This window comes from Amblyomma maculatum, chromosome 11 (genome assembly GCF_055883805.1).
Source record: "Amblyomma maculatum isolate TAMU_Amacu chromosome 11, ASM5588380v1, whole genome shotgun sequence".
NCBI lineage: Eukaryota > Metazoa > Arthropoda > Arachnida > Ixodida > Ixodidae > Amblyomma > Amblyomma maculatum.
Genome location: NC_139354.1, coordinates 15,406,092 through 15,478,180, shown reverse-complemented (window position 1 = coordinate 15,478,180; position 72,089 = coordinate 15,406,092). Strand labels below are relative to the sequence as shown.

General features: G+C 43.2%; 2 protein-coding genes across 2 annotated transcripts; one reads left to right on the top strand and one right to left on the bottom strand.

Moving 5' to 3' along the window:
* The first annotated feature begins 38,716 nt into the window (after positions 1-38,716).
* On the top strand, positions 38,717-58,721 carry LOC146172920 (thyrotropin-releasing hormone receptor-like). Its single transcript, XM_084583539.1, has 4 exons — positions 38,717-39,093; positions 43,405-43,676; positions 49,598-49,767; positions 57,860-58,721. The coding sequence occupies exons 1-4, from the start codon at positions 38,776-38,778 to the stop codon at positions 58,300-58,302; spliced, it is 1,203 nt and encodes a 400-aa protein (XP_084439665.1). The 5' UTR covers positions 38,717-38,775; the 3' UTR covers positions 58,303-58,721.
* On the bottom strand, positions 54,774-56,307 carry LOC146172921 (uncharacterized). The gene has a single exon (XM_084583540.1). It carries the CDS (start codon positions 56,025-56,027, stop codon positions 55,161-55,163), a length of 867 nt encoding a protein of 288 aa, XP_084439666.1. The 5' UTR covers positions 56,028-56,307; the 3' UTR covers positions 54,774-55,160.
* Positions 58,722-72,089: the final 13,368 nt, after the last annotated feature.

Below are 72,089 nucleotides of genomic sequence, written 5' to 3'. Positions count from 1 at the left end.
TACAAGCTCGGGCCATGGATGCTGGCCGACTTCTGCCCTACCTAATACATGGCCGGCCATGGGCCACCCATTGACCGAGCTACCGTGGCCGAATTGGTCGGCGTTCAGTCGGGTGCCTGAGCTTGGGCCTTGGTTGATGACCGACTTCCGTCCTACCTGGTACATGGCCAACCATGGGCCGTCATTCGACCGAGCACCGAATGCCGGCAGGTCGGCTGCCGACCAGCTGCCGATGACCGGCCATAGGTCGGCAGTCGGCCAATGCTGTCTGGGACCTGCTATCTTATTTGCCGACGTCAAAGACGTCGAGATAGCCTTAATCTATCTTTGTTAGGTTTTCCAGAAATTTCTAGATATCTGGAAATCATCACCTTTGTTGAGAGTGGGAGAGAATAGAAGACAGCATTTTGATAGAATTTCTATTACTTGGCTTCCTCTACGACGGCCGCTGTGGCTGCACTGTGTCATATAAACGGTGTCAAAGAACCCGTCACTGTGAAGTGCCAACGCATGCTCACGTCGAAGCATGGCTAAAAAGCAGGTGTTCCATTTTGAGCCACGCTACATTTTATTAACATATTCATAAAAATGTAATTATATTTTGTAAGGAAACGAGATGGGGTTATCCGCTTCAAATCAAAAATACAATCGCTTAAGAATTTCACTTGTTTAAGTACACTTCCGAGTAGCTATGTGCACTTTCGTACGAATTATATTAATTAATTCGTAGAGCTACTCTCCTCGAAAAGCCTCGGGAAGCCGACGGCAAGCGTTTAGCAAAGCTTCTGAAGCGTAATCAACCAGTGTAAGATTATTTGACATAAAATCCCAAAAACATCCCCTGGAATTAGCCTCGAGGGTTAACCGTGGCAACCAATGATGTAAAATATTAAAATAAAACCTTAGCTCTAATAATTCGAATCTAAACCCCGCTCATTACTTTTTTTTTTCCACAAAGCGAAAAAGAACGCTAGGAAAGAGGGTGGCAGTGTTAAGCCCGATGAGAGGGAGCGTCTGGGGCGTTCGTTGCTTTCAGCTTCAGTGTGACCCGCACTCTGCTCGTCGGGCTATTTTCGGATGCCCAATGAGAGAGCTGAGCAGATATCCCGTCTCTTCTTTTTCTTCTTAAAAGTTCGCTTTGGGTCGTGACAATATTTGCCTCGCTTACGCCGGCTAAGGCACCGACGGCGACGCGGCCCCTCTGCCGAGCGAGCGCATAAGAGCTCCGCTCCAAAAGGAAACAGCTCTTGATATAACACGGCTCGCTTCACCAGCCAGAACAAAGTGTCAGCTCTCACGTTGAACCGACGTTCATGCTAAGTGCCAGCTCTCACGTTGGACTGACTTTCGTGCCGACAGAAAGAGAAATATGATAGAGAAAGGGCCCAAGGGGAGTTGGAGGACAGATAAAAGCAGGCTTGATGTAACAAAAGTGAGTAATAAAGGCTCTCACAAAGGTGAGGCATTTTTCTTGAAATATTCTCATCCGGGGGGTCCAGCAAAGCAACGAAGCATTGCTCACACATTTATCTTCGAAGTGCTTTTAGTGCGAATACATTCACAGCCTTTCAGGCCATCTCGCTTCATGTTTACTGAGAACAGGAGTATCACGAAGCAATGGTGAACATTTGTCATCTTTGACATGATTCGCTAGGTGCGTCCCTGAGCATCTCGACCTTGCAGCTGCCCGGGCGCTTAGTCATTGCCCGGCGTATTCATCTCAATTCAGCCTGCACAATAAAAAACTGACCCCCCTCCCTCTTCACCCCAAACCGCAGTCCAAGTCGCCAGGTGAGCAGATTTAGAGGGCGTAACGTCCCATACTAACACTCGGAGTAAAATCTTTAGATACCAGAACACACTTTCACTGTCTTGTTTTTAGTTGAGGAAGGCAAGCGAGCGTCACAGCGGCAAGCAACCCACTGAAATCGGTGCTATACGTCATAAGTATAAAGGACAGAAATGAATATCATCCTTTGTTTATTTGTTCCTTTTATCGGCCTGTGCATAGAATGTTTTAGATCTAAACTCTCTTTCGGTTATGAAGCGGATGGCAACGTGGGGTATCGAAGCTATACATTTTTCAAGCACGGTCCTGCGAAAGTGCTTCTGTATGATAAAAAATGACCCTAGTAGAAGCCGAATTCAATCTGCCCAATATAAAGTAAATGAAATATTCAATTTGTGCAGAATATATATTGCACTGGAGGGACAGGGCGATGCATCACATCCGTGTCCGGGGCGACGAAAAATCTCTTGAAGGTGTTCTGAAAACGTGCCCCTCTAGATACCAGTGACGTATAAGCATGGCCACATATATCGTCACTACTGCACACCATTGTTCCATGATAAAAGCATAGGATTTAAACATAAAATCAGAACAGACCAGGAAGGTATGCGAGTATTCAGAATAAAAAGACCTCGTATAAACGTAAGCAAGTTCTGTTGTTGCCTCTGGGAACCGAATGAGAAAATCTAAAAAAACAAAAATGCGCCATAGCTCTGTGCTTGTTGTCGAGGTAATAGTTGCTGTATTCAATATGCTTTTGTTTTGTACGCTCTTGTGCTTTAGCTCGAATTGCTTATAAAAAACGGTGGAATATAATGCATTCAGAGGCGTCACTAGGGGATGCGGGGAGTAAGGACTGCACCGTGTGAAGCGCTCGATGTGTTGCAGTTGCGAAGAAGGGGGTTCCGGGACGAAATGGCAATCAATAAAGGGTTAAAATGCGAGGCATGTCAATTGCAAGTCTCTCATCACTACGAGCCGACTTGGTTTCTAACTCGTCGCCTCTCGGCAAGAGAAGATCGTTGTTTATATGAAAAATACAACAAAAGTGACGACGCCTGCCGGCACCCAGCTCCAAATGGCCCTTTCGCCGCAAAATATATATTTTTGTGTGTGACATCAGTACGCAGTGGCAAAGTTTCTGTACGGTTGCAGGGTACATATTACAACATGTTGACAGAATGGATACGGCGGAATTCAAGTGCATAGAAGGTAGAGTAAAATGATTTCGCCTGTGGATACCTGCAACTGTTTGTGAGCTGCGAAAGGCCAGACATTGGTTGACTAAAAGCACTTGAACTGGTTGGGCCCAAGGAGGTTAAAAAAATGGCAATGGCTTAGCTCGGCTATGACAGGATATCACCGTCGTTCTCCGTGTGTTTCAAGCGTTTAAAAGACTAAGTTCTGATCCAATACTGTGGGCTATCAGGCGAGTCATACTGAGTGTCCCCGAAGTATTATTAACCCTCTTGATTTTTAAGAACAAGCTTGATCGTATCTGAGTACTTACGCGTTTTTAGCTCAACCCGATGCAAAAGGCACAGCTCAACCTTGATGCCCAATCTTGAGTCAAACCATAGCAACGTAAGCGTTGCATAGTTGTGTAGCTTATGTTGAGCCTAATAATACAGGACTAATCGTAGCTCTCAATTAACCGTAATTCATTGTCATTCAACTTTTTACTTTATGCGACGTCATCGAGTCATACATCGTTAGAGAGTGTATGTCGATTAAAATTGCACTGAGCTAACTCTAGACCCTTAACTACTGCTCGTTACTTTATTCTGAACAAATTTTAATTAGGTACAGTTCCAAAATGTATATCCTTAGATAGCTTATGCCGAGCTAATTCTAATGGACTGACAGGAAGTCACAATACTTACTGCTGATTAATTACTTGAATCTAAAATTTACACATATGCTTTAAGTTCAGTGTCGTATATCATGTTGCTTAGCTCATATCGACTAGGGTTGCACTAAACGAATGTCATTGCATTACATTAAGGTTCAAACTTTTGATGAACAGTAATTATTGATTGGTTTCTGATTGAGAAAGGAGTAAGGCAAGGCTGCATACTGTCGCCCCGCCTAATTAACCTATATGCATAGTACATCATGAGGAAGGCCGGTCTGGACGAGTCTTCAGCTGGAGTGAAGATTGCTGGGAAACGTATCAACAACCTTAGATATGCGGATGATACCTCTTTAATAGCAGAAAGTGAAGTGGAACTCAAAAGACTTCTGATGCGCGTGCAAGAAGAGAGTGAGAAGTTTGGGCTTAAACTGAACATTAAAAAGACAAAGATCATGGCGTCTTGCCCTATCAAGTCGTGGAGCATCAAGGGACAAGAAGTGGAAGCTGTGACAGATTTTCTCTCCTTGGGCTCCAAGATTATCCCGGAAGGAGACTGCAGCCATGAAATTAGGAGACGCCTGCTTCTCGGAAAGAGAGCCATGGTTAGCCTTGACCGGCTAGTAAAGAGCAGAGACATTAGCCTGCCAACGAAGATCCGCATAACTCGTGCTATGGTTTTTCCAGTTGTGATGTATGGATACGAGGGTTGGACTGTGAAGACGGCTAACCGCCGTAGAATTGACGCGTTTGAATTGTGGTGCTGGTGGAGACTCTTGAGAGTTTCTTGGACGGCCAGAAGATCAAATCAGTCGATATTGTCGACCATAAACCCTGACTGCTCATTGGAGGGTCAAATTCTAAAGTTAAAGCTCAGCTACTTTGGTCATCTGATGAGAAGAGAGGAGTCGCTGGAGAAAGATTTGATGTTGGGAAAGGTTGAGGGTCGCCGGAGAAGAGGTAGGCAGCGAACACGATGGTTAGATGGCATCCTCGAGGCGCTGCAGGAGAAGTTATGTGTTGTTTGGAAGATAGTGAGAGACCGGAAAGCGTGGCGTGACATGGTCCATAGGGTCACGAAGAGTCGGACACGACTGAACGACTGAATTGAACTGAATTATGAAAAAAGAAATAAACAGCTTTATGCTACGACTTCAAGTCATACATCATTGAAATGGTCTCGATGAGTAGAATCCAAATTATTACTCAAAACAACGCAAAAATTCATGTAACACAGAACTAATTCTCGCTTAACTGGATTCGAAATATATGGTCATTCTTTTTCCATTTCAGCGGAACCATTATGGAAGCCAAAGCTAGCCGCTTGAAATATGCTTAGCCCCAACTAACAGGAAAACAATATTAATTATAGCAAATTGCGTTTCTTAATATTCTTTGATATACACTCTTAAGTTGTAGAAATGAACAGTCATTTAAGTTTTCAACAACAAAAAAGTAATTCACAGCATGAGGAATAACAATACATGCAAAAACCCTGATTAACAATTGAATCCAGTATAATGAAAAAGAAGAGGAAAAAATTGCTCACGATTACGTTACTTCCTAATGCGAAATTTGAGCACATGCCTCATGAGCTGTTACACCTTTTCGATAAATTGAGGCAATGAGTACGAGCAAGTTACGTATGTACAATTACTGACAACTTTTTTTTATTTTTCACACGTGTTCCTTCAAGAAACACTCCACTAAGAGTTCTTGGCAGTCATGAAAGAACCTTTGTGTTCGGAGAAAGAGAGCAATTGAGTTATTGGGAGGTTGTGGGAGGCAGCGCGTGGGTCCATAGGAACGTTGCGCGGCGAACAGAGAGCAGCGACTGACTGATGCCGCTGACGCCGCTAGAGAGTGAAGCGAGCGAGAACGGGATGCACGCACCGTGATCCGCTTAGCGAGCCGGCATTTCGGCAGCCGGAGAGCACCCTCGCCGCCACTCAGGAAAAAGGGGGGGGGGGGGACTCCTCCTCTTTCTGCATGGCGGCGACGGTGTTCTACGCAGCCCGTTGTCTTGACTCGCTAGCGGCGTCAGCGGCATCAGTCAGTCGCTGCTAGCGCTTCCTCCGGCGACCTCCCCCTTCTTTCCTCGTGTTCTCCGGTTGCTGCGCGTGCTCCTGCCCCCATCGTTCGCCGCTGAGTGTACCCCCTCTCCTTTTCCTGCGAGGCTACGGTTGCCGAATCGCCGGCTCGAACAGGGGGGCTGAACGGGGGGGGCTGAACGGGGGGCGGAACTGGTTGCGAGGCCGATGACACCGACACCGACGCGAATCCCGGGAAAGGGGCGAAAGAGCTGCGCTTTAAAACATAGCTTCCGATGTTTCAAAACGGAACACATGCTGCTGTACATAATAAATTTGACCACCCCACTGATACAAGTAGATTTATAAACCTTAAGAGTTTGCATAGAGCGCATAATGCAGCTGTAAACTGGGCCTGTTAAGGAGTTAACACAGAGATTAATATGCGCTATCTTACGATGCATATATATGTTCATATTGTGTTCTTAGATTCGCTGACAGTGTGCAATGTTAAACTCAAAAGTTTAGAAGAACTTCCTGTTGGGCTAGTTGGTGCATGGCTTGTTGTTAATGACGAGTGACGCACACAAAACATCTCCTTTGTTCTCTTCCTGTGTTTGTCTTGTGCGCAACTCGTCACTAACAAAAAACTGGAAAGGAGCGACGTTTTTTGTCCGCATTGCTATCATTTATAGGCATGCTGTTGGATTTTGCACCATGACGAAGAACTGTGGTTGCGACGTTTCAAAGACAGTTTCAGTTTTTGTGCACGCCGTAGAAACATCCAGCAGCTTTCAACAATCAATTGACGGATGCAGTGGTGCCGCTCTTGCTAGGACTCGTATCTTAACGCGCGCTTATTGTCTCGTGGGGATCACTAGCTATGTATGATAACGAACAGCACGAGAATGGCTTACTTTCGTACACAGGCGGCAAAATGCACATCTGGCAGCACACCTGAAGATTCTAAGCAGCGGCTGGAAACATGAGATGCGCGCTGAAATGGTCTAGTCCTACCTAGTTAACTATAGTAATTATGCTTTTCTACATGCTTCTTACAAGCACTGCTGGGCACAGCCCTTCTGCGTTCGATAGTGTCGCTTCTTCATTTTCTAAAAAAAAAAAGATGACTGACATAAATTATACATGTTCAACTATTAATTTAGAGGACATACCTGGTGCTCCGGCTTACTACTATTTTTCAGACCATAGTTACGTTTGACGAGCGGTTATCCAAGAATAAAAATATTTTTCGAGGGAGCATTCCTGCTTGTTTGAAATATTATTCACTAAACGAAGTTCGGTTCTACAATTAGATATATGTTTCCAATGTGCAAATTAGTGAAACTGACCGCGTAACCCGCAGGCAATCACATATTCGACAGTGAATGGGTGAGCCTATTACCGTGGCCCTTCAGATGAAAATATGCGAGTTAATCCTAGAGAAGTGTGAACAAGATTTTGGAAGTTAAATGACAAAACGTATGCTCTCATGGCATGGTGAAGACGACTATCTCATGCGAAGTTTTATTGAAAAAACAAAACACCTACCTAATGAACTTGCTGGTTTAGAAGCTCGTCACTGCAGTCCCTGACCGCGGGAAAAAAATCTCTTTTGAAGAAGCAAATATTGTATTGTTCTGTCCATATTATATTGTGTTTCTTTTCACTTCCTATTAGAGTTTGTTGAGTGTGCTCATTATGATCTTTAAATAGCTTAAGTTATGGCCATACGCTTGCACAAGATTCTATCAAACTATCGCTTTGCAATACAATGAAACCGTAAAAGCGCGTATAAGTCCAGCGTGGAATATAATTACTCTAAGCTTATGCAGCTCATGCAGCCGAAATTCCGTCACCATCGCCGTTAGTGTCACCGCGGCCGTCGCTGCAACAAAGTTGATAAAACTTTGTCGGACATGATACGCAAGTGATTTCGTATCAAAGCTACGACGCAAGCGCACTTTTTGCTTCGTTCACGACGACGTCATATCATTTCATTCGCTATTCAATATATATTTGCACCACTGACAACTGTGTGTGCACCCACTGAGAAGGGAGGCACGTGCTGCGCCTTCCTTTCCCTTAATTTCTCTCTTTTTCTCATCGCTATATTTGTGCTTCCGTCACCCAGTTCAGGTGCTCCAGGAATTGAGGGAGCAGATACCGGGCCGGCCAAATTTTTTTTACATTCTTATTTCAATAAAAAAAAAACACTTACTCCTAGAAAAAATATAAATGTATGCACGAAAAGGCTCTGTTGTAGGCCCTATCGCGACTAGTAATAAGGCAAAGCTGAAGTGTACCGATCATTTTCGAAACCTTATCACCGCTACTTTACTGCATCGTTGTCGGCGGCGACCAGAGCGTTAGCTACGAATGCATTCACAACAAAATAATAGTGTTTCAATACTACTCTGTTTCATACAGAGCAGTAAAAGCACCCAACGGTGCGGCATCTGTTCGAGCAGCTCGTCCGCATCGTAATATAGTGCGTTAATAATACAAAATTGTAATGAATGGAAAATCAAAGTGATTGTTGGTCGATATTGGCACTAGAATGGTGAAAGTTTTTTATTTTGCTAATAAACTGTTATTGAAACGAAAGATTTAGTACGATGGGTAGTTCGAGCCGTTGCGTATATAGGGCTTTGTATGTAAGATACCGAGAGAATGATGCTTTCCCTTTACCTCTAGCATATTGCTAGGTGGTTTGTGCCATGTCGAAACCTTTGGGTGGGCCGGCTTGGCCGTGACGTGACAGTGGCCCTCCCTCCCTGTAACGCGTCTTTGACACTCGTGGCAGCCCATGATGCGACACGAAATAATTGCCGCACATTTGCATTTGCTGGTGATGATCTACGGTTCTTACGGGAGCTTTACTCTGTCCGCAATGCTGCCTAAATATATGTTATCTTCGAAGAGACAGGCTGGCCAATCAAGATACTGCTTTTCACTTGTTTTCGACGCTGGTCTAGTGCCCGTGCCTCCAATTAAAACGAGTGATTATTCATCGTCACCTCGCCTGTCCGTGGAAGCGGTTGACGCAGCTTATATCCGGACCGCCGGGCCGGTGCAGCTTTTACTGGTGGATCCTGGACGCTGAGAGGTGGCTAGTGGCGACTTAGATTACCGTCGTGTCATGAGGTCGCTTGACGGGAGCACTAATATTAGCTGGGCGGCCGTCAGCGACACCCGTCGACGCTGCTCTACTTCCAGGCTCAACCAGTTCAATTCTTGCTTTTTGTTTTTTACGCGCCCGTATCCTCCAACCTCTACCTTTGCGACTAAGGTAGTTCCTCGCTCATCATGTTCGCTGCTGGTATTCTCCATAAGTGACCATGAAGAGCCTGTATTCATTGCCGCGTTCTCCTCTCCTAAGGCATCATTGCTTTTTTTTTTCTCTCTCTCTTTATAGCATGGAAAAATTTCCAAATAACCGAAACTAGAACAGCTCTGTCCCCGTTCTTATTCTCTTGTGCGTGTGCGTGTGGTTTTGCACCTACCATTTTTCATTGCATAGTCCTCTGCGTAGTGCTGGACTTAGGTATAACCCTTTTCGTAAACCTCCATTTTTCAGATCCACTGGTGATCACCGGTAAGAAGCAAAGGTAAGAAGCATTTTCCTTTTGAGCGATACCAGTAAGCTGCTAGTCATAATGTGCTAGTACCTTTCAAATGCACTCCCTCCCAATCCTATTCTCCGAGTTATTTCCATTTCGTGGTCCGAATTACCTGTTAGTACCGTCCTAAGTAGATATATTCGCCTACCACGTCCAGCGCATAGCTACCAATTTTACACTGATGTTGTTTTCCCATGGTGCTCAACACTACCTTAGTCGTGTTCGTATTTACCGTGAGGCTTACCCTTCTGCCTCTCCTGTCTAGATCATTATTAATTCCTTGCAATTTGTCCCCTGAATTACTTAACAATCAATCCAGTGAATTTAAGATCAGAGACATGTTTTGCATTGACCTTGATGTCTAACTGCTCCCATTCCATGCCTTTGAATACGCCCTATTAGCAAGCTGTGAATAGCACTGGGAACTTCATGCCTCCTTGCCTAACACCTTTCTTAATTGGAATTTGATCAATTTCTTTTTGTAGATGTATGGTTTCTGTGCAGCAACTGGAGATACCTTCCAGTAATTTGACTTATGGCTCAGCACACCCTGATCTCGCAACGCGTGTATGATTGCTCAGGTTTCGATCAAGTCAAATGCTTTCTCGTAGTAAATGAATGCTATGTGTCGGGGCTGATTATATTCCGAGCACTTTTGTATGCTAGAGTTGAGGTATGATTAGGATTATGATACGTATTTTGATTAGTATGGATATGATATGTTGTTGTTACAGCTGTTTTTGTCTGTTGATAACTTCAAGGAGCTTTCTGTGATTATGCGTTCAAGAAGAATGGAAGGTGGCCATATAGGCCTTGAAATAGGTGACATATTCCCATATGTCACCATAGGTCAGGGATGCGGGTTGCTCTTGTTTGCTATCGCGAATAATAAATGTTTGCATTTTAGCTTTGTTTGCATTTGTGATATCTTAATCAATGAGAAAGCTTAAGTCACGATGGCTGCATTGGAGTAATCTATTACATAGCGCTTACCACGAGCTCCAAGCCACGCTAAGGTTTACAGATCGGACGGACCGATCCACGCATGTTTAACAATTTGGATACGGACGCTGAATTCTCCCCGGCAATTCGCCCGACACCCAAGCGTCGGATAATTTGCCTTTTAATAGCAAATTTATTGATATGCTTTCATAGAAATGTAATAATCTTTCTCATTACGAATGGAATAGCTCAATCCTATCAAAATCATATCCGAGGAACTCCTCCATTACATGAAAATGTACAGCGCAATGTCATTTGACGTTCTAATCGAAAGCGTTTCCTTTCGCTTCAAGTTAATTACTCGTTGAACTCACTACATGCGGACAGTTTCCAACAACCATGAAGTCACGAACATTGCCAGCCGTATTTTGCGGCATGTCCTAAAATTAAACAGCTCGATGACAGCAATCTACGCAAAAGCAGGTGTTGCAGAGAGCCCTATGGAAACCTCTCCTCACTGATTTCGCCACAGATTAGAAACCATTTTAACGCTGCGTTTACAAGGCAAGCTCTTGTACAAGCAGGAGATGCCATCATATTATGGGTGAGGTGTCTACTTATCCCCGCACCCATAATATGAACGCAACCACTCAGTGCCAGTGTCGAGCGCACTTAGCTCCATTCAAGGAATGCACGAGAGACTTATAATGTTCACTCCATTTATGACATAACTATCCGTCTTGTAGTACAGAGTGCTTGAAAGCAAAGGAATTTTTAAAATCGCTTTCTTGTCACGTAGCAGCATTTGTAAGTGTGTCTAGAAGTTGTGACTGGCCATAGGTTTTTCTTGGCAGGAAATACTGGAGTGGGTTGCCATTGCCTTCTCCAGTGAATCACATTTTGTCAGAACTCTCTGCCGTGACCTGTCAATCTTGGGTGGCCCTACACAGCAGAGCTCACGACTTCATCGAGTTTCGCAAGCCCCTCCGCCACGACAAGGCAGTTGCGCATTTTCTGTTCGAACGAAGCATATACACCATCACCAGGAACAGCCATTCAGCCCACGGTATAATGACGACCTCGTTTAAATTCCAAATTTATTAGAAAGGAAAACTAGGGACGCCACGATGACAGCAATATGCACACAAGCAGGTTTTATGCAGGGCCCTACGGATACCTCTTGTCACCGATTTACCCAAAAGTTAGAAACCGTGATGAAGGTTCGTTTACAAGGCAAGGTCTTGTATAAGCAGGAGGTGTTCATAATATGGGCGAGATCTTCCGCTAATCACCTCATCCACAATATGAACGCGACCACTCAGGGTCAGTGCAGAGTGCACTTAGCTCCTTTCAAGGGATGGAAGCCGGACTTACCATGTCTACACCACGAACGGCATAACTGTCCGTAATGGAGTGCAGATTGCATGGCAGCAAGAGAATTCTTAAGATCGATTTTGTGTCACATAGGAGCATTTGTAAGCGCGTCTATGCGCTGCGCTAACTCTGTTCGAACCAAGCATATATACGACCATTAGACACAGCCTTCGAGCCCTTAATATGGTGGCGTCATCATTAAAATTCGAAATTTATTAGAAAAAAATTGGGACGTCGCGATTGTAGCAATCTATGCACAAGAAGGTCTTGCGCAGTGTCCATGGAAACCTCTCCACACCGATTTAGTCACCAGCTAGAAACTGTATGGCGCTGCGTTTACAAGGGGAGCTCTTGTATAAACACGAGATGTCACTACGCGCCTAGTTATCTCACGCATGGTATGAACGCGACCACTCACGGCTCGTGCCAAGAGCTCTTAGCTACTTTCAAGGAATGCAAGAGAGACTTACAACGCCCACCGCACGTACGACATGACTGTCTGTCTTGGAGCACAGATAGCATTAGAGCTAAGAAAGCTTTAAGATCGCTTTTCTGTCACATAACAGCATTTTAAAGCGTCTAGACTTGGTTCTTTCTCTGTTCGAACGAAATATACATACTACAACCAAGCACAGCCTTTCAGCACTCGGTATGATGGCGTCCTCATTAAAATTTCAAATTTAGTAGGAAAAAAACAGAGACACCGCGATGACAGTAGTTGCGCACAAGAATGTCTTGCACAGTTCCGTATGGAAACCTTACCGATTTCTTGCACAGTGCACTATATAAACCTCACCTATTTGACCACAAATTAGAAATTCTTATGACGCTGCGTTTGTAGAGGGTGTAAAGGTAAGCGGAAAAGTTCGGTGTAGTGACCGCAGGATGGTAAGGTCTTGAATTAATCTGGATTTTAAGAGGGAACGTTACCGACTAGTGAGGAAGATGTCGATCAACAAATTAGCGGTAAGAGGAAAAGAAGGATTCACGCTCTTTCTGCGGAATAGACATTCAGTGCTAACCGAGGAAGCCGAGCTTAGCCTAGAAGCAATGAACAATAATTTCAGAGATATAATTACTGAGTGCGCTGTTTAAGTAGGCGGTAGAATCGTTAGAGATGACACCAGTAAACTATCTAACGAGACTAAATATTTGGATAAGAAACGCTAAAATATAAAAGCATCCAACCCAACAGACCGGATAGAACTAGCAGAGATATCAAAGCTAATCAATAAGCGCAGCATAGCCGACAATAGGAAGTATAGGATGAGGGAAATTGACCATGCTATAAAGAACTATCGTAGCCTGAAAGCGGTAGATACAATTAGGCATAGGCAAAAATCAGATGTATAAAGTGAGGGACAAGACAGGCATTGTAATTAATAACATGGACAAGATAATCAGGGTAACCGAGGAGTTCTATACGGACCTCTACAGTAGCAAAATAATGAGGACAAAAATGAAATTGTATGCAGTGAAGAGCAATCGGACGTTCCGCCGGTAACGAAGGCCGAGGTTAAGAAAAACTTTAAAATAATAAAAAGGGGGAAAGCAGCTGGGGAGGTTCAGGTAACTACTGATTTACCTGGCCAATGCGGTGACAAGGCAGACACCGACAATGGCTGAACCCTGCCCATGGGAGTTCCGGACTATTACGACGAATGAAACGACTAAGCTGCGTCGCAAAACATAAGCCGGCGGCTCGCCATCTGGTTGATGTACTCCCAGGAAACTGTATAGCATATACAAAGGCGTCGATTACAAAAAATGGCGGCCGAACAGCAGGCACCAGCCTGACTCACGAATAGTTAAACGTAGATAATGAATACGAAACAGAACATCCGGACCCGCTTGTGATTGTACTTTATGCAATCCGCGATGCAATGAAGGCCATAAATGAAATGGAGTCCATAACAGAAGCCCACATCTATACCAACGCAGTCAGAAGAAGAGAAGCAGTCAGAGAATAGCTTGCTCTGGGAATAAAGTTACTGCCGACCTTGAGAGCAAATCACGAGAAGAGGAAGAGTGGGGCTGATCGCATTGATGGGCGCTCTAATTTCTTGAAAAGAAGTTTGCGTTTCTACCTCAACAAGAAAATGGTCTTCTTCATCCTTGTATATTCCTCTGAGGTGGAAACGGGAAGCATAATAAATAATTTTGAACAAGAATCGAGGAGGAAGAGAATGATGCCCTAAGTAAATAAGGAAACAAACTATGTAACATAAAAAATAGGGCAAGAAAGCAGATTTAATTGGTGAACAAAAACGTTCAAATCAGACTCTAGTCAGACTCAAGAAGAAATGGGCTCCCGCAGGGAATGATATGGGAAAGTAAGACAACCGTCGTTTTTTACGAGTAACGATATTGATTATAAGAGATGGCAGTCGCAGTGACTTTATTACGTGCTCTGAGTAATAGGCTCATCTGAGCAGCGTAACTTAGCTAGAAATAGCAGAAACACATTTAAACAAATGAGTAAAATTAAATCCCTCTATTTTGGTCGTTTACAAAGCGCATTGGACTAGCGCAACGTTTGTTTAGCGCCTAAACAACGATACGAGTCTACTTGGTAGGATTTGTTTTCTGAACTTCTTTTTTAAATTTACGAGAGTCACGTAAATTATTAACACATTTCTTGAGGATGTGTGCCCCCTTAGGTTGCATTATGTGATTTTTAAAACCTAAATAAGCCATATAACTAGCTGTGAACAGAGCCCGGAGGCGATATCAAATGTTGGAGTATGACACAGCCCACCCACTCTAATTACTGTCTTTTTAGGCATTGTCCGCCTTCCCTTGGCGTCTGTTGCCTAGGCGTGTTCAAAGAAACATCTGAGCCTCAATCACCGTTTAAGTGCGGAAAAACAACCGGTCAGGAGAATGTAGAATTTGAGGGACCCTATCCTTGAGAGATTGTAGTTATCCTTGCACTAGAGGGCGGCAGAAAGTCAGGAGAGCGGGCAGTATTGAATAGCTTACCTGGATGGCGTGACAGTAGCTAGCACATAACCTGGTTATTTCTAGAAATATATCAAATCCGTTGTGCTGCAGTGAGGGTAGTTAGGCTATTGCTGCTGAATAAATGGACTGGCGGTCTCTTGTGTCATATGTTCAAACCATTCCCAGTCTCCAATATATCTTCATGTTTCCAGGCTCCGGAGCAGAAAGTGAGCGGCAACAATTTCAGTTGCTTCTATAGTAAATTCTTCCCGCTCATAAAATTGCAGCACTGGGAATCGTTATGCCACCAATTGTTATCATCTGCAGTGCCCCGAAATGTGTGTCCGCATTGTTGTTTCCAGGATGCGCTCTCCCGACCCCACACGACGGCTAATTGTCAAGTTCACAGGTGAGAATATTCCTGAGAAATTAGTGTTTTTAAGGCCTCAACTTCTCTTTTTCGTGTTATGGAAGTATCAACCGGCGTATATTTAACGTATTTTCCGTTCAGCGGATCTCGGACAATAGATTTTCAGAAGTTTTGAGTTCACCCAGGCTTGAGTGTCTATCTATGCTTGTGGACTGTACATGATTGGTTTTCTAAGGTGATTTGTCTGAGCGGAAAATGCCTAGCGTCGTTTTCAGTGCACGAAAAGAAAACCGTTGTCGAACTACGGTTTTGAAATTTTGCTGTAATAAATTAGATATGGAAATCAAAAAACTTTTCAAGAAGATCTAATATCCAAAAGAAATCTACTTAGAGTTGCCGAAATTTCAATGCTTGTATTTTTCAGAAAATGAACGGAACCTTGACAAGCAATGACAGGGGTGCATTGATTATTGTGGAACGATCCGAAAGCTGCGCTACTGATAAAAGCATTTCTCTCAAGCATTCCAGCTTTGCTTTGCCGATTGCCCAGTACCACTGAATTGAACATCCTTACAGAATACTTATGGATTTTGGCCGTTATCGGCAGACACACAAGACACGTAACAGCGCGGATAAGTCGTAAATGCATTGCAGGGCTCCAGCATAGCCAAGTATGAAGAAAGGCCTAAAGTAGGGGTCTCACAAATATTGCAATGCAGACGCAATGATAAAACTTTCTTCTTCGCGGGGCAGGAAGAGTGAAATAACAATAAAATGAGAAGGAATAAAAACAATATGCAAATTGATAATTACAAACAATAAATATAAAGATAACAAAAGAAAAATCTAGAACCTCTCGTTCCCAGACTACAACCTACAAAACTTAGTGGAAACGAAAAGAGGCAAGTGTTTGATTCTACCTGAACACTGAACGGGCACCACTTCCAAACCACTCTGAGCTCGCTACTAAACCTGTTTAATTATTAATGAATTCCGCGCTCACTAGTCTTCGAAAGAAAAATTCGCACACAGAGACGAAAGAGAAGGTGAGTTATCCGGCGCTTCGCTCTTGAAGGCAGATGACCACCATAAATATTTCATGGAGATTAAAGGGCCAATAACGTTTTTTTACTTCCACAAGGAACGTGCGCAGTTTGGGAACGAGATGTTTTGGGGATTTTCGAAAGGGAATCTGGTACTGAAGTTGACCCAAGAAGATAGCAAATGTTTTAGGAATAGAGGGGCACAATTTTAAAGCTCGCGAGGGGGATCACACTGGAGCGTGTTTCAGTGTGCTTCAAACCCTTGGTGTAATGTACTGATAGTCATCCCTGACAAGCACGGTATCGAATATCACCGAAGAAAATAGGGGTGTGCGTGTACTTGGCTTCTGAAGTCGATATACAGATATCCAAGGCAAATGTGTCGTGATCAGACAGGTTGCTGAACTGAAACTTCGACAGCGCATGACAACTGGCTAGAGTAGCCAGAAAGACTAGTAGCGATTGTACCTAGATTGCCTACAAAGTGATAACAACTAAGTTCCAGGTTATATTTATTCTTCTACAAGATGATGTCAAGTTCTGCCTGTCTAAGAAAAAAAACCCGAGTTTATTGTACGGAAGTGTGTAATGTAACCTTAAAAACACGGTAATCCTCAATCTTAAGAGTTCCATAGAAAATAAGGGTGAGCAGTTACTTTTATAGCCTACGCATGGTTGCATGAAGCTGAATACACCTGTATCTATTTTTCTAAGCAGCTTCCGTTTCTAATGGTACCTGTCTTTTCTCAAACTAGCAATCGTTATATCAGCATCAGGGTCTGTATTCGGCTTTGTTTCTTCGATCTCATACCTGCGTCCTACATTTGTCCTCAAAAACTGAATACAGATGGCCAGTTCGCGCAGAGTGCTGGTGAAGATTAAAAAATTTCGTATAATGTTCTAACCATGATGTTCTAAAAATTATTTTTCCGCATATTACGATACTCCCAGACCTGAGAGAGGATTTGCTTCAGTGGGTGTAATTCCACCTGCTGATAATACGTCTTGGTCTAACCGAAGTTGAACGTTGACGTTGCTTCGAAAAGAGAATGCAGGGGCAAGAAATCGAGACTGCCCCATATAAAAACAAATAATTTCCAGAACCAAACTGTTTATAATTAATGCAGCATCGATGTGGAACGCGACATGGAAGAGTTTCGAGGAGTAAACACTTTCAACGTGAGATATCTCTACTGGCGAGAGTTTTGTCCTCGCGTGAATTGTGAAGAAGTGAAAATAGATCTCTGGTTCAGTGGCAGATTCATGTAGTAGTTTAAACCATGCTACTAGTTAAGAAATAAAGCGAGGTTATTGCTAGACAAAGGAACATGCATTGCTAAACATTGCTTCAGCTGCTAAGTTTCAATAGTTGGAGAACAATAAGATATTAACAACAAAGGCTCTGGTATGCCAAGTATAGTCGAAATTTGCAGTCTTTGTGTGGTCTTGGGAGTCAAACGTCTTGGCTATTTCACAAACAGTCGGCTGCTCTGAAAAAATGCTTAAAGCATTGTTTCAAAATAAAGGCGAGCATTACAAAAAGCATCGCTGCTCAAAAGAAATTACTAGAACCTTGCAGTGTTGGTTACAACTCGGCGCTGATGAAGCTTCACTCAACCAGCTCTGTTTTCTTGCTTATTCTTTCAGATAATGTATTTTTGTTCAAAAGCTGTTTCTTCATTTTTCGATATGAGGTGCCTGTGAATTAAGAGTGTCCAGTACTGTGGCAATGAAACTGAATTTTGTATTATAGAATATTGGTTTCATGGTTTATTCCCGGATTATTTGCAGTACGAAACCAAAATGTTAAATTTAGGGACAGAAAATACTTCGGTTTCCACCCAGCGCTTAGTCAACAATAAAATAAGGCGTGAGACTATTGTGCAGGAGTTCCCGGATTCGGACTAGACCGCTGCGGCTGCGTTTCAATGGAGGCAAAACGGAGTGCATCTCATCCGGTGCACTGCGATTTTTGACCACCCGTGGTTCCTAAAGTGAACTTAACCCCAGGTAGTCGAAATTTCTGGAGTCCTCTACAACGGCGTCTCTCATACGCTGAGTCGCTTTGGGACGTTAAACCCCCCAAACCAAACCAAACCAAACCAATCCGAAAGCCTTTATAGGCTAACGGGTGTACGCAGAAAGTGTCCGTCCACAAAAGGTGACACACCGTCCCTGCCGAAGCGTCACGTGACTTATGAGTAAAAGAATGGTTGTATGACGTGCCAGGTAAAAATATGCCTCTATGTGTGAAATACCATGAAATACAGGAGCAATTAATTAGCGTCATAAGCCTCAATTCTACCTCGATACAGCCATAGAGGTCGGTATAGTCTGCAGATGTGAAAACTGCTACGAATATCGAAATTGAGCAAAATACGTCAAATTTGTGTAAGAAACGTGCAAAATGGCATCATTTCTGCGACCAGCGTTGACTCTGGAAATTTAGTCTTGCGGTCATGGAAAAACATTGTCGAGTGTGCAGCTCAAACAATAGGTGTAGGTATCCAGAACACGAAAGCATTTCTCAGTGAAACTACCAAGAAACCAGTCGTGGCATGGAAGTTCCAGGTGCACAGCGAATTTTCGGTACAAGTGAGGAACATTGCGGAGTGCGATACATAAAGTATCTTGGAGATGGTGACAGTAAGGCGTTTCTGGAGGTGAAAGCAGCAAAGTCATATGGGACAGCATTGAAGTTACAAAGCTTGCATATATTGGACAGGTGCATATTAGAATGTGCACAAGAATGAGGCAGCAAAAAAAAAAAAATAAGAAGAGAGAAACGTTGTCTGATGGGAAAAACCGTTCGTTCAGCGAACTAGACGGATGCAGCCATAAACAAACTTTAAACTTACTACAGCTTGGCAATAAGAAGAAACGTTGGAAACTAAGAAGGCATGCGGAAGGCGGTTTAGGAAACCTATTTTCACGTGGCATCATCCGACACGGACGTGTCCAAAGGGGCCCGGCCCCTGGTGTGTCTAGAACAAAAGTGTGCAAGAAGGCAAGCCGTTCGTGCACAGTCTTCCGACACCAGTCCTGGATGCACTAAAGTCAATTTATCGGCAGCTTTCACAGGCAGATTTTCTGTCGAAATGTCTGCATAGACGAGCCCAGGGCCCAAATGAGTCGTTGAATAGCGTAGTTTGGGATCGTGCTAAAAAAAATTTCTTTGTGGGCCTGAAGGTATTGAAGATTGCCACATTTGATGCGGTCCTAACATTCATTAATGGCAACACAGCAAGAACTAAGGTTCTTGAGGCATGCAGGCTACATCCTGAGAATAACACTCTCCGCTGGAGAAAGGAAGTCGACCGGTGTCGAGTTTCGTTCGCTGATAGAGCAATACATCAAGCAGCACAAAACAGGCCCGCGAAGTTAAATGACAAGAAAAGAAGCGCGAAGCTGAGTAAATTGATGACTATGCATGCAGCGCCTACTGAATAAATGGGTCCAAAATTGTTTGGCTGTGTTTAAAATGTGGGTTTGAAGTTATTGTTTACCTTAAACTCAGCTTTCTGAAGACAAGAGCTTTTGCTACGTCGGCACCGTTATTTTCAATATTCCAAAAGATTCCACACCGATTTTGCGGGTGCATACTGAGCGACATACATGGCAAAATTACTTTTGAAAAGTAATTAAATTACATTACTAATTACTTTGCTGAAAATCGCAGAAAAGTAATTAAATTACATTACTCATTACTGCTCCCAAAAAGTAATGAAATTACATTACAATTACTTCTACTGAGTAATTAAATTACTTTTAAATTACTTTCCAGTTTCCATCCATGCAAAAACTAAGCAAAGCTAGTAAGCAAAACAACTTGTTCTCCCGCCAAATTCCGTCCCAGAGAGCTATTCCTTCTCCCTCTCCTACAGTACGTGCGATTACAAAAACAAGACTACCGCAAAAAAAAAAAAAAAAAAAGCATGGTCGAACGGTCCTGAAACGACCGGCGAACCCAGCGTTTGCTGGCCCGGAGCTGTCTCCGCCATTTGAAGCGCCCGAGAAGCTAGGTTATTTATTGCTTCCGCAGTCCCAAGAATCGATGTCGGCACATTTGTGCTCACTGCTCAGTAATGCTCAAGCCACGGTGCCTCACGTCATGGACCCTTCTGCCTATCCCCCCAACCCCAGTCCTCCTTCGCCCCGTGGTGTTGAGTGTAACCAGGCACCATGCACTGTGCCGACGCAACAGGGAGTGCCGGTACACCGCGCTCCAAACTAGTTCTCAGCTGCAGCCTTCTTGCACCATCTCTCTAGCATTCCCTTGACGCCTTGTATCCTGCAGATTGGATAATGGTTGAGGTCTCAGACGCACTGTTCTGCACAACTCTGTTCCTCTTTGCTGATCCGTTACGCTGGCTTTCGCTTGCCGCACGCCGTTTCTGCTTTCGCGGCACTCTACTTCGTCGTCTATTGAAGGCGTAGTGGCGCACTTTAGTAAAAGTAATTTCGAAAGAAATTAATTACTTTTGCTGTGAAATTACCGCCAAAAAGTAATTCATTACATTACTAAATTACCAACCCGAAAAAGGAATTCATTACATTACAAATTACAGAGAAAAGTAATTAAATTACAGTAATTCCATTACTGTAATTCAATTACTGCCATGTATGCTGAGCGACTATTCGGCAAGATACTGAATCAAAATTAGAGCTGCAGAGTCAAGTGCTTTTTGAATGGCAGCGAAATGTCCATAACGTCGTGTAAAATTAGCTCTTCAAAAAAACGATAATATTCGCTTGTGGCATACCAAAATATATTTGGTTCAGCAGATAGACGACAAAGTACTGAAAAACATCGAACCAATTCCTTGGCGATATCTCCATTATTTGTTGGAAAAATTGCACAACAATATGTCCAAAAACATGGGAAGTTACCCTGTCCCCTTAAATGGTTCTCCTGGCAAATCAATTACTGTAACACTGCGGATCTGCTCTGTTGTAGCCTGTGGACGTTTACTTCAATTCCTCCGCGCCCGGTGTCCGTGCGCAACCCGAGAGGGCGTCTCTAAGTGTCCCCGTGGCGTGCGGAGAGGGAAACCGAAAGCAGAGTTCGAGCACCGAGCCGAAAGGGGGCCGGTCTGCTCTTGCTGCGCTCTTTCGCTCTCACACCGAGGGATTCAGCAAAAGTTACAGCACATGCATTTATTTCGTAGAAAGTGACGACACAAATAAAACCACTGTGCGTTATCACTCCTCTAGAATGCTCTCATCGCAGCGACCACCATAACCCGAAAAGTGGACCGCAGAAAATGTCCCCCCCCCCCCCCGCCCCCCGTGTTTTTTCAAGGTGCAAGTGTTAGACTCTAATCTTAAGATGCCTCATGAAATGAGCTAACCGAGCTCATGCCAACTCCGTTTTGCTATGAGATCTTATAAAGCATTACAACACTGCGACCGCTCAGTGCAAGGTCAAGTTGCCAGCTAGTTGGCTGCTACAAGCATGTTGCTCGTTTTTCACTCACAACATCTACAACTACAATGCCATCAGGATCTCTGCTAATTGGCAGATGTAATGCACTCAAGGTACAACTAAGTTGGTGATAGTTTGCTGTTTTATGTTAGCGGACTGCGTGCGGGAAAGTTCCCGACCTGCAGGACGGAATCAGGGCACCTAGTGTGGCATTGCGTTGATGCTCCACTGCTCGCTACTTCATGTTCCGAATTCCACGTTCGCGTTGCTATGGCTACTTATGGTAGCGCAAAATGCGCTCACCCAGTTCCCGTTCATGGTTGAGGCTTAAATAAAAATATTTTCTGGCTCGGCGGGAAAAAAATGAGCGCATCCTGCAGTGCGAAATGGCATATGTGACGTACAATCTGCCGTAACTGTGGCTGGCAACCGAGAAGAAACTTAAGCCGCGTTCAGACTGCGTGCGCAGCGTACGGATAATTCGTAAGGATCGAAAGCGTAAGCGCAAGAAAACGTAATGAGTCTGTTCAGACTTCTTTCATTGAGCGTAAAGCCGTGTTCAGACTACGTTCGCAGCATACGGATCGTTTGTAAGGAGTGTAAGCTTAAAAGCAAAAAACGTAATGTGTCTGTTCAGACAGCTGTTTCATTGAGCGTAAGATATGCAACCTCTGTAACCAGCGTGGGCCTAAATGTCGGCGGACCCGCGACTATTATGACTAGCACAGATACGTCTGTTACAGCGTGACCTATGCGCACAACCGTTTCTGTTTTCTCTTTTCGGTCACGGGTCTTCAGGTCCTCCTAGATTTCGCGCGCAAACCAACTAGCAGGCGACATCACCCAACGCTCCTACGCTGTTGCAGCATCTCGGCTCGCCGATGTTATTGGTGTTGTGTCGGTGATTGCGTCGCCCGCAGCTTGATCACTACAGCATGATCATGTGCTGTGCGGAATCTTATTCGCTGTCTGATTATCAGCCTCTCATAAAAACAGCTCGGCAGAGGCCGGTCCTCTAAGACCAGTGACTGAAATCGCACCAAGACAAGTGCAAAACGATGCCTGGCTGCAAACTGCCAGTGCTCTGAGTCAAAGCTGGAAGTGCTTTTTCAATATTTTTTTTATGCGCGAACAAAGTATCAATAATCAAATGGTTCCACTAGATTAGCAAAGTGAGGTTATGGCGGCGGGGATGCTCGCTTCGTCCCAGTGCATTCGCTCATCCTATCGGCTCCGTTGTCAAGTGAGGGAACAAGCAGCTTGCCGCGAAAGGCCGATGTGGGTTGACGTTGCGTCGGGCCGCAGAACGCAGTGGCGCGGATCCATCGATGCTTCAGGCAAGCTCACTGTAAAAGAGAGAGAGAGAAAAAAAGCAGCGCCTTTTGAGGCGGGGACGATGTTCCGCGGACGTTTCTGTGTCTGTAGCGCGCCCGGCTAATTGCTCGTAGTCGGTACTAAGTAGTACGATCTTTTCAGTCACCTCCCCGACCCGTCTCAAAGATCGCTCGGGGGGACCGGTAAACTATATAGGTGCGAATATAGGAGCTGGAATCCCCTTTAAGAAATCTGCTATTTTCCGCGCCAATCGACGGAGCCACGAACACGCCTTCAGCTGAAACGGAGTCAAGAAAAGCCGAACAAATCACACAAAGCATCCGGAAACACGCATGCAGAGCGCTGTTCACCAGATGCCGACATTTTAGGTACCGCGGCAGCCTCGAGGGGGCAGCACATACTGGCTCTCGGAATAAAGGGAAGATGGCGTCGGAGGAGGGAGAAAGGAGAAGGTGGTCTCTTATATAGCGAGGTCGAGCCAGTGCAAGCTCGGGTCGTCGGGAGCATCATCAGAGAGAAAACGGTCACGTGGCTTCCGGGATACGCCCGCGCTTCCGAGCTACGCTTGGTTTGAGCGCGAAGCTCTCAGTCGCACCTGCTTCCTTCGACCGGGAAAGCGCTGAGCCGTTAGGGGAAACTTCGCTTCGGAAGTTAGTGCTCCTCAACCAGCGTTGATTTTCGACGCGCGTGTGTCATGTTGGCTTTTATCGCTTGTTTCTCGGTGCTGTGGAAATGAATTTTTTGTGATCGCTATTGGGACACTGGAACTGTGCCGGCAACAATACGCCTGTTTTCTGCTCTAAAAAAAATATTAAGAGAACAAGTGAAGGACTAGCGTGTGGTTCAGCTAGGATTTCACACGTACTCTTCCAGATTTTGGCTACTGCTGCGTTGCGAAGAAAAACCCCACTGTATAAGGTAGGTCAAGTGGACTAACTTTTATTTGTGAGTACGAAATGGGCTGTTTTTTCATTCTTGTTGGGTTGACCTGCTGGGGCTTAGTAGATATTATGGAAAACCGCCGGCTTTAAAGGCTTCAATTTCAAAACCCCTACGGAAAGGTTGTTTCTTCTGCAGCGCCGTTTCTACAGCAAATGCAATTACGGCTATTTTAGTCTTGAGAGAGCTCGAATTTTTCTCCTAGTTTGAAGACGAGCATCAGCTACAGTTTCGGCTGTGTGCGTTGAGAGTATCTAAGACGGCCATGTTAATCCACTTGTCGCAAAGATAATTATTTGTTTCTCACAAATCAGCCACATGACATATCTTTCTGCGGTGTAAAATGTCATATTGTGTCTCCAGTTGGTTTCATACCGGTCGAAAGAAGCAGCACAGTCTTCTGAAAATACGACAAAATGTCCTGTAGTTCTTTCGTGGCGTAAAACCTTTCTGTAGTTCTGTAGTACTTTTATATTTAAGTAGGCAAAATGTGATGCTAATACAAAAATTTCTGTTGTCAGAGCAGGTAAGCCCTCAAAAACGGCACAGAAATTTAGTGGTGAAAGAAAACATTCTGCAATTTTCCTCCGGTGGCATCGTAAAAACAAACTTTTCGCCCGTTATTATAATGCAAAAATGAATACTAGATGTAAAAGTAGTGGCATTGTATCACTGAAATGGACATTCTGCAAAATTGTAATCAAATCAAATGAAATCAAAACAGCTTTTCTTCAGGGAATCTCATGCGGCGACAGGGACAAATTGCCTGACGAGGCCCCTGTCCCCGATTAGTTCGTGCAGCGTTCCTCGTTTAACGCATAGGGTGCACTTCATACAGAAAGTGCGATTTTCGTTTGATATAAAACAGACATATGTTACAGCATTATAGGCAAAAACAACTAAAAGAAAATACATAGAACATAAATGCATAGTGTTTAAACCAAAATCATGTACCCAGATAAAGTTAGTCGACATTTTTGGATGCGTTGCAGTATTAGAGAACAGTAAATGAGCGCTGATCAGTGCTCGTAACTAAAGCAAAGGGTAGACAAACAAAAAAGGAACAATTTGAAGAAGACTGCATATATATGCTGTTGATACAAACAATTTTTTATACATTCTTTTGAGTTTACGTGGTCTATCTTCCAGTTTATCACACCTTCATGTTTGTTCAAACACTGGATAACTTTGTACTATAATGACAGTTTCCCATAAATAGTTCCGGTTTTCGGAAGCCTAATAAGGGAGTACTTACTCACTGACATCCACCCAAGTGCCGCCATATTACTGCAGAGGAATGATATACAGCTTTCACAGAAACCTCGTAGTTAAAGAAAAATTCATCCTGATCCGGGAGTCGAGTCCGGCGCCACCGCCTTTCCGGGGCAGTCGCTCTACCGACTGAGCTACACCAGACGGTTAGCAGATCATATGGTAAGGCGAAAGGGAATTGATCTGTAACTCAAAGTGGGAATGATGTTGGACAAATAATTAGGAGAATCCCCCAAGAGGGAGTAAGTTTCTAAGTACCTCCTTGACTGACGCCGGAAACCGTGCTGGTGATCAACCGCCGCGCCTAAATCTGTGTACGTGTTTGTGGCACGTATAAGTTGGATCATTTTGTACAAGAAAATCTGACTGGCCATACGCATGCCATAGATAGATAGATGTATTTATTGAAAGGAAAAGGCAGAGAGGTTGGCTGGAATAATTCAAATCTGGCCTGCTACTCTGCACTGGGGAAGGGGAAGGAGAGAAGAAAGAAGGTCGTGATGGGTGACGATGTGGGACAAGGCATATGAAATACATATACAGACACAGTAGCTTGTTTTACAAGCGCGAATCTAGTCCGCTGGCGCACAAAAAACGGCAAAGAGCACGCGCTGCCTGGACACCCTTCCCCTTGTCCTGCCAAGCGCCCAGCAGCAGTTCCTCCGACAGAGGCCTCTTGTCTAAAAGCTTCAAGGAAGCCAGTAGCACACTTCTTTCTCGCGCATACGCTGGGCGCACCAATAATATATGCTCCACAGTCTCTGGGATGCCACAAGTTGAACATTCCGGCGAGTCCATCTGTCCAATTAAATGTAAGTACTTGTGCGTGAAAGACACGTTTAAACGAAGTCTATGTAGTAAGCATGCCTGATGACGCAGAATATCACGCGGAACATAAAATTTTAATGTTTGATCGAGCCGTCTTAGACGAATGTGTCGGGCGTCTGGCTGGGCTGCAAGACCAGAGGATAATGTTTCAATGGATCCCTGCCCACTGCGGGCTCCATGGGAATGAACATGCCGATGTTGAAGCGAAAAGCGCACTCATCAATGGCCTCCAAACAGCTGTGCCTTTTTCAAGAGGTGACACGACGTGCCTTCTTACGAGTTGTATGAATAATGCTACAGCAGCGCATGCCATGTTTCACATATGGCTCACAGGTACGTAAATCACGAACATCTCTTACATAACTTTCAAAAATACGTAACATTCGCTTTTTGTAGTTACTCTGATTAGTAGTGCTCCATAATAGCACGATACAAAGGCTTTCTGATGGCTTTCTTTTTTTGTGTGTGGTCATACAAAGGAAACGAATAATCATACCGCGCTTTTAATTTGCTGTAAAAACTTCCGTAAGCATCATTAGGATTACTGCTGTCGTATATACTGTCCCAGTTTACAGCCTCAACCACAGAATAAACTTTCTTCAGTGCCTTGTCATCTATGTTTCAATACTTATTTGCTTCAGGAGGGCTTCTGTGTGCAAAGCAAAAGCAATTGGGAACACAAAACACAGGGAAATTGTCACTTATGTCGCAAGGTATCTGTCTGACCTTAATTCTAGGTTGTTAATATTTGTAAAACAAATATCTGTGCAATGCAATTAGTAACACAAAACACAGGCAAATTGTCACTTATGTCGCAAGTTATAATTCTGAGTTGTTAATGTTTCTAAAACAAATATATACAGTTGGAGGGGTTTTAGGACCTATTCTTGTTGGTATGGCAATAAAATTCTCGCATCCATATGATACAATTAGGCTCTTTTATTCCAGTGCGTGCTGGTGACTTCTACCTATATTTATCTTTATGTCACCTGTGGCAAAAAAAAAAAAAAAAGGTAATCGACTTGTTTGAAAACACTGCAGCATTTGCTCGAAAGAGCCTTAATGTCCCGTTTATGTCCATATGGTTGTCTATTTCTAGCCTTTATATCTCCATGGTTTAACGTTGTTATACTTATGATAACCTGATGAAAGAGGCTGATGAATTACCCTCCCCAGGACACGTGAACTGTGGCGGCACGATATTGAGAAGACAGTCCAGATTCAGGCACTAGCGATATAGTTGTTCGGCTCCGAAGCTCGTTGAACTGTTATCGCACAAATCGATAAAAATAATATTGCCCAGCCCGGACCGCCGCCGAAGGAGTACAGGGGGCATTACGACGAGGTGAAATGAAAATAGGGGAAAGAAAGACAAAAACCTTCACTGAATTCATAAAACAAATCATCGCCTTCAACAAAGTGAAGGTTCACAATATCTTTCGAAAGAGTTGGCGCAGTATAAGTGTCTTGAGGCTGTCAAGGTACTTTTATATCTTCGCCTTTAGCTTATGCATTAAAAATTACGAAGGCGAAAGAAACGGGAGACAGCTGCAAAAGCATATCATAAGTGAAAAGAAAAAATAATATGTAAAAGGAGCTAAAACAAATGAACAGAATGCGAAATGTGTGTGGCCTGGGTGCCAAAGTTTGTAGTCCGCGGAGCGCTCGTACGATCTTTGTGCTCTAGCTGATCGAAGGAGGGCTATTGTTTTGCTAAAAAAGAACATGGATTTCGAATTGAATGCGCTCCGGTTAAAAAGACATTTCGAGTCCCTGTTTTTTGTGGGCGTCAGTCAGTTCAGTCGTTCAGTCGTGTCCGACTCTTCGTGACCCTATGAACCATGTCACGCCACGCTTTCCGGTCTCTCACTATCTTCCTAACATCACATAACTTCATCTGCAGTGTCTCGAGGATGCCATCTAACCATCGCGTTCGCTGCCTACCCCTTCTCCGGCGACCCTCAACCTTTCCCAACATCAAATCTTTCTCCAGCGACTCCTCTCTTCTCATCAGATGACCAAAGTACCTGAGCTTTAACTTTAGAATTTGACCCTCCAATGAGCAGTCAGGGTTTATGGTCGACAATATCGACTGATTTGATCTTCTGGCAGTCCAAGGAACTCTCAAGAGTCTTCGCCAACACCACAATTCAAACGCGTCAATTCTTCGGCGGTCAGCCTTTTTCACAGTCCAACTCTCGCATCCATACACCACAACTGGAAAGACCATAGCACGAGTAATACGGATCTTGGTTGGCAGACTAATGTCTCTGCTCTTTACTAGGCGGTCAAGGCTAACCATTGCTCTCTTTCCCAGAAGCAGGCGTCTCCTAATTTCATGGCTGCAGTCTCCTTCCGAGGTAATCTTGGAGCCCAAGAACAGAAAATCTGTCACAGCTTCCACTTCTTGTCCATTGATGCTCCAGGACTTAATAGGGCAAGACGCCATGATCTTAGTCTTTTTAATGTTCAGTTTAAGCCCAAACTTCTCACTTTCTTCTTGAAGTCTCTTGAGTTCCACTTCACTTTCTGTCATTAAAGTGGTATCATCCGCATATCTAAGGTTGTTGATACGTTTTCCAGCAATCTTCACTCCATCTGAACACTCGTCCAGACCGGCCTTCCTCATGATGCACTCTGCATATAGGTTAAATAGGCAGGGCGACAGTATGCAGCCTTGCCTCACTCCTTTCTCAATCGGAAACCAATCAGTAAGACCATGCCCAGTTCTGACTGTGGCCTCTTGTACTTCATACAGGTTCCTGAGGAGACAGATGAGGTGCATTGGAACTCCCATCTTGCCACAATCTGCTGTGATCTACGCAGTCAAATGCTTTCGCATAATCAATAAAGCAGAAGTAGATGGGTTTCTGGAACTCTCTTGCTTTTTCCATGATCCAGCGAAGGTTGGCAATTTGTTCTCTAGGTAGCGGCGATTTAATTGTTAATAGAAACTCTAGGATTATTCACGCTCTTTGGTTCTGTATTAGCTGAGATTTTCTTAGTTGCGTCTTTAAACAAGAGTCTCCCAGGCGTAGCGTGCATGCTGTGGGCGAACGTGGAAAATTTATCGGTTATAGTTGTCCTTTTTCCCTCTAACGGGCTTAGAAAATCGGACTGAAGAAGAGCAACACGATGGTTTTCGAAACTGCAGTGGCACACGAAGGTGTTCAAAAAAGGGCAAATGGGGGTGGATCACACATGGCCTTTGTGGCTGGTAAAGGGAAAGCGTAACGATGGCTTGAGCTTACCATATTACTCTTATCCTTCAGCTTCACAATGAAGTTTGTGCACACCACAGCTTGAGTCGATTCGAGTTGAGGACCTTATTTATCTGAAACAGAAAAATATCGGACTTAAGTTTCGCCACTTCGTTGTTTTATGTGCAAGGACAGACTGCAGCGATGCTGCCAGCATGAATGATTTCCACCTGGCTGCAATTTTTTCAGTTCATTCATAAAGAAGTAAATACCTGAAGGTCCTGTATCGGCGTCACAGAACTCGCGGCGGTTCCTTGAATATTACTGACAGCGGGGTACTCTTATCTTATGTAAAAATGGATTGCTTAGTACGTTGTTCCCTCCTTGAGCTGCTGAGGAATAGGTAAGGATTAGATTTGCCAATTATTTTAGCGTTTTTTTTTATATTTAATTAAGATAAAGGCCTGGTCTAGCCTGGGGTCGCGCTCAAACGCTTCATCTATTATTTCTGCCTGGTGTTTCTGTAGTGACAGGACGGCCAATGAGTATGTATATGTTGACCAGACTGCTTTGCTTCGCAATATGTCCTTCGGTATCTGCGCGCCTGGGAGCACGGAGTACTTGTTTTGCATTGTCTCGGGGGGCTGCAGAGAAAACAAAAATACTGTTGTCTATCTTTTTTGTTGATGTTTGATGTTGGGAAAGGTTGAGGGTCACCGGAGAAGGCGTAGGCAGCGAACGCGATGGTTAGATGGCATCCTCGAGGCGCTGCAGATGAAGTGATGTGATGTTAGGAAAATAGTGAGAGACCGGAAAGCGTGGCGTGATATGGTTCATAGGGTCACGAAAAGTCGGACAGGACTGAACGACTGAACTGAACTGAACTGATCTTTTCTGTTGTATAAGGAACACTCGAGAGTGAGTTACCGGCTTAAGGCACCTCAAGGTCGAGAAATATTATCTTGGAGTTAGAAATAATGTTTATAAATTTGAATGACGGCTAAAAGGATTTAGAGTTCCCTACGGCACCTAAACGACCAGCTTCCTTATGTTCCTACCCCCCTTTTTTTCTAGCACTCTCCACATCTGTTTTCTTCTCGCTCCGGTACTGTCCCCATCGCCATGTCCTTTTTTCTATTTACTTTTTAGCCAGATGCGGCTTCTCTTAGAATGTATCTTGTCAAATGTGTTTCCCTCACTCTCAAGCAAGCGAGCTACGGTCAAGGGTTAAACTTCCTGCCTTTTTCTTCAAGCTGAATCACGAAACTTCAATATTTTCAAGAATCCCTGGCGAAGGGAACACCATTTCCAAAACTGTTCACAAAATAAACTTTTAAAACGAACAATTGACGTTGCCGTAACGTCGTACTTTCTTTAGTAAACTGGTGTATTAAAACGTTTCTATAGACCAGTTTACTAAAGGAATGTATATATATATATATATATATATATATATATATATATATATATATATATATATATATATATATATATATATATATATATATATATATATATATATATATATATATATATATAAACCTTTGTTTTCGTTTGTGCGCCCCTACCTCATCTTATATATATATATATATATATATATATATATATATATATATATAAACCTTTGTTTTCGTTTGTGCGCCCCTACCTCATCTTATATATATATATATATATATATATATATAATAGAGCGAAGGGTACGCTTCATTTAAAGAAACATTTAATTAGACTCGACGTTTCGATCGGAGACCGATCTTTCTCAAGAGTGAATCTTCTTGGATAGTGTTGCGGCTTTTTAAGCATATGGACATAGACCACACCTGGGTAAAAAAACAAAACGTGGGAGACAGAGGAAAGAGACAGATACAGTAGGGAAGGATGATGTCCAGGTGTGCCATCGCAGGTGCTGGACAGGCCTGTCGAACTGCGCTGACACAGGTGCCTGGATGCATAGTCTCTGCTGCGAAAGAATGCGGGCTATTTTCACTCTTCCTGGACAGGACGGCCGAAGAGTGGGAGTAGGGAAAAAAAAAAAAAGAATAAATAATAAGAAGAAAGAAAAAAAGAAAAAAGGGGGGGATGGAGGTGGATAAGGAAAGGTGTTAGCTTAGAAAAAAAAAAAAAAAAAAGGTGTCGGAAGCAAGCTAAAGAAAAAGGGGGGAGGGCGGTAGGAGGTAAGTGGCTCTGACAAGACCAGAACACACCAACACTTTGGTATTCAAAAAAGGTGATGACCTCAGACGACTTGGCCAGGTGTGCACATTTCCTGTGTTCGTGACATCGGAAGAGAGGACAGGACCTCGTGGTTTTCGTTTAAGCCCTGTTGTAGAGTATTAAATTTAAAAATGAAATATGATTCTCGTTGTTCGCGCTCACGAGTGTTTTTGAAGCCACTCTGTAATATTGTGACTTTAAGATTATCGAACTCATGTCCCTCCTTGCGAAGGTGCTTCGAAAGGGGGAGGTTGGGAAGGGTTTGAGCGTGCGAGCGGTGGTTATTAAATCTCAATCGGAAGGAATTATCTGTTTGGCCAATGTACTGCATACCACAGTCACCACACTCGAGCATGTAAACAACATTGCTAGAATCGCAATTTAAATCTTCTCGTATAAAATGTTTGAAATTTGAGTGGGTGCTTTTAGCTAGTGCTGTGGATTGCATGTGTTTACAGATTTGACATCGGCTTTTTCCGCATGACGTGCAACCCAAAGGTCTCGGTTTATTGACAGTTGAGTGGACAACGTGGTTTTGTAAATTCTTTGGTCTTCTGTATGTCACCTGAGGAGCAGTCGAGAATATTTTGGAAAGTCGTTGACTTTGTTCTATGATATTGAAATGTTTTTTAAGGATTTTGTTAATATTTGGGATATTGTCTGCGAAGGTTAGAATGAGATTACAGTGTTGTGGTGGTGTTGGCTGCGATTCCGCAAGGGTGTGATGACGATTACTTATTTCAGCCTTTTTTATGGCATCTTCGATGATAGAAGGCGGGTAGTGTTGTTTCTCTAGTGTTACTCGCATGCGATTAGCATTTTCTTGAAAATCTATGGATTTTGAGCAAATACGTTTGAATCTGATAGCTTGCGAGTATGGGATTGAAGTCTTGCAGTGGCGTGGATGGCAGCTTTTGAAGTGAAGGTATTGTTGTCTGTCTGTGGGTTTTTTGTAAACGCTAGTGATTAATGCGCCCCCTTCAACTCGAACCAGAACATCTAAGAAGTTGATTTTACTAGTTGAGTAGGTGTGTGTGAAGGAGATGCTAGGGTGTATGTTGTTGAATGAGGCGATAAACTTTACGAGTTCGTCCTCTGTTTCGGTCCAAATCATGAATATGTCATCCAGAAAGCGTTTGTAAAAAATTGGTTTGATTGCACATGAGGACAGAAAGTCGGACTCAATTTTGCTCATAAATATGTTTGCGTAATTTGGAGCCATTTTGGTGCCCATAGCTGTACCACTAGTTTGAAGATAGTATGAGTTGTTGAATTCAAAAGTGTTAAGTTTAAGGACCAGATTGGCTAGTGTCTCGATGGTACTTGGACTAGGAGAGTCTAAAATTTTATATTTCTCGTATGCTCCGATCATGGCCTGGATTCAGTCGTCATGTGGGATGTTAGTGTAAAGTGACACCACGTCAAGGGTGACTAGAAAAGCGCCATGAGGGAAGGTAATATTGGATAATTCTCTCAGGAAATGATTGGTGTCGCGTATGTAAGATGGATGTTTCGGAGGTATGTGTTTGATTAGGGAATCGATATAATCTGAAATTGGCTCTGTGAGTGTGCCGATACCGGAAACAATAGGTCGCCCTGGATAATTCTCTTTGTGTATTTTCGGGAGCATATAGAAGCGCCCCGCTGAGGCATTTTTTGGCGTCAGTGCCTTACTTACACGTATGGGTAATTCACCTTCATCGGTTAGTTTAGTCAGAGTTTTTCCTATGATGCTCCGGTGTTCAGCGGTGGGGTTCGATGAGAGTTTCTTATAGAATTTTGGGTTATTGAGTTGACGGTTGCCCTCCTGAATGTAATCGTCTTTGTCTAGAATGACTATACCTCCACCTTTGTCGGCGGGTTTAATAACAATGTCAGTTCGTAACCATTGAGGAAGCAGAGCATCTGATCAACCAAGGACGGACATCTGGGTTGAAATGCCGCCGTGCCACTCATAACCTACCACCAAGTGGTTCAGGCTACACTACACTCTCGAAAACGCCCCTTCGCCAAGCTCTGCTGCCAACTCCAAGATCACATCTCACTGCGCCTCCAGCCGCCGCCAAACCATCCAGAACAACAGGAAATCCCACACCGAATAACCCCACCTGCCCATCATCAAACCGCCCGTCCCTACTACCGACGCCTGCTGTGCAAGGCGGTACATCCCCGATCTCCACTCCGACTAGGCCCCGATCCCGGATGGATCCACTCTCAGCTGCAACACTTGGATCCCAGCAAGCTTCATCCACCATGCAGGACATCGGAAATGACGTCAACACGCCCATTCCAAGAGACCCAACGGGACACCAACAGCCTCCTTCCAATGAAAACGACCGTCCAGAGAGCGCCGCTACACCGAAACAAAGTGTTGCAGCACGAGACACCACACTCCGGCACCCAAGCTCTACACCGAACTGCCCGCCCCTACTGCCGACGCCCATGGGGAAGGACGACACGTCGCCGGTTGCCACGCCGAAAACCCCGGGACCACGGATGGCTCCAATGTCGGCACCAATGGAGCCGGCACTTGGATCCCAGCAAGCATCAGTCACCATGCAGTGCTTCGGGGATGAAGCCACCACGCCAAAACAAAGGTATGACCTCAGACGACGCTGTGGCTCAGCCCAACGGCTGAAGCAATACTGACAGGCCGACCAGGCTCACGCGCCCACCAATTCTCCTTCTGGCGATGACATACACTCTCGAAATTTTTTAAAGTTAAGAAAAATAATAGACAAAAGAATCAGGCACGAGCTCCACGTAAAATCCCTTCGAATATATCTGAAATCGGAAACTGTACCGAGAGGACTTACTCTATCTCTAACCCCATGGATGAATAACCTTTCGGAATCCCATCGACTAGCATGGACCAAAGAACTACTCGGGGCATCTTTTAAACTTTTGAAAATAACAATTGAGCACTTCGAACAAACGTTGGCATCATTAAACTTCGAGGAGAGGCGGGCGCGTCACAACATGTTGCTTTCAACATCACAGGCAACCGAGCTTGAGGTCTTCCAGTCTTGCAAAATTGAGCAAATTTGGACAAAGAAACTTAAAAAGTTCTCCCGGGATAACATAATTGTTGATGCAAACATAGACCCTACAAAAGAAATACAACCAAGGAGCCACATACACCCATCCAACGAGAACCTCAAAACCGTAACCGAACACCTAACCACATTAGACCAAACACCCGAGGAACCACACCTTCCAGAAATTATGATTAACCTCTCAAACTCTCAACTCACCTCCGATGAAAAGTCCCTTTTGTCACGCGGCCTAAAATTCTGTCCAAGTAATAGAAAGTATAATGAATTTCAATTATTCAAAGATCTGGATAACTTTTCTCGAAATCTTAGACTACGTGAATACTTTTTCGATAAACCAAACTCTAGTAATCCGCACTTCCCCCGACCTCAGGAACCGTGGACGCCCAAACCTGGTAGGGAAAAATATCTTGACATGTATATAAAAGCAGTACAAGGGGATATTCTTCAGGCCTTTGGGACACGCAGATCTGGCCCACCTAACCTCACAAGGAAAGAACGTAATGCATTAGGCTCACTCGGCAAACGAACTGACATTGTTATTAAACCCGCCGACAAAGGTGGAGGTATAGTCATTCTAGACAAAGACGATTACATTCAGGAGGGCAACCGTCAACTCAATAACCCAAAATTCTATCAGAAACTCTCATCGAACCCCACCGCTGAACACCGGAGCATCATAGGAAAAACTCTGACTAAACTAACCGATGAAGGTGAATTACCCATACGTGTAAGTAAGGCACTGACGCCAAAAAATGCCTCAGCGGGGCGCTTCTATATGCTCCCGAAAATACACAAAGAGAATTATCCAGGGCGACCTATTGTTTCCGGTATCGGCACACTCACAGAGCCAATTTCAGATTATATCGATTCCCTAATCAAACACATACCTCCGAAACATCCATCTTACATACGCGACACCAATCATTTCCTGAGAGAATTATCCAATATTACCTTCCCTCATGGCGCTTTTCTAGTCACCCTTGACGTGGTGTCACTTTACACTAACATCCCACATGACGACTGAATCCAGGCCATGATCGGAGCATACGAGAAATATAAAATTTTAGACTCTCCTAGTCCAAGTACCATCGAGACACTAGCCAATCTGGTCCTTAAACTTAACACTTTTGAATTCAACAACTCATACTATCTTCAAACTAGTGGTACAGCTATGGGCACCAAAATGGCTCCAAATTACGCAAACATATTTATGAGCAAAATTGAGTCCGACTTTCTGTCCTCATGTGCAATCAAACCAATTTTTTACAAACGCTTTCTGGATGACATATTCATGATTTGGACCGAAACAGAGGACGAACTCGTAAAGTTTATCGCCTCATTCAACAACATACACCCTAGCATCTCCTTCACACACACCTACTCAACTAGTAAAATCAACTTCTTAGATGTTCTGGTTCGAGTTGAAGGGGGCGCATTAATCACTAGCGTTTACAAAAAACCCACAGACAGACAACAATACCTTCACTTCAAAAGCTGCCATCCACGCCACTGCAAGACTTCAATCCCATACTCGCAAGCTATCAGATTCAAACGTATTTGCTCAAAATCCATAGATTTTCAAGAAAATGCTAATCGCATGCGAGTAACACTAGAGAAACAACACTACCCGCCTTCTATCATCGAAGATGCCATAAAAAAGGCTGAAATAAGTAATCGTCATCACACCCTTGCGGAATCGCAGCCAACACCACCACAACACTGTAATCTCATTCTAACCTTCGCAGACAATATCCCAAATATTAACAAAATCCTTAAAAAACATTTCAATATCATAGAACAAAGTCAACGACTTTCCAAAATATTCTCGACTGCTCCTCAGGTAACATACAGAAGACCAAAGAATTTACAAAACCACGTTGTCCACTCAACTGTCAATAAACCGAGACCTTTGGGTTGCACGTCATGCGGAAAAAGCCGATGTCAAATCTGTAAACACATGCAATCCACAGCACTAGCTAAAAGCACCCCCTCAAATTTCAAACATTTTATACGAGAAGATTTAAATTGCGATTCTAGCAATGTTGTTTACATGCTCGAGTGTGGTGACTGTGGTATGCAGTACATTGGCCAAACAGATAATTCCTTCCGATTGAGATTTAATAACCACCGCTCGCACGCTCAAACCCTTCCCAACCTCCCCCTTTCGAAGCACCTTCGCAAGGAGGGACATGAGTTCGATAATCTTAAAGTCACAATATTACAGAGTGGCTTCAAAAACACTCGTGAGCGCGAACAACGAGAATCATATTTCATTTTTAAATTTAATACTCTACAACAGGGCTTAAACGAAAACCACGGGGTCCTGTCCTCTCTTCCGATGTCACGAACACAGGAAATGTGCACACCTGGCCAAGTCGTCTGAGGTCATCACCTTTTTTGAATACCAAAGTGTTGGTGTGTTCTGGTCTTGTCAGAGCCACTTACCTCCTACCGCCCTCCCCCCTTTTCTTTGGCTTGCTTCCGACACCTTTTTTTTTTTTTTCTAAGCTAACACCTTTCCTTATCCACCTCCATCCCCCCCTTTTTTCTTTTTTTCTTTCTTTTTATTATTTATTCTTTTTTTTTTCCCTACTCCCACTCTTCGGCCGTCCTGTCCAGGAAGAGTGAAAATAGACCGCATTCTTTCGCAGCAGAGACTATGCATCCAGGCACCTGTGTCAGCGCAGTTCGACAGGCCTGTCCAGCACCTGCGATGCACCTGCGATGGCACACCTGGACATCATCCTTCCCTACTGTATCTGTCTCTTTCCTCTGTCTCTCACGTTTTGTTTTTTTACCCAGGTGTGGTCTATGTCCATATGCTTAAAAAGCCGCAACACTATCCAAGAAGATTCACTCTTGAGAAAGATCGGTCTCCGATCGAAACGTCGAGTCTAATTAAATGTTTCTTTAAATGAAGCGTACCCTTCGCTCTATTATTTTTTAAGCGGCCAAGTACGTTAAATGTTCTCGCATCCTATATATATATATATATATATATATATATATATATATATATATATATATATATAGAGAGAGAGAGAGAGAACTTTGTCAATGTAAACAACAAACGTATAAAAAAATTATCCCTTACGATTACCTTGGACTCGTAGACTGTTCGCTGCTTTAAATTGTATCATAACAAGCCCCTCATTTCCACCAACAATTTAGTAGCTTGCGAGGGTCTCGCTTCTGACAGTCTTGACGTCGAAAAGGTAGCGTGAAAGGGTTCTCGCACAACAGCCACCCTCCCTAATGATCACGTGCTACGTGACGCTCGCGGTACAAAAGGATGTTCCACTTCTGCCGCCAAGGATGACGGTGGCACTGGTGAACGCTCATAGGCTTCGGCTACAGTCATCATAAATACCCAAGAAAGCGGAACGTTGGACAGCCATCGTTGTAGCCCGGTTGGAGGAGCACTGGACGCAATATTGGGAGGTCGTGGGTTCGACACCTACCAACGGCGCGTTGTTTTCCCTCCCGCTTGTTATTTAATATTCTTTATCCAAAAAATAATTATATAACTCATTCCTGTCAATGGCAACAACAAACCTATAAAAATAAGAAAGAAATATCCCCCAAGAATTAGCTTGGACTCGTAGACTGTTTGCTCGTTTAATACTCATATATATATATATATATATATATATATATATATATATATATATATATATATATATATATATATATATATATATATATATTGGCTGTAGACTGACACAAGGTGATCACCGAACGAATTTATTTCGTTTTTAATGCTCTTTTTACTGCGTGTAATCTGTCTGCTTTTGTTTCACCCAATCCATACTACCTTCCTCTTCCCGCACGGATACAGCATGCGCTCGTGTGTCTGAAAGCCGCGGTAAAAATGTACCTGCGTTTTAGTTATATAGAAGATAGGAAGACGAACTTTCACTAATGAATAGTGTTACCAACTGCCCTGCCGGGGAAAGAAATGTGATTGTTTTATATTTCTTAAACAGCACATACACAACCAGCAGTGTTCTGATTGGATGTATGTTGTTTGCCAAGGCCGCAACGTCGAGGGCTTTTAAAGAAAATAAACATTGTTGAAATTGAGGGGAAGTGAAGGCAATAACTAATGGTGTACTTCCAGAGGACCGCCAACATATCATCTTAGATAAAAGCAAGGAACGTACCCCTAAAACTGCGGAGCAGAGTTGCCGCGATGTTAAAAAATAATTTTGTGTCTACAGAATCGGAAGCTTCACCTGATTTCTTATTCTGTGTGTGATTCTTTCAGGGATGGAATAAAATGTGTACTGCAAAAACTTTATAGAGTACACCTATTCCACATTTTAATATTTCTTACATCTAGGCTTGCGCTTAAGCTATTGTCTGCCGATATTTCACTCATTTTTTTTTATTCTCTTAACAGGATAGAATTCTGGACGCTAAAGCAGCGAGAATGATGTCTACCGCCCTAGAAGAGGAACTTGGCACGGCTACAGAAAACGGCGCCGGTGCTCTTCACGCGATTGAAGCGGCTGGAGTCATTGGTACTTCCTTCGTGAACATGACAGCAGACATCTTTATCGAGTTCTCTACTCCAGCATCTATACGGCGCGGGGTGTCTTCCAGACGCCGGAACCGTGTCTCTACCAATCCGTCTTCCCCGTCGGTGGCCATACTAGTACTGGACGCCCTTAACGCGGCGTACATGCCTGTCATCATCTATCTGGGGATCATCGGCAACATCCTGTCCCTGGTCACCTTTCTCTTCACCAAGCTGAGGACTCGCACTTCCAGCCTCTACATGGGAGCGTTGGCAGTGTCCGACTCGGGGTTCCTCATAGTTCTGTCCTTCGCTTGGCTCAATGAACGCGGAATCAACGTAAGTGGAGCCAGATCATTGCTGAATATTCTACTATTGTTTTATTCGTAGTAAAGTCCATAAACTTTTCTTTATGCAGTGTCTGAAAAATCTTTATTTGAACTACACATCTCTCTGAACTATCAGAAAAATCTGCACAATTTGATTAAACTTCGACATACAATGCTTTAGTTCCTTCAAAACTGTTTCTTTCGCTGCTTAATAAAGAACATCAATATTTCTATATATCGTTTTGCCATGATCGCCACATATACGGACACAAAGTAACCCTAAATATGCTATCTTTGAAAATTTTCTACCTTTCCAATGCAAATTCTGAACGCTGTCTTTCTTCTCTGTAGTGGTATATCTCGCAGATACATTGAGATGCCCAAGATAACAAGAGGTTAAATTTGGCCATCTACACACTTATTTATTCAACTAAAAACACTTTCTGTTCGAACATGCGATCCAAATTATATATACTGACGCATTTTAACATGAGAAATATATACAAAAGATAGAGTGAAAGTGCCCCTCGTCTATTCATTGATATAAAAAGGGAAAAAAAAAACGTTTTTTAGAAGTTCAAGAGTTCACAATAAAGAAGGCGTCTTTGAAGAAGAGGTTTCGATTCATGGAGTGGGTGGGGCAGTCATCGCTGTTCTTTTGGGTCATCGCCGCACAGAACGGCCTCTAATTCCTCTTTAGAGTTTTTTGGAAGATTGGGTGTATCTGGTGCATGCCCCAGCATTCTCATACCATGTCGCACAGCTGCGAACCGGTCACAGTGCCTATACTGAGGGCTGTTTAGAGTGGGGTACCAATGGTGTGATTTTTTCAGTGCGAGAAGTGTGTTTGTTGCCTCAGTGTTCCAGTTCTCCAGAGACAGCCCTGTAGAAATTGTCGGACAGCTTATCAATATCAAAGTTGATGGACGTGTTCTGTAATTTTATTTGGTGAACGGAAAAGTGTAGGTCGAACGCTGCCGGTTGTTTCGGTTACTGTGCTCTGCTGGCGTAATAAAAGAAATATATATAGCACAGTTGTCCGTACGCTGCTTTTTTGCTAGTGCTTGAATGGCTGCATTTGCCGAGGAGTGAATACTTGACTACTTAATGATTTTAACTTTCTGCTCCATTGTGGGATACTTTGTAATGCAGCAAAAGCTTCTCAATGTTTTACTCTGCTCATCCTTAGTTTCTAATGTAGAATCTACAGCGTAAGCAAAAGACCATAATTATGTGCTCAGTAAAATTATACACATGCTACAATCAGTTACGCTAATATTACTTTAATTAAAATATCAATTGAATAATTATACAGAATCATTTAGGGTTAGCAGATATTAAAGCGTAGAGAGCGGTACCCTACACTTGTAGCGTAGATGAGAGACAGTCCGGAAAATGGCTGCCGCAGGGAGAATACTGAGGTTGGATACAAGCTGACCTGTGATTGCTGGTGAGGACGAAGGAATGCGTCCCCTGAGAATGATGACCATGGTCACAGCCTGGTGGATGGATACTGTGGAACGTAGAGCACCTGTCAGCCAAAGCCTATGAGATTTCGCTGGTTAGTGCTCTAAGCCGGTATCCTTAGCGCGACTATTTTCTTCGCTGAGGATTGTGCGAGCAGTTAAGCTGCTGAATAGGTGGGACGGCCGTTACGTTTACCTGGTTATTAGAAAAAAAAAAGGAACGCATATGAAAGAGTTCGAATTATTTCTCTAGTTAAATGAAAGCCAAGCAGGGCACCTTACACGCCGGAGAGACGTTTTCGCGTGCCGTTGTTTCGTTGAGGTCATGCTCTAATGAGTATCCTAAAACAGCGATAACATTTAAAATGTGGACTGTCAACTTTAGTTTGAGCACGCTGCCGAAACATACGCAAATCTGCGACAGGAATATAGTTAACAAGTAAATCGTAATATTGCCACTTGGTGTCCCTGGTGTTCTCACGTGGCGCTTGAAAGAAAAGGATGCTGAAGTTGGCTCGCGTGCTATAGCGGAACGCTGTTTGCTCGAGGACCTACGCTCAGTCGTTAGTTAAGTCTACCCGTTTTCCGCGACAGTATCAAGCGACATGGTACCTACATTTATTCGAGAACGCAAAATAAATCAATATATTTAATGAGGCAGCGGCTATAGGCAAGAAGGGCAAATGTCAGTCAGCGTTGTAAACGGATACAAGTCTATATAGATTGTAGGCAACCACGCCAAGTTCTTTTCTATTTCTGCGCTAATTTCCAGATATCCATATAATCGATAACTGAAATTTAGGCTTGTCCTCAAACATCAATGAAGTGTGGAGAAGTTAGGTGGTGATATCGCGGACGTTATCACTACTAATTCCCACTGCGTTCACCCAAAACCTGCGACGCGTCATGCGATGTCGTCAAATGCTTCGAAGGCTATGCTTTCCCTAGCGCTATTTTTGTTCCTGCAATTTAGGTCCTTCTGTGCCCGAAATGTAGCCGCGCCGTGCATGGCTCACATGCACTACCCGCTCCCCCCCTGCTATACCGGTTCTCTGCATTGCTTAGAAACCTAAACGCCATCGCGATCTTATTCACGAATTACGCCATTACTTCAAGTGCTAACGCCCAAATCGTTCGCATGCCTAAAATAAAGGCTTTCAGCAATCGACCCATTAAAAGTAACTGGTAGAAACATAAACTCTGTGCAGTTTTCTTTTTGAACGTAAGCGCGGAAAGCATACGTTAATATGCTTCCTGTTCCAGATTTTGATTGCTGAAAGCGGATATCAACGTCGCAGCGCGCAATTTTTGTTTCTTCTTTCGGCCCCGGCTCGTCATCGACCCGACCGCCTTCCTAAGCGTATTGCTCAACGCGCCGCTCCTAGTCCTCGCGCATTTCGACACCGAGTTATCCGAGTGCGGTCTTACTTACCTTTTTCTTTGCTTGGTCATGCTTAATCACTTCACCGGTTTCTTTGAAAAGATCGCGTTAAGAATCGCTTCAAACAAACTTGGCATCCGCCGCTGTGGGGTGTTTGCGAAAAATACGCACTGTAGGAGGTCGCCATGATATCATAGCTGCGTGATGTCGCGCAGAAAATAAAAAAAAAATTATCTCTCCACGCTGATTGCACACGCCACGTGTTGTATGAGGGTAAATAGAACGTGGCAAATCACGCGAAATAAAAATCGCTGCAGGTCTCAAGTGAGTTATCTTCATAGGGTAATTTATTTCTATATTGACAATAATGAAGATTTTTACACAGAATTTTAACGCACGGCTCTCCGATTGTGTTGCGGAACTGCTACCGACTGTACCACGCAAGGCAGGCTTTTACGGCTCGGGAACAAGGAGGGTTTGCATATATGATGTGCAATCTTTAACCTAAAGTGCCAGCTACAACTCTATGTCGATGAGTAGGCCTGTAATGTGAAAAGGCCGCACGCCGCTAGCGCGTCATATCTTAAAGTGGAGCATACCTGCTAAATTTTGTTTATTTAGAAAAATAGAGAAGGATTATCCAAGCTTCTGTTCTCATTTCTTTCCATTTCGCATCTGCGCTATGGTAGCCCTTTTTTGTTACATAACTTGATCGTTTGACCCTCTTGGACACGAATATGCATATAGGGGGTGTTCATCATATCATTATGGTTATGACAGAACTCCGCGTACAAAGAAGATCTCTGCTTGACTTCCGCAATATACGCTTCAATCTTCAGTAGTTCCGCAGTAACTTCATCATTCTATGGATTTCACGGTTAAAAAACAACCGAGTACATATTTACCGAATTTGTTGGTAGTTTAAAAGAGTGAACTGCTAAGCTATAGTCGATTTTAAGTCATAATAACAATGCATTTTGCCTAGCCAGGACCCACGCATGAAAGAGGTCAACAGAGGCACATTCTGGCGCCCTCTTTCATGTCTGTGAATGTATTGGGCAAAAGTAATAGCCTTTTAATACGGCTAATAATTTGGCATTAGTTTATTTTGCGTTTTAAAAATTCCGCGTCATATGACGTTTTAGTTGCAAAAAGAATGAATTGTTAAGCAGTAGCAGATTGTTGATTGGATTACACTACGAACACAACCCGGTAAACAAGACTTCAAGAAAGAAATAGGCAGTTTGTCCTTTGCGAGTAACAACAATCAGTACAATCAGTTCAGTGACGCTGAAGCCAAATCACATTCTGAAAGTTTGCTTAGAAAACTGCCAATGCCACAGTTTCTCTCCGCACGGCTTGACCGTTAATTATAATGCGCACACTGGTCTGATAGCCTCAACTTAGCAAGTTCTGCAGCCTGACTTTGATGGTCTGTACGGATCCTTATCTTTCGTCTCATACGTCCCCGCAGGTTTACAAGCATGGTCTCTGCCTACTCACAGTGTTCCTGTCTTCGGCGTTCGCATGCTGGTCTGTGTGGCTGACGGTTAGCTTCACAGTCGAACGCTTCGTAGCCGTCCGCTTCCCGCTGTGGAAGCTGCAGACTAGCTCCCCGAGCCGCAGGCCCCGCCTTGTCATCGGTGCGACGGCCTTCCTAAGCCTACTGCTCAACGCGCCGCTGCTGGTCTTCGTGCATGTCGACACCGAGTTAGCCGAGTGCAGTCTCCATCCGGACTATGAGAGGTGCGTCTATTGTTCGTCTTCACTTTAGTACTCCCCCCATCTCGCGAAAAATTCAGGGTCACTTTGGCTCACTAAAACGCTTCAAGACAGAAGCCTTCCCCGCCGTGCTACTTAGGCATTGACTGCGAGACAGTTTGTGATTGACTAGAATTGTGACAGATACTGCAGTTTTTGTGTGCTGTCAACTAATTCTAAACGGCGCTGATGCCTGCTGTACTGCGTCTATTTCTACATGTGCTCTGTGGTGCGGCCTTCTAGGAAGCGCCAAATGAAGCGTCGCACGGACGCGTGGATCGAACGCCCGGCGGGGTCAGCTTTGTGTATGTGTGAATCTCCTGGTGATGTCATCACCAATAATGACGTCATGGTCGTATGTGACATCATTATCACTTCCAGTTATTATACATGTCTGGATATGACGTCATGAGGACGTCGCATCCGGTCATGACGTCACGGCCGAGGACGTCACCATGTGACTGCTATGGACGTCTCGAACCGTACAACCATTACTATTGGTTAGTGATAGTTAACCATGACTTGACCTTTCTGAGTGCTAGTAAATATCTGGTTTGTGTTAGTTAAACACCCCTTATCTAGTAAGTGATGGTTAGTGGCAGTTCAGATGTCCTCCAAATGCATGGGTTCCTACGGGCATGTGCTTAACTATTTTATTATTAGTCGTAAATTAAAATGAAATTATCTTTAAGTTGCCTTAAAATATGTTGCGATATTATCCGATTGCTATTGATTAAGTATCGATTCAATGGTGATTGGCATATGCCTTTATAAAGCATGCATCCGAAACGCGGACACATTTACGGACGACGGTATGAGAGACGGTGAAGTTCATGTTGTATGCTGGTTGTTTTTATTATTCTCTAGTTCGGACTTATTTCATTATTACACAGAGCCCTCAAGCGTTTCGCGACGATTTGAGAATGCAGATTTTTATAAATGTATTTGATTCGTTCAGTATACAGGAATATAATGAACGCCGAGATCGCGCCATGACGAAATAGCGTCGCAGTGTAGAGTATTCTTATAAAATGTATTAGAGAATATTATGTCTGAGATGCATGTAGATTTATATATATATAGAAATATTAGGTTTTATTATTTTTAAATTCAGCATGCAGATAAAAAAGTAGGATAATTTTTAAGCAAAAAATAAGTAATACTGATGATTTGATTTACATTTGCGCATTATTACACTAAAAGTGTATGTAGAAGGTAACGTGCATACGTATGTCGCTAACTGATAGAGCAAATAGAATAGAGAAATACTGTTTCCAGAGGCAGGCTAGATTGATGGGACTGAGAGGGAAAGAGGCTTTGTTATTGGCCACAAGATGAGAATGGTCACGAGGAAAACATTCGACATCGAAATAAAAACTGTATTTGAGGTTTTCTTTCTTGGGTTAGAAATCTATGACCCACTGTTTTAGTGGCCTTAACAAGACTGAATGCTGTCCGCTGCAGAACGGCTATCAAGGATTGAAAAATATTGTCACGCGCCTTCGTAGAACGTCGACGGAAGATGAAGAAGAGTGGTCGGGTAGATCGGTGAAGAAGAGAAAGAGCAAGGGCAGAGGAACGTTTGTACGCTTCGCCGCAGTCCTAATTTGTACCGATCCTTGTAAATAAACTCCCCGTGCGTACAAAGCACGTAACATCTTGGTGAGAGGTGCGGGGTAGCGACCACGGAGCGTTTCATCTACCGAAGAAGCCATAGACTTGCTGGCCTACCACCAATGCCATCAGACATGGCTGAAGACGGCAGTACCGAGCAGCCAGGACCATCTACGGCAAACAACTGGCCCCATTATCGAGAGCCTCGCTACAACCAACGTCGCGACTTTGTTAGTGAGGACTCTTATGCTGATCGCTGGCGCCCTCAACCTGTGTGCTACAGGTGTGGCAATGCGGGGCATATCGCTAGATACTGCCGCCGTCGTTTTCCAACTGTCCAAGGTTACCGACCCCACGCGAACATTCACGGACGGCTGCACACCGAACAACAGCGATCCCCGACTATGCCTACTGGGGACTCACACCATTCGACATATTTGCGAAATTCATCTCCTGCATCTGATCGTAGTGTTACGCCGCCACCCCAGCGCCCGCGCAGGTCACCTTCCCCTCGACGTCGTTCTACCCCTCCGCCTCCGGGAAACTAGGGGGCGCGGCCGATGGAGGTGAGGCCGCCGGCGAATCGATGACGGCCGTACCTCTGCCCGTGTTTATGTTAAAGAACAAATTGGAAATGTTTGTTGATGGTGTGAAAACAATGGCTCTTGTGGACACTGGTGCTACAGTATCTGTTATGAGTTTGAGTTTTAAGAACCGTTTAGGTAGAAAAGTAATGTTCAGTGGTGATCGTGCAGTGTTATTCCGTGGTGTCGATGGTGAACCTTTAGTTCCTCTTGGTGTGTGTGCTTCGGATGTGGTTATTGGCGGCCTCAAGTTTAGAGCAGAATTTGCAGTACTGCCTCGGTCTACGCATGATGTGATTCTTGGGATTGATTTTCTGCAAGAGTGTAGACTGCGGTACGTTAGAGATTGCTTTGAATCCTTCACTACTTTCGGTTCTTGTGGATGGCTCCACACCTGAATTTGGAGCATTTGCTGTGGAAGAAGACACAATTGTGCCAGCGTTATCTGCAGCATTCGTGCGGGTTTTCTCTATTCGGAACCAGTGCGAATCTTTTGAGGCTATAGTAGAACCTACGAGATTCACCTGCTCTAAGAAGAGCATCGTTGTGCCTCGTTGCGTCATTCCCGTGACTAAAGGCCGCACTGAGCTATGGACAGTGAACCACTCCGAAGAGCCAACTGTGTTGCCTCGGGGCCCAAAACTTGCCCGTTTCGAGGAAGGCATATCCGGTTCCGTCGCGGCGTTAAACAGCTCTGTCACTGAGCAGCAGGTGCGACCAGGCATGGAGACCCAAGTTACGGCTATGATTAGTAAGTCTCTTTCTACAACTGAGCGTCGTATTCTAGTGGAACTACTACTGAAACACGTGACAGTGTTCGACTTTGCCAAGGATGACTCAATGACACTGGTAATCAGTCGTATTCATCACACGATCAACACTGGGTCCGCCCCTCCAATACGTCAGAAGCCCTATCGAATCTCAGCAACTGAACGTAAGGTAATAGACGAGCAAGTTCAAGACATGCTAAAGCGCGGCATTATTCGAGAGTCCTGTAGTCCTTGGGAAGCTCCAGTTATCCTTGTTAAAAAAAAAGATGGCACATGGAGGTTTTGTGTTGACTGCCGCCGTTTAAATTCAGTCACGAAGAAAGATGTCTACCCGCTTCCACGTATAGATGATGCAATTGACTGTCTGCGTTTGCCGCTTCAAACGACTGATAATGACTCAGACAATTTCGATGAATATTTGGCTCCAATTTCACAAACCTTCCCCGATCTCCGAGTTTTTCGAACCGAGAAACGCAAAGACAAAACATTAACATCACTGTTTGATTCCGCTAACGATCCTATGAAGAACACATTTAGCATTCGCGAAGGAGTGCTTTAAAAGAAAAATTTCGCCTCTGGGGGAGCACGTATGCTTCTTGTCGTTCCGGAAAGCCTACGTATCACAGTTCTAGAAATGACGCATGATGACGCCACGTCTGGTCACCTGGGAGTGGCCCGAACACTCCACCGCACACAGCAGCGATTTTACTGGCCGAAGATGCGTTCAACGATCAAGCGATATGTAGCCAGCTGTGTGAAATGTCAGCGCTTTAAGCTGTCGACTTCAAGCCCACATGGAAAACTGCAGCCAGTCACACCTCCAACAGCCCCGTTTGAGCAAGTTGGCATTGACCTTCTTGGACCTTTTCCACGGTCCTCTAAAGGAAACCGATGGATTCTTGTGTGCGTTAATTATTTAACCCGCTACTGTGAGACAGCCGCGATACCATCCGCGACTGCGTCTGAAGTATCAAATTTCTTACTTCGACTCGTCATCCTTCGGCACGGCCCTCCTGCAGTCATCATTAGTGACCGTGGACGCCAATTCACAGCGGACATTGTCGAAGTACTTCTTCTTCGCCTCAGCGCCTGCAGTTTTCGCCACTCCACGCCATATCATCCCCAAACGAACGGTGTGGTAGAACGAACTAATAGGACGCTTACCACCATGTTGGTTATGTACGTCGCTGCAGACCATAAAGACTAGGATGGCGTTCTACCGTTCATTACGCATGCATATAACACAGCGCAACATGAGACAACAGGCTACAGTCCCTTCTACCTGCTCTATGATCGCACGCCTCGCTGTGCCCTCGACACCATACTGCCATTTTTCATTCAGGACGAACCTTCTCTTGCTACCACACACTGCAGAGCTGAAGAAGCCCGCCAGCTGGCCAGAGTTCGAATTTTATCTTCACAAGAACGTTCTAAGAACCGCTACGACGCCCGACACCAACAAGTTTCCTATGCTCCTGGTGACTATGTGTGGTTGTGGACACCTCTCCGTAAGCGTGGTCTTTGTCAAAAACTGCTGTCACACTACACCGGACCGTTTGTTGTGTTAGAACGCATCAATGACCTGAATTACGTCATAGCACACATAACGGCGAATGGTCGACGGTCACGGCAGTCGCAGGTGGTGCATGTAGCCCGCCTCAAGCGATTTCATTCCAGAGGATCTCTGTAACTCGCCCGACGGACTTCGTCTGCGAGGAGGGAAATGTCACGCGCCTTCGTAGAACGTCGACGGAAGATGAAGAAGAGCGGTCGGGTAGATCGGTGAAGAAGAAGAAAGAGCAAGGGCAGAAGAACGTTTGTACGCTTCGCCGCAGTCCTCTTTGTAACGATCCCTGTAAATAAACTCCCGTGCGTACAAAGCACGTAACGATATCTATGAGCGACTGACGCCAACTAAGGTTATCAAGCTGTTCTGCTTGTTAATAAAAGTGTGTTCAGTTCAGTGATATCAATAATGCCATAGCAAAATTTGGCCGCAAGACAGAGAATGCTTTCGAAATGTTTAGCTTTCAATCAATAACGCCTTAGACATTATATGTCTGTACACTTTGTGATGAGTTATTTTAAATAATATGTTTGTGAAAAATGCAGGCCGAAGCTTTGGTATGAATCCCATTGTCTGCATACCAAAGCATACCACCTTCTAGACTGCCGAGTCTGCAGGCGGCGCTCCAGTTTGAAGCTTTAGTACCCAATACTGTACTTTTCGGTACTTACCGGCAATTTAGTTAATAAAATCTAAATTTGTACTGTTAAATGTGTTCCCAGTGTCACAAGGTTCAATACAGAGCAATTTTAAAATTAGGTATATATGAGTGCCATATTTTAGACAAATGCCACTACCATATCCGAAGGCAAACAAAAAGCTGCAGAGTATAAAACACTATATTTTATTTCTAGGGTAGGAACCACGAAGAAGCTTTAAAATAATTAGCTTGTTTTGCTAATATGGCTAGTAACAACATCAATCCGCATTTTCCTTAGCTTAGTAGAAATATTTGTCAGAAGATTCTTTTGAAAAAAATATTTTTGGTGATTATAAGAACATGTTCAGGTTTAGTCCTTAGTCCTACAAAAAGAAAATTAAACGTTCCATTGTGGGATATGTATTGTATTATTTTGGAGCCGGTTTGGTAATAAGTGCAGAAATGGTAAGTTTATTAAATTAAGAATGAACCAATTGGCGATTAAACGGGTTTTTTTTATAAGAAAATAATGAACTATCTACAAAGGTTTCTATATTACTCTGAGTTATTTTGTTGCAGCAATACAAGAGGTCCCTTTTTGAAAACCGCCGCTTCGTAAGGCTACGTCAAATGGTGTTTACGACAGGCTACGTGACAACGTTTTGGCAATTTTGTCTCCACTCTGGATTTTCCAGTGAGCGTAACTGATGTACTTTAATTTTAATTTCCAGCGCCCTGTACTACTTGAACATTCTGGACACGGTGCTGACCTTCGTCCTGCCGTTTCTACTCATCACTGTCATGAATTCAATGATTTCCCGGGCCATATACCTCTTCTACTCTCGCTACAAGATGCAACGCAACATAAACGGCTGTCGGGAGCACTGCAGGGAATTGAATGGTAAGAGGTGGTATAAACCTATACCTGAATTGCGGCTGGTTTTCTACATTTTATTTTCTCTAATAACCAGAGGCGAAGGTATTCACTATATCCACTCTGCAACATCATAAACCAGTCATCTTGTGCTCAATAATTGCTCAATATACTGGACATATATACGCAACATTAGTGTCCTGATCCTGGTTTCTGAAAACTATCACTCTGCGCTCTATTTTACGAAGATATAAGTAAACCGCTAAAGTGAAGAGCTTTTTTCAGAATACAAACTTTTATTACGAAGTTCAGGATGTGCCCGTACTTATCACAGGTATTTTTTAAGAACACACTAATAAAGCCGTGTTAAAAGAAATTAATGTTTCGTTCATTGCACATTTTGCAAAACATAGTCCCACTGGTCAGGTACAAGATCGGTTTGGTTTATGACGTTTAAGATCCCAAAGCGACTCAGGCTATGAGAGACGCCGTAGTGGAGGTCTGTGAAACTTTCGACAAACAGTGGCTTTTTAACGTGCCCAGACATCGCACAACACACGGGTGCCTTGCTTTTCGCCCTCATTGAAAAACGGTTGCCGCGGCCGGCGTTCGATCCGGGATCTTTGAATTTCATTATATAGAAAGAGTAGGAAAAGAAAAACATGTTTTGAAATGTGCCTCAGAGCTGCACATGCTGTTGTTGCTTTAAGAATTCCGGCGTATTTTTCATCGCAGGGAGCATAGAGCCGCTAAGTGCAAATCCAAAATTGACAGCCCCGCCTTTAGAACCGTCGAGGTGAAGCTTCACTAAGATTTACGAAAGTAGGACACCATTATGCGTGAGAAAATGTCGAATAGCTGTCGTCTACGCGGTTCCTATGCATCAGTCATGAAGCAGACTTCCTCTGTGACAACTAACGCTAGAACAGCTCCTGCTGAACACATTGACCTTCATATCTTTGGGAGACGTGGCGGCATGCGTTGCGAAAAGTACCTCCTAACGATGCTTAGAACTTGCGACGCGTAGTCGTCTAGCTTTATTATAACGCCGTTATTGTATCGGTTTTCCTGGATAAAGAATCCCAGGATTCTTATTTGCTTTACTTTAAGAACGGTTTTACCTCCCGCTTATTTTGAATCGTGAGTCCAAGTGTCTCCTAAGAGATTTAGGTTTGTAGACGATTAATTCTGATCTTTACTGCGAGTACGAGAGGCCCCTATTGCCGGAGTAGGCAACTACCGTGTTCGCTGCTTCCTGCAAGCGCTCTTCTATGGTGGCTTCGTTCCCTGGTTAATCCAGATGTTGACTTGATCCGTGTATGTGCTGACATTTAGAGTTTTAATTTTTTTTGAGGGCCGTGGGAGCCCTTTCATGGTCCCTTTGAAGAAGAAAGGCTATAGGACAGAGCCTTACGGCGTACCCTTTCTTCTAGCTCGACTGCGGGGGACTCGATGTCTTCAAACTTTATGCAGACACTTCTATCTGACAAAGCATTTATGTAACTGTAGGTTTTCTTGCCTACACCTATGTGGATTAAGCCCTGGAGTATAGCCTCGTGCTTGACGTTGTCGAAGGCCTCTGTCAAGTCTAGCCCCAAAATCACTTTAGAATTTTTTGACTTTGTCTCCAATATATCGTGTTTTAATCTGTGCATCAAGTGATGTGTGCTCACTCCAGGTCGGAAGCCGACCATTTCATGAGGCCATAACTAATTTTATTCTATGTACTTTGTGAGCCTAGCCTGCACAACTCGCTCCATCAGTTGTCTTACACATGACATTAGGGAGATTGTCCAGAGATTTTCAAGTTAGGGGGGCTTGCCCGGCTTTGGAATTAGGACAATGTTTGCCTGCTTCCATTGCAGGGGTAGTTTCCCGTTGGTCCAAACTTCCTTCATGTACTCTATAAGAGCGATGATAGAGCCGTCATTTAAGTTTCTGAGGATCTTGTTTGCGATCCAACCGAGGCCCGGGGCCGATTTAGTTTTTAGGCTGAAAAGTTCCGCCCTCACCTCTGCCTCTCTAATGGGAGCATCGAGTATCTCATTCGCCGCTCCTGCGTATACCGGAAGGGGGCAGGAGGTGGTGTCTCCAATGTACAATTGCTTTAATTTTTGTCATGATTTCGGCGTCTGTACCTTCGTGCGCATGTCTATAGCTTTAGCCAACCTGATGCCCGATTGGGTTTTGGATTTTGTTGTATCTAGTAGCGGGCGTAGCAGGCCCCATGAATCGCGTGGTGACGTCATCACCAGTCGTGATGCCATCACAAGATATGTCGCCAATTATGACATTACTTCTGGTTATTAAACATGAACGCATGTGACGTCATGATGACTTCACAGTCGATGACGTCACCAGGTGATACATCATAACCAGTCATTGTCATTACTGATGACTAATGACTAATTAGTACTAGTTAGTGACTCGTATTTATTAGTAATACAGGTTAGTGACTTGGTTGCCATTAATTAACTTCACTTCACTTTCACTTTATTCACCTTAAAGGCCCCCTTCCGGGGGTATTACATAAGGGGTGGGTTAATATATACAACAATAATAAATACATGTCATTGCCTTACGATAAAAGTAGTTATAGCATGTAAAAAAGAAGATGGGCACATGATAGTGGCGACGTTGGTGGGGAGGGCATTCCAGTCCACAGCAGTGCGGGGGAAAAAGGAACCTGAAAAAGTTGCAGTACGAGATAGGGGCCGGGCAATCTGAAGCGGATGTGCAGTGCGGTGAGATATGCGGGTCGGATGAGTAATGTAAGGTGTTTGATTCAGAGTGCTGTGGTACAACTTATGGAGTAAACAAAGGCTCGCGATGCGGCGGCGAGCTTCGAGGCTTTCGAGGCCGGAAATATTCTTCAGAGATGAAACGCTGATGGTATATGAATATGCAGAATGAACGAAGCGGATGGCGCGGTTTTGGACTGATCCAAGTGCATTTGTTAGGTACATTTGGTGAGGGTTCCAGATGGGACTAGCGTACTCAAGTTTAGGTCTGATAAGTGTTTTATAAGCCAGAAGTTTAACGTGCTGCGGTGCATCACGAAGATGACGTTTTAGGAAACCTAGAGATCTGTTGGCAGAGGATATGATTGTGGTGATGTGTGTTCGCCGAGAAAGATCGCTAGACAGGGTTACACCGAGGTACTTGAAGGATTGAATGCTTTCTATGGGTGAATTAGCAACTGTATAGGAAAACATAAGGGGGTTGTGATGACGTTGGAATGAGACGAGTTTGCATTTTTTGGCGTTTAGCGTCATTAACCAGTTGTTACACCATTCATGGACACAGGTAAGGTCATTCTGAAGGGCCATTTGATCACAAATGTTAGTAACGGTACGATAAATTACACAGTCATCGGCGAAAATGCGAATATTACATGATACTTGTAGTGCCAAATCATTAATGTTAATTAAGAACAAAAGCGGGCCGAGCACAGATCCCTGCGGAACGCCGGATGTTACAGGCAGGGTGCCTGAGCTGTGATTGTTAATAGAAACGAACTGAGATCGGTTAGCAAGGAATTCTTTAATCCACTCTAGAACACTGGGGTTTAAGTTTAATAGGGCAAGCTTTAGTAATAGGCGTTGGTGTGGTACCTTGTCAAATGCCTTTGCGAAATCTAAGAATAATGCATCGGTCTGCAGGTTGCGGTCAAGGTTACTATGCAAGTCAAAAGTGAAAATTGCCAATTGGGTTTCGCAGGAGAGACCCTTGCGAAACCCATGTTGAGCCGGATGAAGGAAGTTGTGGCAATCTAGAAAATTTATTACATGAGAATAGATGTCATGTTCCATGATTTTACAAGGTACGCTTGTTAAGGAGATGGGGCGATAACTTAGTGGAGAGTCCTTTGTACCTGACTTGTAGGCCGGAATGACCCTCCCCACCTTCCAGTCGGCCGGTAGGGTTCCTGTTGAAAGCGATTGAGAAAACAACAGTGAAAGATAAATGGCTGAGGTGTGTTTCGTGTTTTTAAGCACTTTAGAGTTTATTTCGTCCACTCCTACGGCTGATGAAAGTTTAATTCTGTCAATATGGTTTATGATGCCTTGCACAGTAATTTCGATGGGTGACATTGCTGGTAATGATACGCTAGGCGGGGTAGGCAATGAGGAATCAGTTTCATCTGTGAAGACGGAAACAAACGCACGGTTAAATATGTCAGCACATTCGTCATCAGTGGCTTCCTCGCCCGCGGCACTTGTAAGAGCGGTTGGGCACGGTGCTTGCGGGTTTATTATTTCCCAAAACCTCCTGGGATTGTTTTTTAGGATATTTGGTAGGTCATTGTGAAAAAAAAGCCCGTTTGGCGGAGCAAACTGCAGCATAATAAGAGTCCTCAGCTGCGTGGTACCGTTCCCATGCTTCAGCACTTGAGTTCCGTTTTGCTGTACTATAAAGTCGTTTTTTTTTCTTCTTTCTAATCTTTTCAGATTGTGTGAGAAGCACGGCTTCTGGCGGTTTGCGCAAAAGCTGATACAGGGAATAAATTTGTTTGTTAGTTCGTTTATCTTGTTTTTGAAACGTGACCAGTTATCAGTAAGAGACCGGAGATGAAACGTGGATTGAAAACAGGGCAGAAAAGCTTCTAGTTCGTTGTTGATTGCTTGGTAGTTTCCTTTGTCGTACCGGCGGATGGTTTTGAACGTTTGGCGGGATGCGGGCGAGAATTTGAACGTGGAATGAATAACTCTATGATCACTGATTTCACGCAAGTAAGTAATCGAGGATAAGCTTTCAGGACTGTTGGTTAGTATTAAATCCAGGATGTTTGAAGATCCTTGGGTAACCCGAGTCGGTTCAAGCACCATTTGCCTGAAGTTGAAATTTAAGCAAACATCTACAAAGTTTCTTGCTTCAGAGTTACCAGCTGTTAATGGACCTACGTTTTGCCAATTTATACTCGGGAAGTTAAAGTCTCCAAAGAGAAGCAGTTGAGCATTGGGGTGTTTCGTAGTAATTTGGACCAGAACATTGTTTAGTTTAGGTGCAAAACCGGGATTGCTGTTAGGGGCCCTGTAGCACACGCCAAGCAGAACGGTTTGCGGTGGAGCGTTGCATTTTAACCATAATATTTCCAGATCTGAAGTAATGTTAACAACGGAACATGCTATTTGGTTGTTAATGGCAATAAGCACACCTCCTCCACGTGTGCCTTGACGATCTTTACGGTACACAGTAAAATTGGGTAAGTCATCTAAAACTTCATTATCACTGATGTCGCTTGTTAGCCATGTTTCCGTTAGGATTAATACGTTGCTGCCGGAAGATAAAAAGAGATTCGACAAGGCCTCGCGCTTTGGAAGGAAACTGCGAGCATTAGTGTAGATTATGGATAAGGAAAGGTTATCTCGAAGGTTAGTCCGCGGCTGCTTGCGCGCTTTCCGACGGCGAAAGGATTCCTATGTGATTTCTTTAACTGATTGTGAACCTTGGTCGAAAATAAACCGTTTGGGTCCCATGTGTAGCGTTTTGTATCGTAGGGAAAATGGTCCAGACTTAGCTCTAGCAAAAGCCACAAGGTGCTTCCGTGCAGTTCGAACGGGTCGAGAAAAATCTTCTCTAATACTAAAATCAGTGTCTTTAAGCTTAGGGCCTTCGGAGAGTATGATTCCTTTTGTTTTGAAAGATGACAATTTCACTATTATTGGTCTTTGGCGGTCTGTGCTGTGGCGGCCAAGGCGGTGTGCGCGCTCTATGTCTTTAGGCTGGATTACCAGATTGAGGCTGTCAAGGCAGTGCTGAATGATATTTTTTTCTGATTGCTCGTAAGATTCTTTATCATTTGGGTCAGGAAGCCCATAGAACACTAAGTTATTTCTTCTCGAGCGGTTCTCGAGATCATCGAGATGTGTATCCAACTCAGAAAGCTGCAAAGTCATTCTATCTGTGTTGGATTGAAGGGTTTCTACTTCTGTTCGCAGGGTGTTAAGACATTCACATTTGGTTTCAAGATCAGCGATTCGATTGCTTAGAGCAGATATTGTTTTATTTGTTGCTACTAGTTGATTTTTGAGGTCATGTATTTCAGTGATAAGTTGTGATTGTCCGGCGGACAACTTTTGTAGTTCGCTCAAAACTGCATCAAGGCCACCTGGTCCCGGGTTGGTTTCTACATCACCCGACAGCACTAGTAAAGCGCGAATGACATCGACACATTCGGCGGCAAGACAAAAGCAACACTGCTGGCTCGGCAGCTGTACCGGGCAATAATTACTAGTTTTCTTAGTGAAAAGCGTATATGGACCACCAACCTGCATGGCGAACATAAGCGGATTAGCGGCCCGTGCGGAGGCACAGCCGCAGAGCCCACAGTGTGCCGAAGGTGGGTGTCGCTCCTTTATAGGTAAGCCGTACGGTGCTGTCGGTGACGATGGTGCGGCGGAGGTAGTTTCGTTGGTCCAGCGTTCCAGAGGTGGCGCTGCCGGGGGTTTCCAATTGTCGGTGGCGACTAGGTGTAGTGCACCAAGTTCGCTTTCTTGATGGGGCGTCCGGATGACTGCTGTGTAGCCAGATGTCCCTGCCGTCCAGGCTGGCAGAAGAACAAACGTGACGATTTGGGCAATGACCTGCATGGCGAACATAAGCGGATTAGCGGCCCGTGCGGAGGCGCAGCCGCAGAGCCCACCTGTTTAGTGACTAGGTAACCATTAGTAATTAGTGCTAAACCACTGATCTGGCTCGCCAGGTGTGATGTAGGAGCAGTGCGACCACGGTTCGGCAGCCGTCGCAGTGAAAATGCGACATTGCGGTCAATGTAGCTCTCGCTGCAGAAGAATCAATACAAAAGTTGATCTCGAAAAACGTCTAGTTACGTTGTTTCTAGCACGAAACTGCTTACGCCGCCCTATTTACATATAGGCCTTCTGAAAAAGCTGGCACGCAGCCATCTATGATATTAAACCATTCTTCAAGCTCGAACAACCAGCTTCATTGTAGAGAGCACGGCCCAGAAAAGCTGATTATGTTAATGCAGATTCGTCTCGAGGCTTTAAAGTAACGCCGTAGTCACGAGGAAGACTTTTTTTATGGCAGCATGCGTTGCTTACGGCTGGTAAAAAAAATGACTCAATGTGAACGCTAGTGTGATAGAAACAACGTAGCTAGCTGTTTTTCGAGAAAATTGACTACTTTTCCTTTGACACTTTTGCTTTGACACTTCTTCTCTGAAGTCTATAACTAAATTCTAGCTAATTAGTCTTTACTATATAATTAGTTGAGGAGCTAAATACTGCAGATTAGCATAGGCGACTCTAAAAAAAAATTTAAATGGTGCGACTGCGCTATTACTCGCCTTATTTTTAAAGCCTTGGTTGCATTTAGCTGGGACACCCTGTATATATGATCTTCAAGCGAGTTAGTGAGCCCTAGGCAGAAGTGTAATAGATTCGAAAACCAACTGCTAAATATTACTGATTCTCTACAAACACCATCTATAAACGTCTTCTATAATCACCTTGAGCTAAATTTCTTCGTCAGTTACATCAGATAAACATCATCTTACTCGTTTAGATTCACAATGTTACCAATATTCCCTGCCATCCCTTAGTGCGGTTCACTATATTAGCTACAGTTGTATGCATATCTATCGGGGATGACAGAGTGAAATGATTACCACTGTGTGTTCCTACCAGCATTCCAGATTTGGAACATATTATAAACTCCATGTATACTAAGCCACCTATTTTCGTCGTCTTAACGAGTTAACCACCTTCAATCATTCGGGAATCAGTACTCATGTTCGAATGTGAAATTGTAGGTACTTATAACCCAGTAACAATGGAAACACTTCTGCCAGTCAATGTATTTCTGCACAAAAGAAACTTGTCCATACGTCTTAAGACGAGCGCTCACTATTCTCGGCTATAACGTGAGATACAGCTTTTTGGCTTTTCCAGTGCCGCATACAAAGCTGCTTTGGCCCTTGGCCCGTGGTTTGTTTCGTTAGTTGGGCGTCCGTACTTTCAAACATTATTTTACAGGAAATGCTTACTTGACATCATAGAGCAAATGCATTATTTCAGTACACTTATCATTGATAAAGCTAACACAATGGGAGCGAAGGTATACATACTTCTTAATGGTGTTTTTCTATTCTCAGTTTCATCGCCATCAAGACTGAACGGTGATATGGTGGTGTCCAGGGACGGTACTACGACAGCCACCAGTGGTGGAGGAATTGCCCACGCCACACAAATAAGCGTCACGCGGATGCTTCTTTTGGTGTCCACTGTCTTCATCTTGCTCAACCTTCCCAGTTACGTAATGCGGATCTACGTCTTCCTGTTGTCCCTGGGACACTCACACTCCACGAACCCGGAAGTGAACTCGACGCCATACGTGTTACAGCGGTACTTCATGCTCCTCTACTACACCAACTTCGCAATCAACTTCGTGCTCTACAATGCAAGCTCACGAATGTTCCGTGTCACGCTCTGTGACTACGTGCAAGAACGCTGGCTGGCTCTGCGGGAGTCAATGGCAGGGCTTCGTTCCAGCCTTGGTCGTTCATTCTCGAGTCAAAACGAAGATATTGTCATTTAAATTTTGTGTGCCTCTCGGCAAAGCTTTAGACATATGTGAGAATAGCGATACATTTAAATGAAGACAAATACAAAAGTTATGAGTTTGTTTTGTTAATACTTTATTTCTTCAGTGCCTTGAGTCTCAACCATTGCTCAGGAAAGAGATGTGCTTGAAGTGATAACGGTGTGTGGTTGATAGCGTGTTTGAGGTGGTCACCAGGTGCTGTTTAGTATTTATAACAGCTCTTGATTCGGTATAAGGTTTTTGGTACCCTCCGGAAGCAGCTAGCTGCTGCAAATTGTTGTGTAAAATATCTGCTTTGACAAAGTGTTCGTAGTGAAAAACGTTCATCTGAGATCTGTACCTGAAAATGTTTACTTGTCGTGCGAAGAGGTTGGAATCTTGCTCAAACTGTGGCGACCAGAGAAAAGCGAGTTGTTGACATGCGTCTAAAGGAACATGCTCTGTCTTCACACAATCTGATTTTGCGTCAACGTAATCTCAGTAGAGGGTAGAGGCCCGTGAATGAGCGTATGTTTGTTTTGAAGGTGTTTATATACAGGAGCTGCGAGACAATTCATAACACAGCATTGAGAGTTGGCATACCGGGTGCGTCCGCAGTATATTCATGTGAGCATGCAATGCGATGTCTACGCCGAAATTGTCCATATGGAAATGTATATATTCGTCCCTTTCATCACAGGCCCAATTTCACTGAGATCAGCGAAACAAATGTTTCCCTTGCTCAGCTTTCCTTAATTCCCTTCTGTGCCAGTTGTAGCAGGCTGATTACTCCAATATAAATAGTTTTATTTTCCCATCTACTTTCTTTGAGGCTAGCTACTAAGCTTGCCTTCTCTTAAAATCAGCTCAGTTACCATCAGCAACTGTCAGCTATCGTGCCTGCCCAATCAATTCCCTGTCCATGCAAATGTCTGTTGACATCTACTAGAACGAAGTTGGAACAATGATCTACCTTTTCTTCTTTATTTATTTCATTCCCCTCATTACAAGAAAAAAATAGAGCAGAGATAATCGCTCATAGCCTCACTGAGGCTTCTGGCCCACGTAGAGTAAGTCGGGGTAAACTACACAAAGCTTAGATAAGAAAAAAAAAAAACAGAATAGGCTTCAGATATATACGCATATTTAAATTTTGACTTAAGAGACAACATTGAACATATGTATGTTGCAGCGCTAATTACATACAATACGCAATAAATGTCAATATACTTGAATATTTTTAGTAAAGATAATATAGTAGGTAAATATAAAGTTATACCACACTGAGTGCTACACACTAGATAATCAGACGCATATCTCAACACTTTATAAAGCTTATGTATGTATATATATATATATGCAGGTAAGGATCAAATAGCATTAACATATATAGATTTTGGTGAGCCCAAAATTCTGCTGGCAGCATCTTCTAACACTGATGTTTTCTGTCTTTTAAGTCTAGGAACATAATTTCTTGCTTTCATACCTGTCTGCGTTAATTACAATTTCACTTCTGCCACTACGTTAGCAGCCGTGCATCTGCTGCATGGACAAATACTGGTAGGATATAGTGTTATATACATTTTGTTAGCCAACCCTGGTATACTGCTACAAAAACTTAAGAGAACCTCGGAAGTGTTCTCCACCACAATCCTTCTTACTGATATTTCACCGCTCGTTATCAAGTTAGGCGGACAATACTAGATCTAAACAGGTTTACTCGTTCCACGTTCTCTGCGCTCCACTAGATCGATTCTAAACTGCAATTACTTTCCTTGACTAGCACATAAATTTTAGTTTCTTCATGTTAATTTGACCAACAAATCTGCGTTCCCTGCGTCGGTCATCAATCTCGTGCTTCACTTCATTCATCTAACCTACGATTCATTTCAGTCCAGTTATATACATAAATCGTGACCATAAATGGTGTCTTGCTGAATGAACTGTAACCTCTACTTTATTCTATTTACTCTAATTTCTTTATTTCTTCACGGTGACTCTAATCGCTTTTCCACCGCTTAAAAAGTTTTCCAGTTTAACTCTATATTGTTCTCCTACATCGTCGTCGTGAACGTCATGTACATAACTCGTTTAACTATCCTATGCAACATCTTACCTTGGCAGTCTCCGGCTCTGTACATTTTTGCCTGCGATCCAGGCCCCCAAAAATGTCATGGAAATTTTTTCGTTCCTTCAGCTGAGCTAAAACTACAACACGTTATGTAGGAAGAAGCTTATTGTATAACTCATTTCTGTATTTGAACTATCTCTGTTCGCCATCTTTCGCATTCCTGGGTGATGTATTAAGACATTCTACAGTTGGACAACCCTTGATGGAGCAGAAAGACTCACTTTTGAACGTTGTTCCTTCTCACAAGGTTATATAAGCCGTTTGAAATGATCTCGCGGTATCATAAGCTAAGAAGTATTACTGAATACAAGTACAGATGCCTTTGACCGCTGCTGAACCAGTGTCTTTACTCTATGTAAATTGCTCTGCTAAGCAATCACCCTACTTAAAGAGGAAGGTAGATATTTGTATTTGTGGTAGAATTAAATATTTATGAAATGTCTGTGATATGTTACTTGTTGTGCTCTTCGCTGTTTCTAAATGTTTGTGATAGTTGCATGCATTGAGCAGTATGCGCATGCGCTGTTATGGTTTTGAAGATTTTCCCTCCAACTGTCACCGATATATTCGAAAGATACTTTTATGCGTACCTAAGATCGCCGTTTCGCTCATCCTGTTTACTTGTGCCAGCAGTTTTGAATATTGTGGTAGAAAGCTCTTCTTACCTTTGCAGCGCGAAATGTGTGTGACACCATAAGCCTAATGTCAGTTGGAACGTGATGGTCGCTGTGCGTTGTAAATTTGGGAGGATGCTATTGTGAGCTATTGCGCAAATAAAGACAAGATGTCTTGAAACCTCTGATTATAATAGCCTTATCAGATACTTTACACACCTTTTTAAATAGTTTTCAAGCCTTAAAGGGCAACTCCGGGGGTTTTTTGACATTCGAATATCCTAATAAAAATTTTACTGTGGATTCTCCTCTCCGTTCTGACGCATTCTACGAAATTTGGGCGCTGTACGATAATCCGTTCGCGCGCAACACGACTTTGAAATATGCTGTTTTCATGGCTTAAATTGAGACTATTTCTGCCGGCAACACTGAGTTTCTGACGTCACAAACAGTATACTGGCGTTACTGTCCACTTGCCGCATGATTATAAAATTGTGAGGCTTACATTGAAGTACCTCAGACATTTTATGCAATGCTTCATGATTTCCATACTTTATTTTCAGCATCCAACGCACGTACGAGTGTGTCTTTAATACTGAGTGTGACGTCACTATTTCGTCACCTGGGACGTCGTTTCTGGCCGTGAAAGCATTTTCGATTTCGATTTGCTGTCTTTTCTTTTAAAAAATACTTCTAATTGGAATTTCGAAAAACGGTTTTTTGTGTTCGAGTCAGGACGTGCCGAGGAACTTAATTAAACCAAAACACAAAATGATGGAAAACCCACCGGAGTTGACCTTTAAAGGAAGAGCAAGAGACAAGGGACACGGCATTCTTCAGTTTAAAACTGCTGGTAGCTCTCCAGGTGTGACAGGCTGTATATACCACTATGGGGCTGGTCGAGAAGCGCTAGAAAATGTAATCTGTCCTGCATATAAAGCTCCGATTAAGTCGCTGCCCCTGTTAAGCTTAGTTAAAGCAGGATTCAGCTATTCTAATAAAGCTGCAAGCCAAAGCCTTCATTGATATGTGAGCAGACAGACACGACGGAGAATTTGTTCAGATAAGGTAAGCTTTCTTGACGTACGTTGTCTTCTTGCATGACCCCTTCAACATTATCTCTAAAGGTGTTTTTAAGACAGCCATCATTGTGCTGAAAATCCGGCCTCGGCAATGCCGGCGTTGTGAACAAAAATCACAGGCTTGTGTCTGGTCAGCGGTATTTGGCTGGTGTCGTATCCGTGTGCGGATTCTTAGACGGGTTGGGTGCCCCCAAGAGACCGCATCGCCAATTTGGTAGCCGCTGCCAACGCGGGCTTAGGAATAGATTTGGGAGGATGAGATCAGGTTGCAGCCTCCGCAACCCTTGGAATATGTGTTAGACGCGCTGCCCCCATGTCAAGAAGACACGGTCGTACCGTTCAAATAAAGGAATATATATATATATATATATATATATATATATATATATATATATATATATATATATATATATATATATATATATATATATATATATATATATATATATATATATATATATATATATATATATATACTTCCCTAATGCAGACCCTAGTTCATTCAGCATGAATTTAGTCGCTCGTATATTACTATCTCCTAATTTTTCCCTCTTTTATTGATTTACGATGCATGAAAGGTGATTTTATATATATATATATATACACACACAGATAAATGAAGGGGAAATGAGGGTGCTCGTTATAATACATGAAGGAAAGAAGCCAACAGTCGGCGAGGCCACGGAAAGCATTGGGGATTGTACTTTGTGTTATTTCTTTTTTTTTAATTTTTGCTTCGATAATCACATAAATTAGTAATGTAATCTGTTCAGGGGAAAGATAATTAAACACAAAGTAGAAGAAAATACAACGTGCCGATGGTAGGATCCGAACCCATGACCTCCGAATATCGCGTCCGGTGCTCTTCCAACTGATCTACATCGGCCGCTGTCTCCCCTGCTACTTTCTTGGGTATTAATGTTGTCTGTATACGAACCTTGAGAGAGTATATATATATATATATATTACATCAATTACGCTGTGCCGCGCGGTGTTGTGCATGTGAAAGAGCAGGACGAAGTGGTGCGCGTAGACTCGTTCTCGGACAAGCCTTAGTGAGACTGTGCCTGAGACTTCCTGTGCCTAGCTTTTATGCATCGCCCGTATATTTTGTAAATATTAAACCCATTTCCTCGTAAGAATATATATGAAGGGGGGGGGGGGGAGGGGAAGCTTTTATGCATCGTTAATCAATAAAAGAGGAAAAATTAGGAGACATCTTTTCCCACTATAGTAATATACGAGTGGCTAAATCCACGCACCTGAACGCAGTAGGGTCTGCATTAGAGATCGACAGACGAGTAGTAGTCATGTATCTGTATAATACGGATGAATGCGTTAGCTCACCTTCTGTCGCTCTCCTCCAAAAAGAACTAGATCTCCTTGTCATGTGACTTCTTGGGTGGTTGTTTTACTGTTTGGTTTGTTTGCATCCACTTTCTCCCCTAGTTGTCGGTCGTTAAAAATTATTTTGAACCTCTTGTTTTGGATTCGTGTCATGCTCATCTAGTGCGGAGATCTTTGTCTTTTCATTCATGTGCTGTTGTAGATTGTTCAGATTATTTTGTAATGATTTCCTCTTTTACAGATTATGCTTGTTATCATCCTTTTATCAACTTCCACGTGCTGATTGTTGTCGTTTAAGGTTCGCCGAAGGTCTTGTTTGGTTTTCATGTTTCAGCCCACTTTACCTGATTGTAAGGTCACATGTGCCGTCTGTCTTTAAAAGCCCCTGTTTTTTCAATAAACGTTTCAGTGCCAGTACCGCCCTGTGTTGTCTCTAGCCTCCGTCCTGTGTCTGCTGCGGTTTTATTTTCCTTATGTCTCACCAACTGGCCTACACATCTACCCTGCTAAGTTCTGTATAATACCTCTTGAAGGAGACGCACTTCTTCATCTAATTAGCCCGTAAGGCAGAAAAGCAATGTCGTTGCGGCATTGCCATCTTTTATTTATTTTATTTGTGTGTACGAAAGCCCTACTTTACTATGCATGGAGCAAATGAAAAAGCACCATATAAAATAACAAACCTGGAACCAATGAAAAATAGCAGATACAATATGGAAAATAAAAAACGAACCAAAGGCTAGGGATATTTAGACCCTCTCCTGAAACCAGTTTAAAAGAAAATAACCAGTATGACCAGGCAAAGAAATACATGACTCGATTACACGAGGAAAGAAACTATTCAAGTGTCCGTGCGGGGAAAAAGGCGGTATGCGTTATTCTGTGATGAGTTTTCGTTTTAAATGGTATCGCGGATATTAAGTGATCATTCGAAGATGCCTGACAAGTGGAGTAAATACAGAAATGCTTAAACTTTTAGAATTAGTACCTCGACTAGGCGGTAGCGGTTGCAAGTTTAGTGAAGACAGCGATGTGGAAGGCAACAAAAACAGACTGTCGAGCATGTGGCTCATGAATCAAATGCCTTCCTGCTCAACTGCCTCGATTTCTTTATTTCCACGTTGTTTATATAGAGTCTTCTAGACAGGAGCTATATATATATATATATATATATATATATATATACATATATATATATATATATATATATACATATATATATATATATATATATATATATATATATATATACATATACATATATATATATATATATATATATACATATACATATATATATATATATATATATATATATATATATATATATATATATATATATATATATATATATATATATATATATATATATATATATATATATATATATATATATATATATATATATATATATATATATATATATATATATATATATATATATATATATATGTATATATATATTCGAATAGTCGAGGAATTATTGATTTATACAATATTGGTTTTCTAACCCCAGTAGCTGCTGTCATCGTGCGACGCAAGTGTGCTGCCTTTCTAAGTGTCTTTGATGGTTTTGTTTGAATTAAGGGGTTTAATACGTCCCAAAGCGACTCAAGCTTATGACAGGCTTAAGAAATTTCGACCACCTGGCGTCCTTCCATCTGCACTGATACTGCACAGCACATGGGCGCCTTGATTTTCGGCTTCAACAAAAAGCGGCCACCGGGACCGGGAGTCGATCCCACATCCTTAAAGTCGAGCGCCGGAACTACTGAGCCACCACGGCGGGGAATGTAAGATGTTATGGGATGTGAAAAATTGAGGTGTGATTTGGGAGCCCCGCAAACCAAAGCAGTATAACGCGAAAGCTGACAAAATCTCAACTACCAAAACTTTCCAACCTAAATTCGGCGTTGGGCCCCCCAAAGTTCAGGTTTGGGTCTAGCTTGCTTTTGCAGTGGGACAAGCCGTTTTTCCACGAAAATCAGCTCAGCGTGCGAGTCTTAATTATTGAATTGATCAAAATTGATTTCGGACCTGGATATGGAGTTTGCGCCAAGTCAATTAGACTATCTGTATCTCACCTTTGACATACCGTAAGAGGTCAGCGCTATAGCTGAGTGCTTGGATCCAGCGCGCACGAAAGGTTGTTAATGAAGATGATTACATTCATGCACAGCGCGAGAGAGTGCCAAGAAAAGACGCAGTTTGACCGGCTGTTGAGACAGCTCTAAGGCTTTCTGCACGCTTCCCCATAGGCCTTCCTGGGTTCTTATCCGCTCCTCTTTGAGTGCTCTGTATGCTTGACCTTGCCCAAGACTTCACACGAACTTCATGGTTGGCCTTGTAATTCGACAAAATCTTATTAGTGTAAGTCAATCTTAGTATACACCCCAAAGTTGCACAATTTTTTATGGAATGTTTGAGTAGTACGCCAGTAACAGAATTTCTCTTTTCTGAAAATGTAAATAATTGCGCTGTTCATGATGGGAAGATAGTTGAGAACCGGTCTTGGACCGTAAAATTATGGACGTTAGTGAACTCCCAAGGTTCAGACTTTATTACCAACAAAGAATCCGTATCCTTTGACTAAGTAGGTCGGGCAGTCTGTCTCCGAAGTTTTGATGAACGAGGTGTATTGCGCGAGAACACCTTGCCGGTTGCTTGGTGCTTATTTGATCTAGTTTACAGTTCATCTGCTTCAGCTGCCTTTTAGCGTGTTTTAGCCCGTATTATTACCGTTCGGCGACTAGAGTGTAATTAATATCTTAAATCAAAAAGCATACCGCGAGAACAAAAACAGGGACGATGACAAGACAGGACACGGGCTTGTCCTGTCTTTTCGTCGTCCCCAATTTTGTTCCCGCGCTATGCTCCTTTATTTACAATGTCTAACCAACAGGTCCAGTCTTATTCACGTATGATTATTATCGCACGCACAGAATTAAAATTTAACCAATCCATAAGATGGGAGTAGAATAAGTGGGAAAATCGCGAAGAGGTGGAGCCTGCGGGTTCTCATTAAACGTTATACGTACTATTGCTATGGGGCTGAAACGTGGAAGCTAACCAAGAGAGTTCTACTTAAGTTGAGGACAACCCAGAGGTCTATGGAACGAAAAATGGTAGGGGTAACATTAACAGATAGAAAGCGCGCAGAGTGGGTCAGAGAAATAACTCAAGTTACCGACATTCTAGTAGAAATTAAGAAGAAGAAATGGACATGGGCAGGACATGTAGTGCGAAGAGAGGATAACCGATGGTCGCTGAGGGTAACAAACTGGATTCCAAGGGATGGAAAGCGTAGCAGGGGGCGGCAGAAAGTTAGGTGGGCGGATGAGATTAAGAAGTTCGCAGGGGTCAAGTGGATGCAGCTAGCACAGAACCGGGTTAAGTGGAGAAATATGGGAGAGGCCTTCGCCCTGCAGTGGGTATAATCAGGCTGATGATGATGATGATACTATTGCTCTTCGATGTGCACTAATATATCGCATCACTATTGAAAATAGCTCAGTTTTGACCCAATCGAACCGCAGATGCCGAGGCTGCTATTTTTCTGGCGCTATCTTGATCAGTGCCAAAAAACTACAAAATTGATGTCCTGTAAGTAAAGCAATATGAGAGTTTATAGAACGCCTCTGATCGCTCAAAGTAACCAGGAGTCGTTTTTGGCCTTATCATGTTTAAATGCCTTGTAGTGCCACATCTCTCTCGAGGTGCTCTCGCAACACGTACTTTAGTGGTAATTAGGTTATGGTTTGCAAGCCTTGGTTTTTTGATTTCGAGCTTTCTTCGCTCAGCTGATGGCATCAAGTGTGCCCACCAGCGGGCAGTCCGTTTTACTTTTCTGCGTGTTAAGCTGCTTTGATAATATGAAGTCAATATTTATTTGCGTGAGATGTTGAGTAGTCTTCTGTAACATCTTAACTTCTTTGTTTCGCGTCCTCTTTTCTACGATGAATAAAAATCAATACTTGTTTCCTGCATTAACTTTGCCGTGAATTATTGATACAAATATACGGCGCGTTCGGAGGTGATAGGCTTGTTGAACCAATGCAATTCACGGAGGTGGCTCGGGCTCGACAGCACGCGAGCGATAACCCGTCCTTACGTTCTGGACTCCTTCCTGGTGCTGGTAGTGAATTATGAATTCATTTACGCTAAGCTAACCAGCCACCGTGCACTGTTGATGTTGCCGAGCCTACGCCGTTTTCGCTCTTTTGTGTGCGACTTTCTCCGCGCGCTAATAAAGCTTGTTGTCCTAGAAGGAAATGGCGAATCCAATCCCGGCTCGGACACTGCAGAGATTCTTAGTGTTTTGAAGAACCTACTATAAGGGCAAGCCACAATATAAGATCAGCTAAAGTGCATTAAACTGAACCTGGCTGATCATGATATAACATTTGGCGATATTTAAAGCAAGGCCAGAAAAATTTGAGACCGCCTGTGCTGATGTCGATGACATGCAGACCGAAATCGGAAGCCTGCATGAGATAACTACCGAACGCACTGCTCAGATAACTGTACTGCCTGCCCGGATCATTGGTTCAGAAAACGGATCCAGGAGTAATAACTTTCTTTTCTAAAACATCGGGGATAAAGAAAAAAAAGATGTCTAGAATTCGAAAATATTATCATTGCTCACTGTGATCCACGCATCGTATAGGAAATTTTCAAGCTGTAAATTGCTGACTAGTAATTGTGAAGTTTGTTCACTTTAAGGACACAGAGCTAATACTATTTTCGGGCCCGAAAATTCAAGGATAGAGGCTATGCCGTTTCACAAGATGTCGCCTCAAACACGCGTCTAGCTCAGAAACTCCTTATTGAGTTTAGAAAGGTCAGAAATGTTCGGTGCAAGCTGCGGCTTGATAAACTTATACCAAATGAAAAAGCCTATCATTTCGAACAAACTTCAAATCAGGTCGTTAGGGAATGCTCGTAGCCATCATAAATATCAAGTTACAAACCGGATTCACATAAACCTCAGCCTGTATCATTTCTGCTAGCTAACAATCGAAGCAGTGTGCAGTATGTTAGGCTCATCTCCCCCCCCCCCCCCCCCCTTGGGACGCCTTACTACTAAATGAAACCTGGCTTAACACATCAATTCATGACACTGAGATTCTCCCTTTCCTTTCAGATTTTTAGATTATCTGGAGAGACAGGTCTGATAATTCACGATGTGGGATGCAGTTATGAATTGGTTTAACCATGAATTGGTTTAACCCTACCTCCTAGTTATCTAAAGGCAACGCTGCCAGCGATTGTTTCAATACGAGCATAATATTTGGCTTAAAGCAGCAGATTGTAACTGCTCCCACACACGTTACTGATCACTCGTCCAACATTTTAGATCTTGTATTAACAACTAATTTCGATAAATTTACTCCTATTATGCTCCGCGGTTTAGGTGATCATTTAGCAGTACACACTTCCTTTCATCTCAACGTAAAAAAAAAAAACCATAAATGAAAAGAAACTTAATTTATATGATAGAGGGGACTATGCCAGCATGAACAGAGAATTATCATACTACTTCGTCACCTTCGCCGCTAGTTTTCCACTGAAGACTGTCGGGACAAACTGGCTACTTTTCAGATCAGAGATGCATTGGGTTACGCGCCTTTATATTCGCATGATTACAGTCATAGGAAAGTAACATCAGTGTGGTTTACCGCATCCCTCAAACGACTAAATAACAAGCAAAAACGCTTTTTTCGCTCTGCTAAACGATCTAACTCCACAACCACATGGCAGAAATACTACGCTGTCTTGAACAAAACGACAAGTCAACTGCTAAACATCATTCCTTTTTTCTACCACTTTACCTTCTCTGCTGTAAAATAACCCAAGTAACTTTTTTAAGGCAGTTAACCTAATCAAATAGATCAAATTTCACTTCTAAACAGCTCCTAACTTCCTATAGCTGTGAATGAGGCCGTAGGTGTTCTGAATAAAACATTTAGTTCGGTTTGCACTAAAGAACCACGTGACACTTTTCCCAATACACCATACCTTACGCAGCCATTCATGCAAAATGTCACATTTCATCTCTTGGGCATTCTTAAAATCATCGAATCTCTGAACTCATTATCCACTGGCATGGACAGTATTAACGCCAAAGTTTTGAAAAACACTTAACATACATGTAGCCTGTTTTTATCACTCATTTTAAGAATTCCCTCAGAACCGGTTCAATCCCACATGACGCGGAGAAAGGATGCCATTGATCACCGAGTAACTATCGCCCGATTTCAATAAAAAGCGCGTGTTGTAAAATAATGAAATATATTTCATATTCGCAGAATGCTGCGTTTTGAACGTCCGCACATTTTTTAAATCTAAATCAGCATGGTTTCCACAAAAATCATTCTTGTGACCCTCAGCTTGGCATTTTTCTGCACGACCTACATTTAAACCTAGAAAGCAATATCCGAAAGTTAGTTATCGCCTCTTAATATTCATCCGTGTGTTCTGTGCTGGATTCAAGAATGTTTAACAGTCAACAGTTTATGTATGCTTACTCGCACTTTTCCTTTTTAACACCAGTGCTTTCAGGTGTCTTTATTGGACCCCTCCTTTTATAATATAGATTAATGACCTACCTAATAATATTATTCACATATCCGCCACCTCGCTGATGACTGTGTCGTTTAGCGAGCAATAAAAAAACTACACTGACTATCATGTTATAAAGGGACCTTTCTCGCATATAGGACGGGAGTAACACTTGGCTCGTGTAAGTAAATGTCACTAAAGCTGCGCACTTGCCCATTCAACGCCGCCACAACTACGTTGCTCCCGATTACAGCATCAATAACATCTCGATTGCAAAAGCTGAAGCAGTGAAATACGTCGGTGTACGCATTTCTTGAGATATAACATAGCTTCAGCATGTTAACCAGATAATAAATTCTACTAACTGCGCTCTAGTTTATATAAAACGTAACCTTTCCATCGCTTCTCCCTTTATTAAACAACTTGCTTTCCAAACGTTCGTGCTTCCCAAACTAGAGTATGTAACGCCCTAAAATCAGTCAAGAAGAGAGCAACACGATTCATCTTGTCAAATTATTACGAATATTGGACTATCTCAGCATGAAAACACAAATAAACCTGGCATGTATAGCTTCATGACGTAGAATTGTTCGTCTTAACCTTTCTTTATAATTTTTTCCATCCTTTGCACTCCGATAACCCGAGCATAAGAAAGCAAACCGAATCGCCCACTTCAGCCACATTAATTTAGTGTTTCCTCCACAGGCGCATACTACTACTTTTCAACAGTCATTTTTCCTACCCACAGCACAGGACTGGAATGGCCTACCCACCAAAGTCGCCACAATCATCGACCCAAAAGTATTCAAGCCGCTCATCAAAAACATTTCATTGCGATTTTTTTTCCTATAACGCCCGCTACCTCATGCAACGTCTCACAGGAGACGTTTGAGGAATAAAAATAAATAAATATACATTGCAGTGCGCAAGATAATTCAATGTGTTCTGGTCACATCTGCAGTGCAAACTTTTGTGCAGCCCTCCAAGCTCAAGAAGAGAGAAAGGCATCGAAATTTGGAATTGGAAAGGAGTTTTCATTCTATGAAGTTTTCAGGTTCAACTGTAAATTTTACTTTTTTTATTTGTGTAGAAATGAATAGTGTTTGCTAAGAAGCCCGTACGTATAAGAAAAAAAAAAATAGAAAGCCACCAGTACGCATGAAAGCCAAACATGAAAAGTTTTAATATAGTCAAGCAGAACTGGAAAAGTGCACCATATTTCGGCAATATGCATTTGTGGACTTTACATCGGGACTTGAAGGGGTAGGCTAAGGTTCAATAAACTAAGGTCAGCGGGCAGCTCAAGTTTTTCCGTAAAAGCAGACGCAACGCATAGGTGTCGTCTGTTTACTCTGCTGATAGTTTTATATTTTATTTCTAGGTTGGGTTTTGGGTAAAGAAGGAAGGCGCAGAACCCTACTTCTTAGTGCACACATACACTTGCCAGAGGTGCATAAGCCGTAGTTTCGAATACCTGCCACAGGCTAGCCTTCAAGTTGATTAGGAGATGTTTATGGTGTGCTCTTAGATGTGCTCCTAGACATAAGTAGTTTGCTATGCCGACATTTTTGATCTGCAGATTTATTTCGTCTGCTGAACGGAGTTTTTGATGCTGCAATATATTCCCTACTTTGCAGTTTTACTCCGTGCAAATGCATAAGCTAAGCAGCTTCATAAGATGAAATGACAGCGGCTTGACGAAGAGCTACTGCATTGCAGTGTTTCGGGACCTCATTGGATATTACACTCGCTTATGATGCCGCAACCACCGCTGGGCCACTTGGAGACGAAGCCGAATTAAACTCTGCGGCAGGAGAAATGTAATCATGTAGTCAGTGCATAGGCGAAGTATGCTTGTTTAGACATGATTACTGATGCCAAACACAAAGTTCTAAAGCAGGAATAGATAGCGATAGAGTTAGAAAAATTCCGGGCCTCTATCCCGTAAACAATGAATTCCTCTTTTGTGCCTGCGTTATCTAAGGCATACTGATTACATTATCTCTTCGTAAGCCATCGCATTATGTGCACGTCCACGCGGCAAGCAATTGTATGTACAGCCCACCA

Coding starts and splice junctions, on each gene's coding strand:
- LOC146172920 (XM_084583539.1), top strand. CDS start 38,776: ATGACAGCAGACATCTTTATCGAGTTCTCTACTCCAGCATCTATACGG. Junction 39,094..43,404: donor TCAATGAACGCGGAATCAAC/GTAAGTGGAGCC, acceptor ACGTCCCCGCAG/GTTTACAAGCATGGTCTCTG. Junction 49,768..57,859: donor GCACTGCAGGGAATTGAATG/GTAAGAGGTGGT, acceptor TTCTATTCTCAG/TTTCATCGCCATCAAGACTG.
- LOC146172921 (XM_084583540.1), bottom strand. CDS start 56,027: ATGTTCGCCATGCAGGTTGGTGGTCCATATACGCTTTTCACTAAGAAA.